At 39.0% G+C, this 72089-nt stretch overlaps 1 protein-coding gene and 1 long non-coding RNA gene across 2 annotated transcripts; both read right to left on the reverse strand.

The window, feature by feature from the left end:
- Window positions 1–4810: 4810 nt before the first annotated feature.
- On the reverse strand, window positions 4811–18747 carry LOC145653187 (uncharacterized). Its single transcript, XM_081706113.1, has 8 exons — window positions 18046–18747; window positions 17086–17140; window positions 16086–16145; window positions 12619–12826; window positions 12338–12537; window positions 6988–7144; window positions 6711–6818; window positions 4811–5237 (listed from the first exon to the last, which is right to left on the reverse strand). The coding sequence occupies exons 1-8, from the start codon at window positions 18411–18413 to the stop codon at window positions 5143–5145; spliced, it is 1251 nt and encodes a 416-aa protein (XP_081562239.1). The 5' UTR covers window positions 18414–18747; the 3' UTR covers window positions 4811–5142.
- Window positions 18748–20337: 1590 nt separating this feature from the next.
- Window positions 20338–30283, reverse strand: LOC145647758 (uncharacterized). The gene is made up of 3 exons (XR_014116381.1): window positions 30221–30283; window positions 21313–21411; window positions 20338–20440 (listed from the first exon to the last, which is right to left on the reverse strand). It is a non-coding gene; the product is annotated as an uncharacterized LOC145647758 (long non-coding RNA).
- Between the last annotated feature and the right edge of the window lie 41806 nt (window positions 30284–72089).

Consider the following 72089-nt stretch of genomic DNA (forward strand, 5'->3'; position numbering starts at 1 on the left):
GCTTAGAATCAGTTTTTCACTGCACACTCAATGATGTTGCTCCAATTAGGGACAAAAATGAGTACCTTGGTGATTTATAATTTAAAACAAAACACTCAAAAATTAGAATGTAAATGGCACCACACTAAACTTGTAGTCTTCCAGCTTGCATGGAAGGAGAGCTTTCTCAAGTATATAAAGGTACTTATTATCACCAGAACATGTTATCTTTTGACCTTGAAAATAACAAAAATTATCCTAGATTTCTATTTAGTACAATTGCACATCTAACTAGGAAAAAAGTAATTACATTACATAGTAGTAATGAATTTCTTCAATGAGAAAATTAAACACATTAGCGATAACATTCCGAGTATTAATGTGATATCAGGCACCTACGTAGAGATCAGAACAAGCCAAAAAAGACTCTAGAATCCTTTACTCCTATCCAAGAGCCAGAACTTACATCTCTGATCCCATGTTAAAAATCCTCCACTTGCTTACTAGATTCACTGACCACACACTTTCTTAAGGAAATCCTACCTGAAGTATTCAAGTCTTTACTAAATTGAATAAACTCCAACTTTTGAACATTTGCTAAGTACCTACATCATTCAAATTAGCAGTAATCAGACCACTTATCAAAAAAACTAACCTCAATCCATGTCAGATGTCAAACTACAGGTCAATCTCAAACCTTCCATGTATTTCCAAGATCCTAGAAAAAGCTGTAACTCAGCATTTATGCTCATACCTGAATCAGAACCAGATACATGAAGTCTTTCAGTCAGGCCTAATCATAGCACATTAAAGTAGTTAATGATCTATTGTTGGCTTCTGACAAGGGTTATGTCTATTTGCTTCTTTTACTTGATCTGAGTACAGCATTTGACATTATACATCAAAACATTTGACTAGATAGACTCAAAAATGTTGTTGGTATTAGGGGAATAGCCCTTTCCTTGTTTAATTCTTATCTAGCCAGTCGCTATGAGTGTGTTAACATAAATAGAGACTTTTCAGCATACAACATGACTAGCTGTGGTGTGCCTCAAGGATCTGTGCTTCTGCTTTTTTCTTTATATATGCTACCTCTACGTGACATTATACATAAACACTGTGCTAGTTTCCATTGCTACGCTGATGATACTCAGCTATATGTGTCAACCAAACCAGAGGACATATATCATCTTAGTATTATTGACGAATGCATAAAGGACACTGGATGTTGAGAAACTGTGTTTGAAGTCTGTGTTTGAAGACTGCAAGGTACTCTGCTGTATGGACAGCAAGCGGGAGTTCATTCCACCATCTTGGTGCCAGGACAGAAAATAGTCTCGATGCTTGTTGTCCATGAGACCTGAAGCAAGGTATTTCAAGCCGAGCCATACTTGAAGTTCGAAGTACTCGAGATATGGATCAGGCTTTGACCATTGACCTCATGTATGAAGGGGCTGGTCCATTTTTGGCTTTGTAGTAAAGCATCAAGGTTTTAAATCTGATGCGTGCAGCTACAGGGAGCCAATGAAGGGAGCGCAGCAGTAGAGTAACATGTGAACTTCAGAAGATTGAAGACCAGTCATACTGCTGCATTCTGGACAAATTGTAGAGGTTTGATGGCTCTTAGAGGAAGACCAGCAAGTAGCAAGTTGCAGTAGTCTAGCTTAGAGATCACAAGAGACTGCACAAGCACCTGGGTAGCTTCCTGTGAAAGAAAGGGTCAAATCCTTCGCATGTTACAAATGAGGAATCTGCAAGACCGGGTTAGATTAGAAACATGAGTTGAGAACGACAACTGGTTGTCCAAAGTTACGCCCAGGCTACAGGCAGCTTCGGATGGTGATACCAGGGAGTTGTCAAGGGAAACAGTAAGGTCATGGTAAGGTTTGGGAGTACCTGGGATGAACAGAAGGTCGGTTTTACTGGGGTTGAGCTTCAAGTGTTGGGCTGTCATCCATGACGCGATACATCTGAAAACCTGCATGTCAGAGGGTGGAAAAGAAAGAAATAATTGATTGTCATCAGCATAACAGAGGTAGGAGAAACCATGAGAAGATATTACATCACCAAGAGAATGAGTATACAAAGAGAAGAGAAGGGGGCCCAACATTGAGCCTTGTGGAACACCAGTGGTGAGTCTATACGGTCTGGATGTGGATCCTCTCCATGTCACCTGATAGGACCGTCCATCCAGATAGGACTGAAACCATCTCCAAGCAGAGCGAGTCACACCAAGCCTGGAAAGAACAGAGAGAAGAATGTTGTGGTTCACTGTGTCAAAGGCTGCTGAAAGGTCTAGAAAAATCAAAACAGATGACTGTTTGGCAGCTTTAGCAGCATGAAGTTTCTCAGTCACTGCTATGAGGGCCATTTCTGTAGAATGTGCCAGTTTGTAGCCAGACTGATTGGGATCATGCAGCTGGTTCTGAGTGAGAAAAAGAGACAATTGATTATTAACTGCTCATTCAAGGGCTTTTGAGAGGAAAGAAAGAAGTGATACCAGTCTGTAGTTGGTAACGCTGGAGCTGTCAAGTGTGGACTTCTTGAGGATTGGTACCAACCTGGCAGGTTTGAATACAGTAGGCACGTATCCAGAAGATAAGGAGTTGTTGATGATGACAGAGATGAAAGGAAGCAGATCTCTTACGATTGTCTAGAACAGAGCAGAAGGAATTGGATCCAGCAGACATGTGGCTGGATTGCTGGAAGTCAGGAGTTCAAGAATTTCATCTCTGGAGAGAGGAGAAAAAGAAGCCAGAGAGTTGGATGTTGGGGAATGCATATTGGTTGGAGGGGTGGGAACAGAGGAAAAGGACTGGTGGATTGCTGAAACCTCCTCAAAGAAGGTGATAAAATCCTCTGGAGTAAGAAATGAGGAAGGAGGGGGAGGGGAGGATTAAGGAGAGAAGAAAAAATAATGAAAAGCTTGCGTGGACCAGATAATGATGATTTGAATTTCTCTCTGAAGTAGGATGCCTTTGCAGATGTTACTTCCAGTGAGAACTTGGAAAGGAGAGACTTGTATGAGCTAAGTCTGAATCTACATGAGATTTACTCCACTGCCTCTCTGCAGTCCTTAGTTTTCTCCTGTGGCAGTGAAGGGTTTCTGTTAGCCAGAGGGCAGTTGGGGAGGACTTAGCAGGTCTAGAGGAGAGAGGGCACAGAAGATTCATTGATGAGGAGAGTGTAGAAATGAAAGTATTTGTACTTTAAGTTGGAGAGGACTGGATGGAAAGAGAAGGAAGGGAGAGAGAGAAGGATAGAAAGTGATGGTCCGAGAGGTGGAGGGGGGTGACTGCGATGTCCGATGTTGTGGTGGTATGGGTGAAGCTCAGGTCCAGAATATTGCCCGCTTTGTGAGTTGGAGGAGAGTGGTTGAGGGTGAGGTCAAATGCTGTCAACAGCGGAAGGATGCAGGAGGAATGCAACGTGCCTGATGGAAGGTTGAAGTCATCAAGGAGAATGAGTGGATTTCCTTCAATGGGGAATTGACTCAGAAGGATGTCAAGCTCATCAATGAAGTGATCTAGGGAACCTGGAGGGTGGTAGATGACAATAATAAGAAGTTTGGTGGGGAAAGACACTGTAATGGCATGAAATTCAAAAGAGGAGATGGAAAGTGTAGAGAAGGAAAGTGGAGTGAAACGCCACTCTCGAGACATTAGTAAACCTGTGCAAACACTAATATGTCAAAATGTCAATAGGCCTTTAGGCCTAGATGGCTTGTGTCAGGGAAATAAATGAATTCTTAGCTGTATGAGGAGATTCTACAGCAAAATGTCAAGGCATGTGTGATGTAAAACTCCCAAGCAGTGGGGTCATGCAGAATTAGAATAATCCAGAAAATACTAGTAATCCATCAACATGCCACGATTCCAGTTTATGTGTTTGTGGCTCAAACGGATGAAATTCTGTATTTTAGCCCTAGTCTCAAATATACTGTAAACTGCATATATACAGTACGTATATTACATATACTGCATACATACAGTATACTGCATTCTGCACTCAGTATATACTAGTCCCTGTGGTAGTATGCAGTTTCGTATCCAGTACGCAACAAATGCAAACCATACCACTGGGTCACATGCATGTATGAAAGTTCAGCCAACTTGTGAAAGTTTTTTTCACCATTGTTGTTGCTGGGATGCACTACACCACAAAGATAACTCTGGTCATATACTGGAATACTGGCCAGAGTAGTCATTCGGTTATCTGGAACATGGCCAAAGTAGTCATCTTTTGCATACTGGAAAAATTTATTTAGGTTGCATACTTCATATGTGAGAGGCCATAATGAATGAAGGGAATATTTAGAAAGAATTAATGTTCTAGAACAATGCCAGTATTTCCTGAACTGCAGTAAATGGAGTTGCAAGAAGGGGGAGCAAAATGCAGTAAGGAGAGCAACAAACTTTCTCCTTTCATTCATTAAATACACATGGGGAAGGGTACTTGTGTCAGTGAACCTCCTCCTCCTTTTTTAGCTGAGAATGCTGTTCCAAAGTTGTTCTAAGTTCACTTATTTGTTCAGTGTAGTTATATATTTGATGTTGGAGTATATGTTTGAGAATGTTGGTGTTTATAGACCCTTTTGTCCTTTGAACAGATGCTAGATAAGCTAATATTTGATAGTGTTAACCTATAGCTACATCGTAGCCATGTGATGCCTAACAAAGCTATTAGCAGTAATGTAAATGTTTTCACTTGTTTTAATGGATTTGTTTTAAAGTGTTTCCCTGCCATTTGAGCTGTTTGCTAATGTTCAATAAGTCCTAGCTACCACTTAAAGGAGGTAATAAAGAAACAACAAAGAATTCCACCACTGAGCATCTGTGAGAACAGTTTAATATTAGCACAGAACAAGACAAAACAAGGTTAGATCTGACAATCAGCTCAAACTAGCTGTCAATCACCTGTTTTAACTGTCATCAAATAATGCAAAATTTATGCAAAATATTTATCATTAACAAGAATAATGTCTCAGAGATATGATTATAAGTGAGAAAGACAGTTATCCCCATTACCACAGCCAGAGAAAAAATGACCATTATCTATATTAATTGTATAAACCTTTATTAACTATATGGTTTGTACCATAACATATACTGTAAAATAAAGCAGTAATGGAGAGCAGATTAATTTTAACCCCACACATTTCTTTCAGGAGAAAAAAAAATCAGATTGATGGCCTTCGCAATCACAGGGTTCATCTGGGACAATAAAATAAGTCACAGTTTGGTTGTCAGGTTCAGGATCTACAAAACAAGGAAAACAAATGTCTTCTTAGCAATTGTAAATAAATTATTTTTGAAACATACTTAACTGTATGTATTACATATATGGAATCTGGGCTGTAGGTGCCTTCATCCATGGATATCACACATTTCAAAAGTTCCTCTGTGCACTTATAACTAAACAATCAGGAAGATGAGAAGTTATCTATAATGAACCAGCCTCCTCCCCTGAAAATTTTTTTATTCATTGCTCACGGGCCTCATACGGCCTGCACTACTAAATTAACATTTTTATATGAATACAGCTTACATTCTTCACACAATTTTTCAATCAATGCTGAACACAATCTGTGCCTTGCATATTTCTTGATAACGTCTGGCCCCTCCCAGGCATCTCTGTTCCTTTGGTTACCTGTCTTGTGTCTTTGTTTTGGTTCCTGGTTTCTGCCCTTCATTTCTAGTCTCTGCTCCTTATTACTTCCAGCGGTTCCTTGTTTGTTGTCTGTTTAGTTATATATATATTAACCTTGTAGCCCAATGAATCCATACCGGTTCTTGGTCATTATTTCTTTTTTGCTTTCTGTTTTTTATGTATCTTGATAGTGTTCTTGTTGGCTCTGTGACCCTAGACCACTGTAATGACCCCGAATATGGATTTGGCCTTAATAAATCTCGCTCTTTTCAGCATTTGTGTCCGCCTTTTGTGTCTGCAACACTCCGTGTTGCAATGTTACAATGACAGTCTTACAGTGTTCTGTGGCAGACTGTAATTAAATATATGTGCTTTGTCTTGTAATTATGCAATAAAGTATTTGTATTTAAAATGTTTTCATTTTAAGATATTTTATTTTCACGTTACTACATTCCAAAGTCATTTCACTTCACTGTCTGCTGCATGTAATGATATCTGTTACTCTGAAGCAGGGTAAACCTGCATTATGTAAACTATCTGAAAAAAATATACACTTTCTTACTGAAGTAAATTAGTCAGAATGCACATTTTAATTGACTAATTTAGTTGATCTCTTGCACTTACACATAAGCCAAAAAGCTAGCTATAACTATACAGATATAACATTAAAAAGAATATCCTAGATGTGTGTAATGTTCCACTCTCAGAAGAGGTCACAGTACTGCTGCCCCCTTGGCTTTATTTTAAGCATATATTTGAAAGTGTTTATCAAAACAACAAAGCTATAATAACTCATAGTACTTTTACTTTTGACAATTGCCTACATAGATACTTTAAACTTTAATACTTTAGAATGATTCCATAAAACTCCCACCTTGGGGAAAATATAACAAATTACACAATAATGAAGCTTGCCACTTGGACTTTGTGTTGGTGGACCAACTTTTGGAAATCACTGCAACCGTACAAGAGGTCTCTGTAACAAAGGTGAGGCCTGACTGTTTTAGTGGTTCTTTATCCCTAAAACAGATCTAATGTGAAATATCCATGTTTGTAATTAGCTTTATAATACTCTCACTGACCTCTTGACTTTTTTCTGCTGCACACAACACGATCAGAAGCGGCCCTCAGCCAAAGTTTAATTTCTTTTTCTGAGTCAGTATCCTCTATCCCATGTTTTTGTGCAGCAGCTGAAATGAAAGAAAAGGAAATGGAAGCATATTTGAAACACTGAGTTCAACAGATCTGTAGTGTTCTTACAGAACCCAGTGTGGTAAGCCAATGATAATTTCTATATATGTTATGACAAACAAAGCCTAAAGACTCAGAAAGGTGTTAAAGAAATATAAATAAGTTGACCTTTGATTACTCTAGTTAAAGTAAGAGCAGACATGGGTTTTTTGTTTTTTCCCTTCCAGGTGAACTTCTCAGCAAGATCATCAGTCATGACAGATGTCATTATTGTTCTTATGATATTCTTTTGTCCAACACCTTCAAGACTTAACAAATAATCAATCTATAAAAAAGAAAATGATCAGATGCATCAACAAGCTTTTCGTTCACACATATACCCTGAATTTAATTAGATCTTTGAAGAAGTGAAGTAAATGTATTATTATTTCAGGGTATGTGGTTTTATTAGCTTCACTTAATTGCATAATTTTCATTTAATAATCTGTATAATTAATTTTATTATTATAAACCAATGATCTGCTGCTTTTCTCATCTACCATTTGAGAACATTATGTTTAGCATATAAGTAGAGAAGTTTAAAGGACCAATAAATAATATTGCTATCCAGCATTTAAAATGGGCAGTGCAGTCCAAATTCAAAATATTGGAGAGATCTCTGCCCCCTTCCATTCCCCAGAATCAAAGCCCTCTTGGGCTCCCAGGTTGAGGACACTGAACCTACATGAACAACCACAAGATGAGCACAACATTAAAATTTCGCAATGACAAGTGACAAATGAGTCCTACATTGTAAGTTGATCAGGTAATATATATATTTGCAATGTTTTTATTGTTTGCAAATTATAAACCAGCTCATGTGGCTTTTTAATAACTCTTGTGGTGTTAGCTAGATGCATGGCTGGTTATGTCCAATAGCCAAAGCTAAGCCTGTTATCCCAAAAACAAAAGCAAACTGCTCTGAAAATACAAGTTGTGGAGTTGGATTTATTATTTTGCAGGTCCTGATAATATACTGCTCAATTTAACAGATAACGAAGTAGTAGCCTACTGCTCTTTCTTCTTGCAGCCCAGCCCAGAATTATTCATCCTTCTAGCATTAGCCAGCACTATGTTATCATGTCACCACTTATCAGTGTGTCTCAAATACATGCTGCCTTTAGAACCCGGCTGCACATGGACCACAGAGTATGAATGAAAGTATTCAAGTGTTGAAATTACTTAAAATGCCGGAATAAATAAACAGACAGACATGATAAATTTGTTAAGGATAGTTATCATTAACTCTGTGCATACCTGCTCAGGAGAAAAATTCATCAACTCAGCATTCGTTTTAAAGTTCTCTTAGTCTCTAAGATATCTCCATCTTACAAAGTCATTACCCATATTTACTCAAGATTTAGTACATCTCTGGTCACGTCTCTTTTTTCTGCTTCTGGGTGAGGGAATGCTGAGTTTAATAACTGCTGTCATTGTTACTCCTGAGCAAAACTGCGGTTTCCCCTTTTGATGCCACCAGTGGATAGTGTTATCTATTTGATACTGGACATAATTGTTCTTTTTCCCACTGTCAGCACCTGTGGACACTTTGCTGCCTGCTATGTATCTGTGCACTAGACCTTCTAGGGTCTTCCACACCACTAGTTGCTTTTGCTGTGGCTGCATACCCTCTTCACACTTCCCTATCCATGAGCTGCAAGGTGAGTGAGATTCGCTTCTCTCTGACTCGGCTGCTAGCTGTCAGCTTCTTTGTCGGCTGCATTGCATGCTGTTGAACTGACTGATATGTGCTGGTTCGTGGTATTTGGCTAATGTAGCAATAGCACCGAGTTTGGTGCATGGGAGTTCCTCTGGCAACTATGCGCTTTTTAGGGTTTCTCTTTTTGACTGTTTGCCATTTAAAAAATCCTTGACCTAGGCTCTGCTACTCATGACTACTGCGATGGGCTTCTGTTTACATACTTGTCATCAGATCTTAGCTGTATATGGTCCCATCTATGTCTTGATGTGCCTGTTTACAACCTCTGCCACTCTACTGGTATTGCTTGATAACTTTGCTACATCCATTGGGAAGCAAAATGCAAACCTACTACTCCTACAACTTCCTACTTTCTGGACTGTTGGTTGTGGGAATAGGAATATGGATGCTAAAAGTACCTGGGGATTGGATGACAGTGTTCTTCGTGCTGTTCCTCAATCAGATGACTTGCTACAGATAGGGAAGAACCAGACTGCGTTGTCCTGTATGCAACCTGCTTGCAACCTAGCCTTACTTAACTGTCGATGACTTAAGGACAAAGCTGCTCTGTTTCATGAACTCATTAGTTACTACAACCTGGACCAATTCTTCTTAACTGAAACCTGACAAGTGTCAGTGAATACTTATGCCTGTATGTGGCTACTCCTCAGGGCTACAATTACCTTTGTACCCCCAGGCCATTGACTCAGCTTTTATAAACTGCAGAAGACACTTTCTTTTGAATATGTGGCCCTCAGTCTAGCACTACTACCTCTGTAATTTTACTGGTTTATCGACCCCCTAAATGGTCTACAACAGAATTCCTGTAGTATTCATGCATGCACTTTAGTGAGCTACTGACTAGCATCAGTTCCTTCTCTAAGACTGGTTGTACTTGGTGACTTTAATATTAATCTGGATTCTATGTCCTCCTTATCTATGGACTTTGTGTCTCTGCTGAGTTGTTTTGCTTTAACACAACTTCTTGACTTTCTTACCCATAAGCCTGGTCATATTTTGGGTATAATTTGTTCTACTGTAAACACTGTATCTGGTTTATATATAGGCTTTTCTGATCATAAAGTAATCAGTGCTATGCTCTCTAATCCCTATTCAAAACCCCTTAGGTCTATAAGATCTTTGTCTCTTATCATAACTTCTCTGCTACTAAACCTCTGTCATCCTCTGCTTATGTAAAATCTACTGATCTTTCAAAAATTAATTTGCTATCTTTCCTCAAGGATGCAATCTCTATCTACAACCAGTCTGTTTCTGCTGTCTTGGTAACTCTATCTATGCCTGCCACCCACTCTTCTCCCTGGTTCACCCCTGACCTCTGTCCCTTAAAAAGATCTGGCAGACACCTTGAGTGTTTAGTTAAGAAAAGTGCATTGCATGTGTATTCCCTTGCATACTCTGACCATTTAGTTAAATACACGGGCACTTTGAATACAGCCCACTCATCATACTTTTCTAAAATACTAAATAGTGTTGGCCATAATTCTAAGAAGCTTTTTTCTACTGTTAATAAACTTAAGGCTGTAAGCAGTTCTCCAGGAAAATGCAAAGCATTTCCCATATTTTTTCAAGATAAGGTTAGTGCCATCTATCATGATGCCCCTAAGATCTTATTGCTCTCCTTAAATTGTCCCCCTCCCTGCTCATACCTTTTATGATTTCTCTTCTGTCATTACAAACTGTCAATACAAACTCTATGACCAAGATAATCTCTAATTCCAAAATGATGTCATCGCAGTTTGATCTCACTCCCATCTCTATTTTAAAGTGCTGTCTCTATAACATTTCTTTTCCTATTTATTGCATAATCACTTACATAATCACTTATATTGCTAACTTACTCTGCCCATACATTCCATCTCTTTCATTAACGTCCTCTGAGGTAGGTCTCCTCACTGTCCCCAGGTTTAGGCTGTCCACAATAGATAGCTGGTTGTTTATTGTTGCAGCAACTTCCCTCTGGAACTCCCCCCCTACACCTATTTGCTTCTGTTTCTCTCTCACTATCTTTAAAACTCAGTGTAAAAAACTCTTTTCTTAGATTTCTATTCACTATGCTTTTATAGGGACCTTGGGTTTTTGTGAAAGGGGTTATATAAATAACTTATTATTATTATTATTATTATTATTATTATTATTATTATTATTATTATTATAAGGGAGTTTTTAAGAGGATGGCAGGGACTTTTACGTTAGCAGAATCTTTCACTATTTCTGTTCAGTAAATCCATTTCATTTCCTTGTTTCCATGACAGCAGCATGTGTGTTTGCTGCCAAATATGTTTCATATCTTGCAACCCACAATGTCAAAATGGTACTGGGAACTGGGCAGTTGGTGAGAGCAGAGGCCAAATTACAAACAAACTTTCTGTTCCAGTATGAAACTACAAGGGAACTACATACTGTTGTTAGAGAAGCCTGTTTTTCATCTTAGCATTTTCCCTTAATTTCTGATGACAGCATGGACATTATTCAATACAATTTATATATTACATATTGTTCCTTTAATTCTAGACAGAGAAAATAAGTAATTATACTGAATTTGATGATATTAGAAAAAAGTAAAACATTGTAAAATGTTATATAATATGCACAGAGTTTTTAAATGAGACAAACAAGAAATTAAGTGGTCCACAGAGTTGCTATGTCATTGCTAGGGTGTTACCAAGTGGTTGCTATGGGGTCCTAAGTGGTTGCTATTGCATTAACAAGTGGTTCCTATGGAGTTCCAAGTGGTTGCTAGGGTGTTACCAAGTAGTTGCTATGGTGGTGCTAGGTGATTGCTATGGTATCCCAGGTGGTTGCTAGCATGTTACCATGTATTTGCTATGGTGTCCCATGTGGTTGCTAAGGTGGTACCATGTGGTTGCTATGCGGATCCAAGTGCTTGCTAGGGTGTTACTAAGTGGCTGCTATGGTCTTGCTAAGTGGTTGCTATGGAGTGCTAAGTGGTTGCTATGGAGTGCTGCTATGGTTGTGGGGTAGTTGAGGATGAGAGGGTATTTAGCTGTTGGGATAGTTGTAGCTGATTTTTGGTCAAGGGTAATTGGCTGTGGCGTAGTTAAGGCTGATGGGTTATTAAGCTGTTGGGTAGTTGCTTATGTGTTATTTCACTGTGGAGGTAGTTGTGCTTGAGGGCTATATGATGGTAGAAGTAATTAGTGTTGGGATAATTGGTTGTGGGGTAGCTGAGGCTAAGGGATTATTTAGCTGTTGGGGTAGTTGTGGTCAGGGGCTAACTGGCTGTAGCATAGTTGATGTTGAGGGGTTATTTAGCTGTTGGGGTGGTGGTGGTTGAGGGGATATTTAGCTGTGGGGCAGTTGTGCCTGAGACCTGTTAACCTATGGAGTAATTAGGGTTGAGGGGTAAGAGCATGTGGGGTAGTTGAGGCTGATAGGGTAATTGGTTACTCAGCATTTATTAATAGAGATTTAATTTAAAGGCTCCTTCAGTCAAAAATCTGGCATAAATGTGAATGCTAAGGCACAATTCTGTCATTTTCTGCTACCATAAAGGAAGGCATGTCGTGCATGATGTCCTGCTCAAAATCAAAGGGAGTGTACCGAATGCAAAGCAAAAAAACTTTTCAAAGATCTGAACGATTTGCACAAATTCATACTGTTAGAATAGAGACCGCTGCTATTCTTACCCATTGTATATAATGCTTATGTATGGAAATGAGTCACCTTGATATTGTAATTGTAGAAATGTGCAGGGATCACAACAATAGATTCATAGACAGGAATGTCATGTTTACTTACAAAGTCTGTTTTGTTTTCCAAATCCTTTTCAAAATCAGTAACCTCTTCAAGGGTTTTAAGAGGTAATTTGATCTTATAATATTCTGTGTTGCAAGAAGTTCCAGCCTGATTGCATCTCATCAATAAGTCAGCTAACATATCAGAATTTTTTTGTACTTTGCCATTGATTTCTGTCAGCATTTTGAAGAGTTTGTCCCACTCTGTTGAACAAAGCATAATTATTTCATTTATTTGGTTTAATTTTGTATCTGAACACTGAAACACAGAAGATATTTACTTACCCTTTGAGCTGAAACCTGAGCTTGTTCTTGAACCAGCTAAATGTGTTATTCCAGTTTTTTGGGTTGACTGGGATGGTACAGGTAGCACTGAAGTTGGGTTTAAATTCTTTGCTGTGATTTTTTTTTTGAGAGGTGGGACTTGAAACACTGAGGTAGATCTTTTTAAAAAGTAAAAAAACAATGCAATATTTGATTGTGAAAGTAGGTGCTCATAATTATTCCCAGCAAATATTTAACTGACATGTTGATAAAGGCCTGTTTCACTGCAAGTACAGTGCCCTCCAAAAATACTTTGCTTTGCCTTTTTCACATTTTGTTGGGCTCATACCTGAAAACATTTTTGAATGATAATAGGCCATTCATGCTGTATTAGACCAGCTATCCTGCAGATTTGAGGAGGTTTTTTTGAAGGGGTTGGTGTTTGTCTGCTGCTAGCAAGATTAAATTCTGCTGCCCTCATTCATACACAATGCAGCAGCAGTTAATGGTCATTTTTCAGCCAATGTAGTCATTATTTTAATTTTATGAACCAATTAGAAGTAAAATCTCTTATCATGAGAACCAACTTACAGATACACTTGGACTCACCTGAATTCTAACTACTCCCTCCTGATCCTTCTTTATCTTTTTTTAGTTATCCACTCTTAGTACTTCCTTCTTATAAAGCTCTCTTCCCATTCCTCCTCACAAAGTATTGCCATTCTGTTGTTGCATACTAAACATTTCTTCTGTCTGCCTGCTCTTTTGGTTAACAAACTATGCTTCCTTTACATTCTTCACCTTCTGCCTGGCACTCAGATACTTCCCAGACTCTGCCTTCCTGTCATGAAACTGGACTAGCTACACCACAAGAAAGATCTCACGCTTACCATTCTTTACTGCAGACTACCAGTCATTACAGCTAGTGCTGAGAGGTTCAGGAGCCTGTTCAGAACAGAAATAAAAGCCTTTTTCTACTGTATCCCCCATTCTTGAGTGTTTTCTTTTGTTAGAGTTGCATCTACATTTTATAGAAAATATTTGACAGAGCAAAACATGTAGTGGCTAATCTGTAGTAGCACCAGCACTTAGTGAATCATCTTAAAATAGCTACACACTAGAACTCATAGCTACACAATAAAATGCATTTGGGTCATCAGAAAAGGTCTGCCATCTAAGAATGCAGATCACATTTCTTGTTTTAATCATTTAATCAAAGTAAACATGTCATTCTTAAAACTCAGTTTGGCTTTTTATTTGTCTTTTATATTTTCAAATGAGTTACAGATTGATATTATAGATCAATAAAACACAGGCATACTGGAGTGATAAACTCCCATGCCCCCTCAACCATTTTGGAGAGGGTAAAGAACTGGGCTATTGTTTTACAGCCAGGATGCAATCTGCATTGTTCTACCTGAACCTGAAATTCCACAATAGGATCAAGTCTCTTTTCCAGTACCTTGGCATAGATGTTTCCAGGGAAAATGAAAAGTGTAATACATCCATAGCTTGCACACAAACTCTGGTACTCTTTCTGAAATATTAAGACCATCATCCAAGTTTGCCAATCTAGAAGCACTGTTCCAAAAGTTCATTAAATATTATAAATACATGTCATATGAGGGAAAATGCTTAATGCTTGTTTGCCCTTGTCTTGACCAGTCTGCAAGAAAGGCGAATAGAGAAGTGATGGAATATGACAGTTGCTGGGCAGGGGTGTGGCAGCAGGGAGTAACAACTTGTTTTTAGCAGGAAAGAATGTTCAAGGATGGTTGAGATGCCTGGCACCTGGAATCACGAGATTAACGCATGAGGGAACAACAGGGAATGGTGGGGGCATATGAACTCATGTGAGAGAGAAGTTTGAGGTTTCTCTCCCTCTGTGCATAAGGGACAGAACCAATAAAGCTCACTCATCTGCACATCTGGCTCGAGTCCAATTGATTTTTCCTCCACAGTCAAGACAGCTCACCCAACATCAAATGCCTTCCTTCCAAGGATGGGTGAATCCTTGGAAGGAACTTTTCAACTACCTCAGTGACTTCAGCCAGGCAGAGGGAATCTGATACCCAAGTCTGGTCCTACCTACTGCACAGGTTTCTTGGGTTAAGCAGTTTTTCAAAGTGCTCTTTTGAATACCTGATAATATTTACTTAGTTGAGTTCAACTTAGTTAAGTTCAAAGCTTTAACCTTGCTGAGTACAGTTGTGGCAGCATTTCCCAAAACCTCCTTGAGCCTGCCCAAAAGTAATTCTTTATGGCTTTGCCAGTCTCATCCTATGCTCTGGATTTTGTTTCTGCAACTGCCAAAGCCACTTTTTGCTCACAAAGCAAACACTTTGCTCCCACCATTACTCTTCAGCTGAATCAGGAGTTCTCCAATCCAACCAAGCCTGGAAACCCTCCTTCTTCTGCTTGGTGGTATCTAGAACACTGGTGTCCAACATTGGGTTTTTGGGTTGTTGCTTTAACAGGCACCAAAAAGATTTGGGCCACAGGTATGCACAGCTGCTTCCACAATGGAAATCTTCATTCAGGTTCGATTCAAATTATATGTCTCCATCTTCTTTTAGAATATGTGAGAATCTCTCTTGTAAGAGGGAGTTAAAATAATTCTGGACAGAGTCCTGTACAAGTTTCTTTCCCAGCAGACCTGTACTACACAATTGGGTCTACCAAGTCTCACCACCAGATGCTAATCAGTTGACAGCTCAGCACCTCTCTTCACCTGTGTATCCAAAACATATGGCCTCAATTCAGATGACAGAGCCATTTATTTAATTATTGACCTTTTGCTCAAGGTACTCTTGTATCAAGTGCTCTTATAAGCAACGTTTTGTTCTAACATGGTATTTATTATGTACAAAACCATGTCTTGTATAGAGGTCCAATAGCATCCCAACATTTTGGTTCAGTTCAGGCAAACTATTCCTCCCAATCACTCCTCTCCAGGTCTCATAGTCATTGCACGTGTGACCACTGATGTCTCCCAGCAAAACAATTACAGAATTCCACCAACTTTCTCCAAGAAGTCCGAATACTCTGCACTGCTGTTTGGCGTACATGCACACAACATTTTTGCTCTCTACAGGTTACATTGAGGTTTCCCTTTCATCTCCTGGGACAAACTCCAACTATGTAATCACCAGCCAGGAATATGAGTTTCCCCACACCTGTCGAGTTTATCACACCATTGGCAACTCGTGAGCAGGAGACAGACCAGCCCAATTAAGGAGCTTGATTCCAGAGCCCACACTGTGCATAAAGGTGAGCCAAACTATATCTATAGCTCTCATCTGCACATTCCATATTACAAGAACAAATTTCCACTGCCAAGGTCTGTAATACTTCTGGCCATTCCACTGTACTAAATGCTTCCATTGGACCTTGGAAGTAGTGGGCCCACACAGTCTTCCCATGTTGCCTCTTGGACTGAGCCCATTAGATTACTTAGGCAACCCATCCACCAGGTACATGAACACTACCCTCAGGCCTGGCTCCATGGGTAGGTCCTGGTAGCCCTCCTCCAGGTAGCATACCCGATACTAAGGTATTATTCATCTCAAGGGTGTTTATGGATCATGTATATCTGAATCTTTGCCCCAAACCTGCTCATCATAAGAGACCCTACCAGGAGCTTAATGCTGCTGATGGCATAGTCCTATAGATCATTAAACCACCAAATCCCTTCTGCCATAGCAAGGCCCCACTTCAGGAAGGTCCTTTTGATATTTTTTTCTAAATATTAACAAAAGTCAACCTTTAAATGAAGAACATTGAAATTAAAGTAGAAATATACATTTCCAACTTGTTATCTATTTTCTTGTAGCCATTGTTTGATTAGTGCAGCTCTACAACCTTTTGTCACATCAATTTTGCGTTTCTGTGGTCTTTGTCATGATGGATGACTGATGACTAGAGGAATTTGGTCTGTGTGTCATCTCATATTTATATCTTGGTGAAACAGATGTCATGGTAGAGCAATTGTGTTCCTAATTGCTCAAGTGAACTTTAAAACCTAAAATACAACTAAAAATATGCTTAAATTAGATTTCAGTCATAAGAATTTCAATTTGTGGCACACATAGATGAGAAAAATCATTATTTAATTACATTTAGATTTATTTCAGCCATTGTACTTCCAAGAATGGTTTGTTTTTGTTAATATGTGAATAAAAGGCAAAAAAACATAAGTAATAATAAATGTTTTTTATAGCCTGTCTTGCTCATGCTTACAAGGGTTGTCAGTATTTTTGGAGGGCACTGTATGCTTAAATTATTGTGGCTTTCTTGGAAAACAATTTAAGTAATTACAGCAAAGTAACATTTGCAAGCTAATATAATGTACTTTTATTTAGCATATTTTCGTATTATTTCACTTTAAGATCTGAATAAAATATGTTAATTATTATATTATCAAAATTATCAAAATTATCTGTTATCAAAATTAATGGGTGTGCTATGTACACACAAATAAGGGCTTACAGTGAAGTCTATGAGCATTTTGAAAGAGGCCATGTTTGTTAGTTGGCTGTGTACACTGGATTTCAAATGAAACAAATTGAGATTAAAGTACAGAATGTCAGAATCAGTTCAAAGGTATTTAAAACTGTACTGGGTGAAGTACATAGAAATCATGACATTTTTCATACAGTGCTGTGAAAAAGTAATCCCAATTTGTTCTAATTTTGCATATTTGCTACATTTAAATATTTCTGTTCTTCTGCTAAATAATTTTCATATAGGTTTTGAAAAAAAAATCTATAAAAGATTAATTTTGCATTTACTCACGTTGTCTCATATTAAAATTACTTGGACGATCTGAAACATTCAAATGTGACAAACTGGCAAAAACAGAAGAAATTAGGTAAGGGGCAAATAATTTTTCAAAGCACTGTACATAGTTCCAGTATTTCATATGACCAAACATAATTTTAAAAAATTGATTCTTTAAATAATATTGCTTAGTATTTATTCTGCTTAGTACATGGTTTCAAGTTCTTTGCAGTCCATATCCTCCTAACATCTGAGACACACACACGCATCAAAGAGGAGTGTCTTTCCTAGTGATGTTCTGCCAAGCCTAATTTTGGCATTTGATTGAAATTAAGCAGTTAAGATGCCTCTGTACAATACAACTGATCCTGCTGATGTCATTGACAAGAACATCAGCAATATAGGCTGTACTTCATACAGTGATCATAATTAAAGTGCATTCCAGTGCACTGGAGCACAGAACCAAAACAACAAAAATGATGGACAGCTCTCACATAAAAGTAACATTAATTACCATGACTTACCTCTTGAAAGCTTCTTGTAGATTCTTTGCTTCACCATAGGTTGCTCAAGAACATTTAAAAAATATATATATATATATTCATGCTGTATTAATTGTGGTCATAATTATTTTTTTAAGAAGAACATTTTAAAATTCATAACTCATGCTACATGTACAGTTTATAATTCATACCACATTCTGCATGGAAATCAATATCTAATTTTTCCCACATTGTTCCTTCAGCTGAAGGTAGAGATCTGTTCACAACAGCACTTTTGTAATGATCAGGTGACTTAAAAGGTGGCCAGAAGGATTGTTTTTTATCTTCAGTCAACCAATTACTTGCTGTCACCACCGTCTCCCCAGAGGTTTTCAAGGTAACGACTGCAAACATGGTTGGTCTCAAGACACAAGACAACATAGCGTAATTAGTGCAGTTCACTGAAATAAGAAAAATATTTTGGTGCAAAATAATTTTCATGGCAAAAATGTTATCCACAACTAAACTAAAAATGAACAATAACCAAAAGAGCATGTGTGTTAAATTTATGATCAAATACAAGATGTAATATCAGGACATATTTTGTGAAAATGGAAGCCACAGGGTCAGATGTTGCCAAGTCCATATTTGTGCCTTGTGGTGAATAAAGAGTTGAGGTGAAGGACTGACTGGAAGTGTGCCAGGATTTCTTCTTGTATCCATAAATATCAACCAAAGACAATGGAGGTGTTTAAGACATAACTACCTAAAGGACAAGAACACCTTTTAAATAGGAATACAATTTGCAAGAAAAACCTAAAATGATCACTTGCATGTAGTATATATGAGGTCAGTACTGGGGTGTGCTCCCAAAAGGTTCATAATTCTAAGAACTTAACTTGATCTTAAGAATGTTAGTTAACTTGGAAATGTTTCCCCAAACCCTTCCTAACTAATGTACTGTGTAAACTAATTTATAAATAATGACTGACATGACTTCCTTATTTGGATTTTGCCCAAAGTTCTGCACCAGAAAGCCAGGGGCCACTAAAAAACTCTATCTTTGGATCTTTTTTGCAAGGACTCACAGAGACATTGTTCATCTCCAAAGTAAGGGGTTGATGGTCTGGCCTGTGTAAATTGTTTATTTCACATCCCCTAACATGCCACATACACTCTTCTGGTATGAAGAAATAATCCAGCCGTGACTTTGTGACCTTTGTTGAATGTGTAATTCTGTTTTCCTGGGTTCATTCTTCTCCAGATGTTAATCAAATGAAGAGATGTCATGAATTTTTCTATGCAACAGTATAACTTACTATGGGATACAATGTCACCTCATGGAATTCAGTTTTTCAACAAAGGGATTCAGTACAGTGTTGAAATCTCCTTCAAGATAATGTTCATCTCCTACACCAATATGAGTTTCTTGAAGGAAAACAACATCAGCATTATTTATTTCTCTACACTTCAAGTCCCTCTTTTTTTAGGTCCATTGACATTCTATGTGACAAAATTAACTATCTTTGCTGTGGATATTAACAGAACTGATGTCACTCACTAGTTTGTCATCACGAAAATGTTTTTCCTTTCCTGTCAAAACAAAGAATGGAAGTGTAGAGAAAATGAACTAAATTATATTGGTGTGTTTTTATTTAAAAAATTGCTATGCCATGGACAATATGCAAATCCTTAGGATTAGGTAACTTAGGTAACTTCTAATAACAGGCCAATGGTAAATGAAAACATAAACAGCTACCTTAAAGCATCAAACTACTGCTACTGAAAAAAGATTACAGATTACTTTCCACAACCTTTGTGGGGGCCTGTTTGGTTGTTTGTTTTTTTAGATATATTGCAATGGATATAGTTAAAATGTAAAATATAAATAAAAAAATATCCTAAATTGAAGAAATTAAGAAAAGGCTTTGATGTAGTCTAATGTGTGAGCTAATATTATTCTAAGAATCATAAATTGTTTCATATGTAATTTTGCCCTTACTAGCTATCAGTACTCTCAGAAAGTAAAGTTGTTCATATGAAGCTTGCTGTCTGTGAACTACATTGAGGTGGCATTATCAGTGATAATGCAGCTGGAAATTAATGAGCCCACGACTGACAATAAATGCATGTCTTTCATTTGGTGCTGTGTATGTAATGATATGGCAAAGACCTCTGGATGATTGGTTCACTTGTTTCTGTAAACCCAACCCTGACAATAACTATGGCATTGAAAAAAACAGGCATTGAGTCAATCAACTGGGAGATGACCGAATGAAAATGTTTTAGTCCAAGTTGTTACTTTTACTGAAGCAGTCATACATTATTGGTTCAATTGTTTCTCTGAACCCAACTCTAACCTTAACCCTAGAATTGAAGAAAACAAGCTTTGGTGGAGCTTATTGTGTGATGTCAGAATAAAAATGTTTAAGTATTCTTTGCTAGCTACTTTTAATGCATCAGTTATAAATTGTTTCAGCCAACCTTTTACCTTTACTGGCTATCACTCACCTGACAAACTTTTGAAGCTTCCTGTCTGTCAACTTCAGAGACTTGGGCCTATCTTTGAGTAAGACAGCTGGCTGTACACATAAACCATATATATAAATATTAACCTTTATAACACAATTTTTTTGATAATCAGTTTAAAAAAAAAAATCTAAACTCAACCCTAAAATTGAGGAATGTTATCCCTAAAATATCTAATATTAATCCTAGAATTGAAGAAAACAGTTTGGTGCACCGTAATGCATGATACCGAATGATTTTTTTAATTTGTATTTGTTGCCAGATATGTTTATTCTAGCAATCATAAGTGGTTTCAGCTGACATTTCTACCCTTACTATCTATCACTTTTCTAAAAAACCCAGAAACTAGAAAACTTGAAGACTACAATGAGATTAGACTGGAAATGAGTTTGAACCCATGCCTGACATTAAATCAATGTCTTTCAAATAGTTCTATGTATGTGAAAACACTTTGTTGGAGTCTAGAAGACTATGTTAGAATGAAAAAATTATGTGTTGCCCCCTGCTTTTATTCTAGCAATCCTATTTTTTTTTTCAGTATGCATTATAGAATTACTGGCTATCATTTCCTATGAAAGTAGAGGTTATTCATTTGAAGATTGTTGACTGCTAACAACATTTATGTGTACATATTTTAAATAAAGCAGCTGGGTGTGATTTTAGCCCATAACTAAACTCATTCCTTTCAAATGTTTCTGGATATGTGGTGCCATTGTAAACACATTTTTATGATTGATTCAGTTGTATCTTTAAACCTAAGCCTATCCCTCAACCTAGCATTGAAGAACCCGGCTTTGACTGAGCCTAGTGGGTGATGACAGAATGAAAATCTTTGAGTCTTAGCTGTCACTTTCTTTCATTTTTGTGTGATGAAGAAAGAGATACATTTCAATAACATAATGTATATAATAATGTGTTTACTTACAAAACTGTCTATAGGAATGAGAGCTGCCTGTGAATGTGTCTTCTTCTAGAGGCTGGATGGATCCACTGCTGTCCAAGAGAGGAGGGAGTGCAGGGAAATCTGTAAAAACCAAAGCATTGTTAGCACATTGTCTAATTACACCAGATTGCATACTTACTGGTCAAAACCTTGTAAAAGCCCATAGGATACTACATGATTGAATGCTTGAATTGTGTATTGCAGATGCCCTGTCTGATAATATGATGTTTGAATAATTTATAGCAGTAATGGGATATTCCAAACCATAGAGGGGTTGGATTTTTGTTATATAAAAGTGATGAGGGAATTCCTTCTCTGCAAAGAGAAAACAAGTGTGTGACATCTGTGTTGCTTCATAGATTTTGCATTGGCTTTTGGTGAAGAATTGTAATATACAACACCAAAGCTAAATTAAAACAATCCTTGTGATCATCTGTGGTGAACCCAACCCATTGTCCCTTTCAACACAACATATTTTGTAATCATAAATTGTTTCACATCACATTAGACTTACTGACTATCACTTGTCTGAAAAAAACATTAGGGTGTTCAGTTGAAGCTTTTTCTTTGTGACCAACACTGAGGAAGGCCTATCTTTGAATAACGCAGCTGTACAAGAATATGAGCCCACCATTGATTATAATGCATGTCTTTAAAATGGTTCTGGCTATATGGCATGGCAAAGGTCTTTTTATAATTGGTTCAGTTGTGTCACTAAATCCAACCCTAACTTTGAAATTGAAGAAAACAGGCTATGAGCCTAGTGGGTGATCATACAATAAAATATATATTGTTTCAGATCACATTTTAAAATTACTGGATATCAGTTGTCTTCTACCTATTGGCATAGTAACTGGGGGACATTACAGCTGCTTTTATCACATCCAAAATTTATACTGCAGAGAAGACAAAATCTGTAAATGTTAAACTTTATTTTTGAAAGTGGAGGTTAACACTTTTTGCCAGCAAATCAGACAATTTTGTCATTTCATTTCAATACTAGAACTTTCTCTGTGTTAACTTTTAGCATAAATTGTTTTGTTTTTGTTTCATCATAATGCGATCAAAAAATATAGCTGACAGTTACATCCAAAGTGACTTACAATTATGATCAAGCACAATGTGAGCAATTGAAAGTTAAGGGCCTTTGTCAAGGGCCCAACAGTGGCAACTAGGTGGCAGTGGGGCTTGAACTGGTAACTATCTGATTGCTAGTCAAGTAGCTTAACCACTGCCCATAACTATATACAATGTTACTCAATTTTTTAAAGAGCAGCATTAGTGTAAGTATGCAACAGCTTTTATCCACATGGTTAGGACATCATATTCATTATTTACGTGTCTAGTATTAATTTATTTTAAATATCATATATCATCTTATTACAAGAATCCTGGGAAAAAGGAGTCACAGATGGAGGGAGTGAGGTGAGGTCTCAACCACTACCAATCACTGCTTTTGGGCCCCTGAGCAAAGCCCCTTATCCCAGATGGTGACACTGGTTAGGAGTTCCTTTGTGTTTTGTTTTTTCATATTTGTGTTGTCACATGTGAACTGAACAAACTCAAATACAGTGCAGACATTTTGTTAAATCTCAGGCAGTCCATACCAAGGCATTGCTCCTGATTTTTCATTTTCAGTTTTTTTGTACATTTTAGTCAGCAGGGCAGTTGCCCTATTCAGCAGACACAGACAAAGGCAGACACACAGATGGGGAAAGCGCACCGGAGCGCTTGTAAAACTCCGGCAGGACGGATTACACACATCGTTGCCCAGCATCCACATGGTAAGCCTTCACTCTTTAAGGAACAAAATGGGCAAGCTTTCAATGCTTAACAGAACAAACAAGGACTTCTCACTCTGCTGTGCTGTGCTTCACTGAGACCCAGCTGAGTGAGTTTATCTTGGACAGTGCGCTCCAGCTCCATGGTTTTCATATATACAGAGCAGACTGCGCTACAAAGCTCTCAGGGAAAACAAGGAGCCTGAATCTGTTTTTACATCAACAAATGTTGGTGTATGGATGTCACTATTTTAATGAAGTCATGCAGTCTAACTTAGAATCATGGTTCATAATATGTAAACCATTCTACTGTCCATAGGAATTCTCCTCTGTTGTGATGGTAGGGGAATATGTTCCATCAAGCATGACACCAAGCTCATTATCAAGTCTACAGAGAAGACCATTGGTGTTAAACTGCTCAGGATGCTAGTCACAGCAGACCCATCTCACCCCGGTCACCACCTATTCCTGCGCTTTCCCTCAATGCTTTAGCCAAATGAGGATCATGACAACCAAGCTACAGAGAAGCTTTTTCCGATGTGAAAAAGGTGAACAGGTGAATACATCATTGCATATAAACTTCCCATAACACACATAATCACACACCTAAACATTTCAATTCGATCAAGTCCTCATATGTCACATTTATCTGCACTTTTCCGCCCTGCCTTTTACCTGCCAATCTATGTATTTATTTTATTTATTTTACTTCATCATTCTACAACAGCATCTCACAACTGCTGTACTCAACACTCTTAAGAATTCATTCACATGTAAGGTTTCAAGTATGACTGTGTATGTAGGTGTATGAATGTATACGTGTGATGGAAATGTCTTTTGTTGTATTGTGTACAAGCAACTGTTTGGGATGAGTTCAAATCCTTGTATGCATGAGTAGACTTGGTCAATAAAGCCTGATTGTGATTCTGATTAACCCTCAATTTCTCATATTCTACTTGGTCATAATTCTAAGTTACTTTGATAAAAGCATCTGCTTAATATAAATGGATTAGTGACAAACATATGAAAGTTTGTGCCCTGTGGCAGGAACCCATCTCTCTCACTCACTCATACCGAAGCAGGAATGCAGGAATGCAGAAGCAATATAGAGAAAGGAGGAGATGAGGATACAATACCTAAGGTGATGTAATATGGTTTGTTATGATGTAAACACAGACATGTCCATGTAGGAACATTTATGATTCTGTAAGTCAGTGGCTTGAAATCTTAAAAATTAAAGATTCAGTATATCAGTATATCAGCGTTTGTAATTTTTTAAGCATTTGTTGACAGCTACTTTTTATTCTAGCAAACATAAATTGTTTCTGTGCTGATACTGTACATTCTTTATATTATTTTTGCAAGGTTATTTTATTCTGGCAATCATAAAGTGAATCAGTGCTGATACTGTACATTTTTTATAATAATAGTTCATGGAGTTCTCTGAAAAGCTAGTGTTGTAAGCATATTAATTTCATGCAGGAACATCAAATACTTGAGACAGGTAGACAAAGTGGGAGAAAGAGAAGCAGACCAACAGGTAATAGAAGTATCAGCATGTATTTGCCTTTGTGAGCTTGACATACATCAGAGTAGAGACTTCACAAACATTTTAGTATTGCTTTCTTCTAAGTGTAATCCCATGTCTTTAGGAGGTTCAGAGCATGCCTGAAGAATCAGAACCGGGGACTGAGAATGGAGTCACCTTGAAGATGCAAGCCAGAGGACAGAGTCATATCAACTACTCCCAAAATTCATATACACTCATCCTGATGCATATAAAAGGGCAAAGTATGCACTGAACAGAGCCATAAAAACAGCCAAATACAAGGTACAAGGAAATATTGGAGCAACAGCTCTCCTAAAATAACTGTTCCTCCATCTGGAAATGACTGTAGACAATTACTAACTACAAGCCTAATGCAAACTCCCTGTTCCAAAACCAGCTCAAGATTTGAATTACAAATTTTGAATTTGAATTACAAAGGACATCTCTTTCCTTCCCTCAGTTTAACTTCATCCTGCCTGCTATGCACTATGCACTGCTGTCACTATACACTGCTCTGAGAAAATGGAAACTCATCATCAACTGCAAGCCAATCTATTCACCTAATGAATTAAATTCTATAATTCTGGTGTTCCTCACCAGCACTAGCCATCTAAGCTCAACAACATCTTACTAACTTGATTATAGAAATTGATCAGTGTCAGCAGGTTAAAAAAAATTGATCACTGCTACAGCACCATAAAGGACATGTCAGGCTAAGTCCTGTACCCCACCTGGGATCTGTGATTATTCCCTCATCCATCGCATCCCCTTATACAGGCACAAATACAAGGAAAATACTGGATCAGCAGTTCTCCCCAAATTACTATTCCTCCATCTAGAAATAACTTTGGACAATAAGCAAGTACAAGACTAAATTATCAATCTTAGCAACAAACACCCTTCTCCCAAACCCACTCAAGATTTGAATGACAAATCATACATTTAAATTACATAGGACATCTCTTTCCTTCCCCCAGCCTAACTTTAGCCTGCCTGCTACATTGCAGCCACTTAACACCTCACCTTTGCCAACCAACCATTTTAATTTGAACATTCATTCAGGCGATTGAGAGAGCACAGATCCATTTTTCATGAGGGTAGGTACAGCTGGGCACAACTTTTTAGAATACTTTACAGAGGAATAGTAGTTTTGTAGTATTGAGATTATGCTTTTTGAGTAAGAGTTGCATAGCAGCATGCTTGAAACAAGCCAGAAAATAGGCAGGCATTTTATTATGTGTAACACACTGGGACCTATTATGTCAAATGTTTCCTTCAAAAGATGAGTAGAGATAGATCATTGATACTATACTTCAAAACTAGTAAGCTATTTGGCTAAAAGGGCTTCGCATTTAAATCAGGTATTAAAACCATAGCCATTGCCCTTCCCTTTTCAGTAGCTCTTGGATGTCTTTAAAAGTTACAGTCTGGGTGGGACAGTTCTAGAAGAGGGATAAATTCATAAGTTATGTCTCCAAAAAGGAGATTTCCTATATAGGAAACCAAACTCAACGGTTAATCTTTCAAAAATTGTTTGCGAGCAAACTCACATTGGCCAGTGCCATTTTCATTGAGATGTAAGCTGTGATCAGCCTTGGTCAAGCTGTGTTGCAAGGTCCAGTCTAAATAGGTTCACAGGAATTGCTCCCCTCTTCTACAGCAATGTGGGCATACCCACTCTGGCCAACTGAATACTGACTGATCAGGCAGGATACACTCACGATGAGCATGTTTCGTTTCCAGTGACTACTGCCGGACAAAATGACTCCTCTGTGACCCATACTATATCATATTGTAATGGCCTTCCTGGATTTGCTAAAGATGTGCTGCTGAGATTAAATTGACAAATCCATAGTTTACAAGGCTGCTAATATGTCTGGAAACATTCTGGAGCACAGGTATTGTTTAAACAAAAACTGCCACTAGCTCTCTGTGTGCAATATGGTGCTCTCTCTACTAATTTAATCACTGTTTTGATCAGAGACTGCTTTGAATAAGTCCACCACTTAGGAGGTTGCACAGGCAGAGAATACATCTTATATCACATTAAAAGCACTCTATCCAACAAGATGAACAGTACAGAACAATGCTGTTTTGTCACGATATGGGTCAGTGCTAGACAGCTTGAAGATGTATTCTAATGCTTCAAACACAGCATCTACTGCTAATGACTTGCTAGGGCAGTTTCATAAATGCAAAACAGCATTGCGTCTGATGAATGTCTCACCAGTGGTTCATGATTTTGAATGCCTGAACATCAGTTTTCAAAAGAGAACTGAAACAGTTGCTGGCATGAAGGCTGTTGCTGAAGTTGTCAGGACACTTAAGGTAAAAAAAAATGAAGCAAGGTAGGAGACTGCCATGGTTCAGTTAAGCCCATTACAATTCCACAGAGCAGACCAGCATAAAACTTTTTCGCTGGAAGAGCTGAAGCACATCAGCCTAAATCTGTAAAGGATCATTATAGAGTGTAACAGTGAAGATACTAATAATTTGTGGATTGCCTACAGACATATGTGGATTGGACAAGAGGAAGCACTGGTCAGGTTACTTTTGGTAGTCCCTGTATTGCCCTCTGAGACAGGGTATTAGTAAAAGCAGTTTAATCACAATCACATGCCTTTCTGCAGACAAATCTCGTCCATTGACTATTTCATTCTGGATTTAGACCCCATCACAACACCAAAACATTGTTAACTAAGGTAATTCATTTTCTTTTAGCTCTTAGTGCTGCTTTCAACACAATCAACCACAACATCTTACTTCATTGGCTGGAAACACTCATTTACATTAGAGGTCAAGCACTCTTGGTTCAAATCTTATTTTACAGATCATTGTCAAATTGTCCTTGTACATTATGAATGCTCTGAGCTCACAAAATTAAAATATGGTGTCCCACAAGTGTCAGTATTGGGTCCCATATTATTCTCATTATATGTGCTACAGTTAGGTACAGTTACTTGTAAGCAATGATATTAGCTTCCATTACTAAGTGGATGGTACTCAATTGTATACATATTCTAATCCTGAGGATGCCTATATTGACAAAATTTGAGGACTGCAAAAAGGAAATTAAAAAACTGGATGGTGACTAACTTTATCCTGCTAAATTCCGATAAGGTGCTACTGCTTGAACCCAATGCTGCAATAAGCAATTTATGTACTATTCTACTAAATATTATTGGATTTTCCATAACACCCAAATCGGTTGTAAAAAGCTTAGGTTTTACTATTGACTCTGACCTTTCATTTGACACACATATGTTACTAAAACTACCATTTACAATTTACTTAATGTTACTAAACTGAGACACTCATTTTGCTTAGCAGATGCAGAGAAATTAATCAATAATTGAGAAATTGGCTCATCAAGATTGGACTACTGTAGTGGTCTTCTAATTGGATGCTCTAAAAAGTCACTAAATAAAGTTCAAGTTTTACAGAATGCAGCAGCTAGTGTCCTAACAAGAGCTAGAAATGTTTACTAGATTATTCCTGTTCTTTCAGCTCTGCACTGGTTCCCAGTTCAGATCGATTTAAAAATGTTTCTGTTAACATATAAAGGGCTAAATGGTCTGGCCCCACAGCATCTGATCTCACTCCCAATTTTTAAATCTAGGCTTAAGACTTCTTTATTTACTCAAGCTTTAAGTTAGCCTTCTGCATGTAAAGTTGCAGAGACTGGAGCCCCCGATCATGGAGTTTTTTGGTAATCTGAGATGTTAATGATGTCATCCAGCCACTTTCCTTCACTCAAGTTTGTGACAATGATTTTGGTGGAATGCAATCTCTCAGACAGCCCTCAGGACTGTATCACCCTTAGGCCATCTATAGGTAAACCTGCTATAGATATACCTGCCAGAGCTACATGCTAATCACTGCACATATACTGTACAGTACTGCCCACCCAAACTGGATTCACTGGAGTAGCTGAGACTCCACATCTACATTGAAATAGCTACTTGGACCCCTATGATGGAAAACTGAATTTCCCTCACTGAAATCACAATTTCTCTGACATCATGAAACCTAATTTACATATCTTCAGCTATTCAGCCAGTAACAGTTTAGCTCTTACCATTTACATTGCAGTTCTCAGGCATGTTTCAGATTCGACTGCTTTTTGAATGAGACAGAATCCACAACACAGCATCCTTTATCTTATATCCATTTTAACAGAACAACATTACTGTTGATATAGGACTGTTTGGAACATAAAGCCACACAAATGTAATTGGACACTGTCAGCCCTACAGCCTCAGAAAAGTTTCCTGAACTACATTCCTCATAAGTCCCCTGTTCGTTCCTCCTGATAATTAATTGCACCTGTGTCTTATCTCTTTTTTCACTATATCTTTTGTTCCCTTCTTGTATGTCATTGCAAGGTCTCATTTGTTTGAGCTGTTCTAGTTCATAAATTTGCCTATTTAGTTCTGTGTTTTGATGTATACCTGTTTACCTGGTTTGTGCCTCCCCATTTCTCCCCATTGCCTCCCCATTTTTGTTTGTCTGCCTGGATTGACCACTGTTTTGATATAGACATTTATATGTTTTTGGACTCTGAGTTTGGACTGTTCTTTACATAGTAAGATTTTTGGATTGTACCTATGAGCAACTTTTTCCTGAGCCTGACAGACATTGAGGAAAAAATAAATAAAATAAAAATGTAGGATATGAACCCTTTAAAAAATTTAGTTACATCCTGCACATGCCCCATTTCCATCTGCTTTAACTTTATATCTGTACTGTAAGCAGACACTCCAGAACATTGTACAATTTGTAAAGAAAATCATTGACTGGAATTTGCCTTGAGCACCAGTGCATGCAATATATAGAATTAAGGATATATTGTAGAATTGGTAAATTATATTATTATGCTCAGTATTTATGCCCTTGCTATGGAAAACCATATATCAGATACCATATATCATTTTCCCTTTTTGTATAATCAGTTGTTTTAGTTTTTGATTTTAAACCTTTCCATTAAAATTACATTAAAGTGCTAAATATGCTTTATTTAGACTTAATTACAAAGTATGACTTTGTAATTAAGTCTAAATAATTATAATTATTATTATTATTAATAATAATAATAATAACAATAATAATAATAATAATAATAATAATAATAATAATTATTATTATTATTATTCAGATTTGTACATGTAAACTTTGTAGATACAAGGCTATTATTACCCTAATTAGAAAGTAATCAAAGACTTCGATTCTCCATGGCTTAATTTTTTTTGTCTCAGTCCCTCAAAATTGCCTTTTGTTGCTTAACCTGGTCTTATGCAGCACTGAAACTCTGGGAAATTTCTGTAGAACACACATGGGCAACATACATGACAATAAACAATTAGCACAAATTAGTGAAACAGAAAATATTTACTATTTTTTAATGGACATAAAAGCCCTAATAAATACATCAATTCCAGATGCACCAAATTCATTCAACCATCACTTTAGCAAACTTATCACATGTTGGTACAAGACACTTGACATCTTACAATGAAACATTTTCCTAAGTGAAAAGCTGACCTTCAGATAATTTGCTCACCTTGTCTGCTGATCCTTTGTGTATGCTTTGTTGTGGAAAATATGTTTAATTAGTTGAGATTATCTTCTTTTCTGTAAGGTATTTCATAAAATGTCTGCATCAGGAAATGAATGGCTACACTTAAACCTAAGCAGGTCACAGAGATTAAGGTTTTTTTTACATTTCCATTTCCATTCCCATTTGCATTTATGTTATTTGGCAAATGCTCCTTTCCTACTTACAAAAGTGGTTTGTTATTTGCTCATAGAATGTATCCTAACCAGTACAGTAGGATGGCATCCAAGGCACCATTGAACTAGAATACTGTTGACATACAGGGATCAATGCTGATGCTTAGAAGTGCAAAGCATAATGACATCCCTGCATGATTGCAGACTGGTGCAAGCAAGCAAACAAGATATGAATGAGATACAATAGATATTTTGTGAATATGAAGTGATTTTTTGAATGAAAAACAAATTTATCTGAGTAGAGCAGATAAATCCAAAAGTGGGGAAGAAAGCAGAAAATGTGTCATTCCAGAAATTGGCTAGAATTTTTAATTCAGAATAGAATACTGCCACACATACTCTCAGACTGAACATAAAGCTAATGGTAATGCTCATCAAGATTAGTGATGGGCATTCCAACTCTTTTTAGTGAGTCCTTAGAATTGGCTTAACTAACCTCACAGTTCAACTGTTTAGGCTTCCAAATGATTTAATTTACTTGCAGTTTTTTTTCATACTTGCCAATTTTAATTTAATTAATTCAAATGCGAGAGTTAAAGAAACAATTCAGTATTATTAAATCTAAATCTAAAGACAGATATGGATATAAAATTTAACTTGAGTCTCTGGCTGTACTACAAGAAGTTACCTCAATATTTTACTTGTCCTAAAAAAACAAGCATACAAACAAAAAACTGTCATGGTATAGTCCCTCCCCAAGACATCTCCCTGTGTGTGTTTGTGTGTGTGTGTGTGTGTGTGTGTGTGTGTGTGTGTGTGTGTGTGTGTGTGTGTGTGTGTATGCCCCACACGTGTCACACCTGTTTGTAATTATGTTTCTCAATTACGTGTGCATATAAACCCCTATTGTTCTGTTGTTGGTGTTTGATGTTATGTTAGCTTAAGTGCTATGTAGTCTTTGTGCTCTGTGTGAATAAACTTGTTTCTGCTCTATGTGACTCATCCCCACTTCCTGCTTAGCCTCCTCCCGTTACAAAAACACTCTGCTCACCAGTACTCTCATCATTCACTTAAAAGAGCTGACTCAAAGAACAACATCACCAGTATAGACAGTGATGACAGTCAGACATCTCCCAATGTACAACAGCAGAAGGGACAAGTGAGCATGGAAGCTGAAGGATAACCAAGGAAAATACTTGTGATTGGTGGGTGGGAGTGGGGAAAGAATTTTGAGTCTGACATGTGATTTAGAGGTTATGGGCCCAAATATTTAATGCTTTGCTGTTGTGCCACCTTCAGTCTGATGAGTGTGCCTGTATTTGAGTGCAGAGGTTCACACATACTGCACCTTTCCAGCAGCAATGACTCTTTGTGTGACTGGATAACATGGCTCCACTGATTCCCCCTGTCCTGTTATGAATCCCTCAGTCGGCCTGTGATGAAGCTACTCTCCACCAAAGTGTGTTCTTATGAACTCTGTATTTGAAATGCATATATGTATCTTAAATACATGTAAATGTACACACAGGAATTGTGCATGAAAATTAACATACACGAATTGTTTGGTCAAACTTTGTTGATGTGATTTAGTGAGTGATGGTTAACATGCATGGAAAAAGTGTTATGCATTGAGGACCTGCAGGGGAAGAGAAATATATTGTAAGTATTTGAGATTAAATATTGTTCTTATACCATCTTTCTAGAGTTTAAGTTTAAGGTTTTTCTGGCCGGGAAAGTTTGTATGTTTCAAGTAGGTAAAACAAAAGTAGGTTAAAAGAAAATGAACTTATCTGGGATTATTTTTGTGGCAAGGCTTCCATTTTGTTTTGGGGAGAAAAGAAATGGTTAACTGGACTTTTCTGAGGAATTTTCCCACCCAACGATAGTAAGTGACGTCACCTAATTTCCTGTTGTTTTCTATATAAGCTTCTGAGGGAATGTTCAAGAGAACATGATGTTTTTGAAGTTAATTGATATTTTGAGAATTTATGATTGTTGGATTTTTTGTAAATACCAAATTTTCCTTTTTTGAATATTTTTGTTTGTTTTAGAGGGTCTTTGCTATTGCTGGAATCATCTGGGGCAGTAACAGAAGTCACAGTTTGGTTACCAGGTTCAGGATCGTCAAAGCAAGGAAAACAAAATATCACCTTTGCACTTCTCAATTTTTTATTTGCACTTATCAATAAATTACAACTTGACCTTGAACAAATAACTGGCATTTGGAAGTGGTTGGTTTCTAACCACACATTTGCTGTGTCTGCATGTTACTGCAGCATATTATTAAATATATGGAATCATTGCTGTAGGTGCCTTCATCCATGGATATCACATACCTTCACTTAAAACTAAATTAGCAGGAAGATGACACAGGAAGATGACACATGAAAACACAATTAAATCATAAAAACACTGCTCATGGGCCTCATACAGCCTGCCTTACTGAACTGACATGTTTATATCAATAAAACTAACATCTCACTATTCAGTTATTCAATCAATGCTGAACACAGTCTTTCATTCATAGATAAATATGTCTTATGTTTGTCCCTGTGCCGTATGTATTTCTTACTAATGTTTGTCATGGTCTCCCCTCCTTGGCATCTCTGTACTTTTGGTCTTGTGTCTTTGTTTTGGTTCCTCGTATTTGGCCCTCATTTCTGAGAGGAACCAAGACTCAAAGGGGGAGGGGGCATCCTCCTCTGTCTAACAATCATCTCCACATATCTCCTCCCAGACTCGCACACTCCACTGACACCACATCTGGACACTGGTGTTATCCCAGATTGGGGGTTCCATGGGTATAGTGGTGGCTGATATCCCTAGATGCACTTGAAAGATGTGAACCCTGTCTCTGCATGGCAGAGAGAGTTTTGGGCATACTCTGCCCAGGATAGGTAGCTGCTCCAGGTTTCAGGGTGTTCTTGACAGTAAAGCTGTAAAAACTCAACAAACTCCTGAATGACTCTCTCCACCTGCCCATTCACCTGGGGATGGTAATTGGATGTGAGGCTAACTGTCATGTTCAGATTCCCCAGGAGCTCCCGCCATACCCAAGATGTAAACTGAAGCCCTCTACTGGACATGATGTCATCTGGCAGCCCAAACTGTCTGAAGCCATAGTGGAAGAGCAAGGCAACCATCTCCAGTGCAGTGTTGGGAGAGGGATGAACCACATCATCTTTGAAAACTAGTCTACGATGACAAGGATGATGGTGTTTCCCTCGGAGACAGACACAAATTTCACAGCCAGGTGAGACCAATGGTGCCATGGTGTAGGCAGGGGAAGCAGTTGACCTGCTGGCGATGATACGCCACACAGGAGGTGACATGTCGAGCAATGTCCCTGTGCATCGCTAGCCACTAGTAGTATGCATTCAATACCTGGGCAGTGCGTGTGAAGTTGGGGTGCCCTGTGCCCAGTGAGGTGTGTGGTCACATGAAGGGCACCATGTGACATCTCAGTGGGACATAGATGGGGATCAGCAGCCTTGATGACACAATTAAGGTCCCCGCTCACAGCTCCTACAGAACAGGAAGGAGGGAGGACTGACTCCTGGCTGGTGGGTTATAACTTGGCATTGTACTGTCTGGAGAGTGTGTTCACCTTCATGTTTTTCTCGCCTGCCCGGTCTATACATGATAAGAAAACAAAGGGGGTGAAAAAGAAAGATCACAGAGCCTGCCTGGAGTTGAGCTGTTTTGCCATCTGGAAGTTTCGGCATAGTCCAGGTTATTGTAGTTTTGTGTTTTTGACTTCATAGCTGCATTCTACGGAGTTCAGCTTACAAGAGATGTATGCAATTGGCTGAATCTTACCTGTGTTGCCTGATCACTGAGACAGCACAGCACCAACTCCACTGTTCAAGGTGTCATCCTCCATGACAAAGGGCTTGGTGGGATTGAGCTGCAGGAGTACCGGGGCACTGGTGAACACAGTGTACATTGTTTTTCAGATGTCCTGGTACCCAAGGATATCGTTAAACAGTTACACAAGATTCATTTAATGTCCCAGATGGAATTTAGGCATTCAGTAGAGCCAAGGATAGGTGCATTATATAACCCACCAGCCAGGTGTGTGTGAAGCATTTGCTGCATTTGTTGGTGTATCTGTGAAAATGGACTGACTGGGCATGTTAGGCTATATGATTAGAAAAATAAATCCTTAGTTAGTATTTATTTTCTGCTTGCATGTTCACCCAATTCAGCAATTGCAGCTAGTATTAAATATTTTAAAGGTTTTTATACAAGATTGAATCCAGCATCTAAAAGTAAATTATTTAATCTTTACTATTACTTTAATATTATTTGTTAGTTGTGATGTGAGGAGGCTAAGCAGGATGCAGGGATGAGTCATGAGAGAGAGAAAGATATGTTTATTGAGCACAAAACAAAGACCACATAGCACACTGGCTAGTGGAAGATCAAACACTGACAAGGCAGCAACTTTACCACAAGATCTCATATACACATACATTAATGATAGAACTGGGAGGCATCTAGGAAGAGGGGGGCATACCATGACATTTGTGGTAGACAGATAACCTATGATACATGGGTGGGTGGTAGCTCAGTGCTTAAAGTGTTTGTAATTGCAAGGTTGCTGGTTCAAACCCTACCACTGTTGGGCCTCTGAGCAAGACCCTTAACCCTCAATTGCTCACATTGTACTCAATCATAATTGTAAGTTGCTTTGGATAAGAGAGTGTCAGCTAAATGTAAATATGCTTGCATCATTGCTAGTGTGGAATTGTGCTGCAGTAAGTATCCTACCATCCTCTGTAATTCAGATTAACTAATCACTTGGCTGCTGATGGGCTTACTTGTCTTTATGTCTTCTTCATCTGTTCAATCCATGTTCTGCCAGAGTCTCACATCTTGCTGTTTCATTGCCCTCTCCCTGCACCCAAAAAAGAGGATAAGAGAGAAATGGTTAAAAGAGGATAAGAGGATAAGAAATGGTAGACACCTTTTAATACATATAGTTTGAAATGAAACATAAGAAACTTTTTCTATGCTGCAATTCCTGACTGGTATTTCCATAATTTTGTGTATTTGTTTATTGTAAGTACCTTAGGCAGTATTTTCGACTTGATCTCTACTTCGGTCCTTTTAATAGGAGTATAATAGCATGAGCATTTCCATTGTCAAGACCATTTTAAAAGGTTCTTGCCACATCTTTTCAAGTCATTTACTTCCTAAGTGTGACATTTGTGGCACCGAAGAAGCAAGAGGCGTGGTTGCAACAAAGTGCTCTTTATTATCCATCGGTATTTAGTGATGGAAATACTAAACAAAACTCAAACAGTTGTTCTATATGAGTGAGCACAGTTATCAGACAAGGCTGGCATCTCAGGTCCGCTAATGTGCAGCCCCATCTCTTGGATCTGTGGGTTTAAATAAGCATATCATGATTAACAAACAGGTGAATTTAATTAGTACTTTGGCGATTGTGAGCAGGGCAGGTAAGGCGTGTGATCCCTAGCAGGAGTGGGTGTGTCCCTCCTGCTAGTTGGCCAACTAGCTGTGACAGAACCCACCCCCCCCAGAAGACACCGCTAGCGTCCTGGTCCACAGCCGACCTGGCCGCAGAGGGGCCTCTGAGGATGTTCCCTATGAAAGGAGGTGGTGAGGTTGGGGTCCAACACTTGGGAGGCCAGTATCCAGCAATGCTCCTCATGGCCATACCCTTCCCAGTCCATGAGGTACTGGACCTGCAAGTCCCTCCGTCTGGAATCGAGGTGGGCCCTTACTGTGTATGTAGGACCTCCTTCTATCTCCAAGGGAGGAGGTAGAGCACTCGAGGACCTTTCCTCTCGAATTGCCGAAATTGCCACGGAGGTGTGTGCCCATGTGATAAGACCTTGACGGAGGCGGAGTGGGACAAAGAGGCAGTTTGGCGGGCAGTGCAGATGTGGATTTGCTGCCTCTATCTGTCGGTCCAGGTCTTAGCTCAGAGTTGCCAGGAAACAGGTGGGTGACAGTACTGGCTGACAGTATTGTGCTTCTGTGTGGTGTTGCTGAGAGAGAGCATCTGCCCTCACATTCCTCTCTCCTGGCCTATAAGTAATGTGGAAGTTAAACCTACTCAAAAAAAGCGACCCCGGGCTTGCCTGGAATTTAGCCTCCTCGTGGTTTAGAGGTATTCCAAGTTTTTGTGGTCAGTGATGACCAAAAAAGGGTGTCGTGCTCCCTCTAACCAGTGCCTCCATTCCTCAAATGCTAGTTTCATGGCGAGGAGTTCACGATCTTCAATGCCATAGTTCCTCTCCGCAGGGCTTAGATTTTTTGAGAAATAGGCAATTGGTTTTAGCTGAACTGCTTTTACCTTGTGTTGGGATAGTATCGTGCCTACCCCTATGTCCGATGCATCTACCTCCACCATGAAAGGCTTTTCCGGGTCCGGCTGCTGCAGTACCGGGGCAGTAGAGAAGGCTTCCTTCAGCTCAGAGAAGGACCTCTCCACCTCGGGTCTCTGTCTTAGTCTCTGCTGTTCTGCGGAATAAGTCTGTAAGAGGTATAGCCACCGTACTGAAGGATTTAATAAAACGACAATAAAAGCGCTGTAGCTCCCTGCGAGTTTGCAGTCTAGGCCAGCCCCTTACTGCTTCTACCTTGCATGGTTGCATGCGTATGCTGCCCTTGTAGATGATATATCCAAGGAAACTCATCTCCTTTTGCTGGAACACGTATTTCTCCAGTTTGCAATAGATGTGGTTCTGCAGGAGTGTGCGGAGGACAGCCCGTACACCATGCAAATGTTGGTCCCAGGAGGAGGAATAGACCAGGATGTCGTCTATATATGCAATGATAGATATACCCAAGTATTCAGGTAGGACCTCATTGGTATAGGCCTGGAAGACAGAAGGGGCAGTGGCTAGACCATACAGAAGCACCAAGTATTCATAATGTCCCGAGGCTGTGCTGAAGGTGGTTTTTCACTCATCGCCCTCCTTGATCCAGATGAGGTTGTACATGCTGCGGCGGTCCAACTTTATGAATATCCGGGCTCCCCTTAATTGCTCGAATGCTGCGGGGACAAGGGCGAGGGGGTATGGATATTGCACCAACAGTTCATTGAGTTCTCCATAGTCCACACAAGGCCTCAACCCTCTGTCCTTCTTCTTAAGAAAGGGGAGGTGGAGGGTTGGATGAAACCTTGCTGGAGGGCCTCCTTGATGTATTGCCCCATCTCTCATTCCTTCTCTTGGGAGAAAGTGTGATGGCGTAGTCCCAGTCCCGATGGGAAGGCAGCTGTGTGGCTCTCATGGGGCTAAATACCTGTGCCAGGTCGCTGTATTCCTGGGGCACAGTGAGGTTGTTTTCAGCTTCGGGTCTCTCGATGGATGTGGACTGCAGAGACACTGTCTGGTGGGATAGGCATTTGCCCTCACAGGTGACATGATTCGCCGTCCACTGCATATGGGGATAGTGTACCCTTAGCCATGGAAGCCCTAGTATAATCAGATGAGAGAGGGAAGGAAGGAGATAAAAAGCAACAAGCTCCACATGCTCCCCTTCAGTCTCGAGGAGAACATGAGGAGTAATATGTCTTATGAACCCTGACCCCACAGGTCCCCTGTCAAGCACCTGCATGCTTAACGGAGTGGGGAGGGCAATGGCTCTTATTCCCAACCTCTTGCCGAAGCCCAGTTTATGACATTGCTCGATGCACCAGAGTCAATAATTGCTGACATGAAGAGTCAACGACCCAGATGTAGCACTTCAACTGATAATTTGCAAAAAGGGTTGGAGAATGACTCACCAAATTTGGGCGCTTCCCTCAGTTCCCTGGCTTGCCTTTTACCCTGGCCACACCTAGACACATGGGCTCCACCGGAGCTTCCGATTGCGCCACCGCTGGTGCAGTCTCTCGCTCTTGTCCCTGCCAAGGGAATTGCTGGCATCGCTGCTGTAGGAGATGGTCATAAGTGATAGCCAGATGGACCACCTCATTCAGCGAGGTGGCCTCCAGCTTATATGCCAGTTCCACCTGTAGATCTGCCCTTAGTCCATTGATGAACGCGTCTACCAAGCTGGACTCATTCCAACGAACTTGCCTTTGGTGTAGCAAGGAGTGCCCACAAAGACTCCCCTGGCATGGGATAAAAAAAACACAGCTTTGAGCTCTTGAATAAAACTGGCATAATTGTTCATAAGCAGGGAAGCATTGGTAACGAGAGCGGCTCCCCAGGTACGGGCTTTCCACGTGAGCTAAGAGATTACAAAAGTGACCTTGGTGTGGTTGGGCAGTTGGGGTTGACATCCAAAAAATGCTCACACTGTACGACGAAGTCCTCACATCTTTCTGAGGCATTTTATCCCCTGCTGTACAGGTGGGGTAACAGGAGGAGTTGCTCGCTGCTCCGGACTCGTAGCCAGGCGATTAACAACCTGCCTGAGATTCAGGACAAGTGAGCATATCTCTCCAATCTCCTGCTTCTGCTGCTCCATTGCTGCCATTCAATCATGCATATCATGATTAATGAACAGGTGAATTCAATTAGTACTCCAGCGATTTTGAGCGGGGTAGGTAAGGGGTGTGATCCCTAGCAGGAGTGAGCATTTTCCTCCTGCTTGCCGGCCGACCAACTGTTACACTAAGTATTTATCATATTGTTATGAAACACTGTAGACATACACACTGTTTTTACTAGTATTTTTACCATTTGATTTTTTAAAAAGTTTTTTTACTATTGTGAATTTTACCCACCATAAGCTCAACATTTATGACTTTTTATACCTGGGAAATAATGCTTACGCATATCATTGTATTGTGAAATTAATTTCAATGGAATTTTCAACATATGAATGTATTGAAATTCTGTTACTTTGATAACAGTACTTTTGAAATGTCTCTTGATTGATTGTGTGTGTGTATTTTTTTTAGGATACTTGCCTGACCATATGAAAACCTGAGAAATGTACCTTGTCTCAACCAACAAAGTGACAAAGTGAAGTGCCATTAAAAGCTGCATGTTTTCCCCTTTCATGCTTAAAAAATGAGAGAAAACATTGTTTGATTATGGAGGTTGAGGTTAGGATTAGTCTTAAATCTGTATTATATATAGATAATTACATATGTACAATAAATATACAGTATAAAGTAATAACCTCTTGTCCTAAAAATTCACACATATGTAGATTAAATGTAAAGTATGTGTGTGTAAAGAACATTAAACTTAGTGAGCCTCAGCTTCATCAAAGTAGTCAAGATGCTGGCATATTCCTTTAAACTGACTGACCATGTTCATATTGAATCTAATTCTCTCAAAGCGTAAACTATTTACTAATTCACAACCATATTTGTTTCATCCAAATGCATGTATTAGAATTTTTTTCTGTTAGTAGGACACAAGACAGCAGTTGCTATTAGGTGTAAGTGTATCAATTTCTAATACTCCCACAATACTTAAAAGATTTTTAAAAGGTCAGGGTTTACTTACCCAAAATGACTTACCCAAAATGACCCCACAAATAAATAAGTAAAACATTGATTAAAAATGCTGTGACCAAAGCATTTAGCTTTTATTAAATTACATTTAACACAAAGTGGCAAATATGTTTAGCAATTTTACTATTAGAGGGCATCTTTCTTCAATAAGGTAATGATTTAACATTCTTGCATGTTGAGTTGTGCCTTTGTCATTTAGAATGCTTTGTGTCAATGATCTGTGTCAATGCTATGCTATTTAGAAATGCGGCTGCAATCTAAAAAAAAAAGAAAGAAAAGCGAACAAACTACACATCTGCTCAGGTTTGTGTGAGGAGTCATTTCCCGATGCAGACATTTTCTGAAATACCCTATGGAAGTTTTATGTCCTTGTGACATTATGAGTTTGTTCTTTTTGCTGTTGTGTTTCAAGATTTTGTTTTAGAGGTTACAACACAAGGGGGCTCTAAAGGAAACCAGTGAGATGCGGAGATGTGATTCATCATTACAACGTGGACAACATGATTGGCCAATGGGACAATCAACCTCTCTTTAAATGGTTGTCGCTTATGTGTTGGTGCCCTGTGGTGTCTTGGTCAGTAGTCACCACATGGCCACCGTAGACACAGATCTATAGGCTCTCTTTGAGATCTAAGTTTGAATGAACCATTTTTCTGTCTTGGGTTTTTTGAATATGGCCTTAGGAGATACTTTGAGATACTTGAAGATACTTTTGAGATACTTTGAGTGCTTGTGCTGTCTTGGGAGAATGGGCAGTGTTGAGGAAGGGCATTCACCTGTGCAGAGGTGGAGGCTGCAATGGGGTCACCCGGCGATGTGTCTACTAGTCCTTTGGCACCTGTTTCTAACCCTGCCTTACCTTAAGGAGTTTGAGCTGGAGCTGGATTCCTATTTTGATGTTTTTGAGCATGTTTTTAACTACCACTTTGAAGTGGTTTAGAATAGTGTGGACTCTTCTGCGCTAGTGCACACTGGTTGGTAAGGCTCAGGGGTATTTCTCTGTGTTACCTATAGATAAAAGCCTAGATTATGATGTGGTCAAGGCATCTATTTTTCATGCTTATGAGTTAGTTCCAGAAGCTTATCACTAAAATTTTAGATCCCATTCGAAAACAGCCAACCACAATAATTTTGAATTTGTGCAGGACATTAGTGGCTTGTTCGATAAACGGTGCAAAGTGAGTAAAGTAACTTCTTTCTCTAACAGCTTAGAGAATTGATACTTTTAAAGAATTTTAAGAGTGGTCTGGCAGAAAAACTTGTCTTACATTTAAATGAGCAAAAATTAGTATGTCTTTTGGAGGCTACTGTTTCCACAGATGAGTATGTGTTAAATTAGAGTTGCTGGGACAAGTGTTAAATGTATTTTGCTAAAACAGATTTTAAAAAAATTACTTTGATGACAGAAAACAATGGTTAGGTAACTTTGCTATAAGTACAGACTTGACACAAACAGAACTTCATTAGATTTAGTGTCATGAATGGCCACCCTCCTGGCGTCCCTGTTGTCATGGTTTCCCTGTTGTCTGTTTTTCTGCACTCCCTTGTTCCGCTCCTTAGTTTCGTTTTCACCACCCCTCGTCTATCCCATTATTCCAGTCCATGTTTTGGTTCTCCCTGTTCCTATGTTCACCTGTCTGTTTAGTGCATGACTGTTTTAGTTATTTTAGCCCTGAGTTTTGTCCTCTAGGTTGTCGGTTATTTTGATAAGTTACATTAGTTCTGTTGTGTTTAAATTATGCTTGTTGGTTCACCATTGTTTTTCCGTTTGCTTAGTTTGTGTAACATTTTGCCTCAATGTTTTCTCCTTGACCCTGTTATTTTGCCCTGAGTGATTGTGTTTTTCCTCTATTATTAAACTGCCCCCTGCACATGCATTCTGCCTCTTGTCTGTTCCTATGGGAATTTTTACAGAATAACCGACCTTAACTAAGAGAATGCAGCGGGAGGGTTTCTGTCCGTCACTTTGTGTTCCGTCCTCTTCGTTTCAGCACTTACACCTCACAACGACAGATGCTGGATTACTCCCGGAGACGGAGTTGGATTATATCAAGACTCTGCTCTCCACGCTCAAGGATGGGAGGCCCCTGGTATTGCCCTCACTTATGGCAACTCTGAGTGAGTATGACGGGGAGGACAAGTCGGTGGAGAGATTCGTTATGCAGTGCTGCAGCTATCTCCAGTACCTGACCTGCGCTAAACCCCCTGAACTAGTGAAGGTGCTATTCATAAAGACCCTTCTTCGGGGTAAAGCACTGGACTGGTCGGAGATAATATTCCAGCACAGAGCTCAGGAGACTAGAACTGTGGAAGGTTTCTTAACAGCATGGTTTGCTACAACCCCACCAAACCTGCCTTCTGTAGCTACTCCTCTCTCACCCACCCAGCCAGTCCCTGCCTCCTGCGTGGAGAACACCAGTCACTATCTCTGGTGTGGTGGTCACCTGTTTCAGTCCCCGGCTTGAGAGATGACACTGCTGCCCAGCCAGCTCTGGTCCCCAGTGCGAAAGATGACACCGCCGCCCAGCCAGCTCCGGTCACCGGTGCGAGAGATGACGGTGCCACCCAGCCAGATCCGGTCCCTGGCGTGAGAGAGGATGCTGCCCAGCCAGATCTGTTCCCCGGCGCGAGAGATGACTCCGTCAGTTCAGTTCCTGTTCCAGTCCCCGGCGCTGGAGACGCCGCTCATCCTGATCCTGTTCCTGTGCCCGGCATAGTGGATGCCGCCGCCAGGAATGTTCCAGGCATGAGAGAAGCTGCCGGTTCAGTTCCTGTTCCAGTCCTCGGCGCGAGAGACGCCGCCAGTTCAGTTCCCGGCGCGAGAGATGCCGTTCTTTCTGAGCCTGTTCCAGTTCCGAGCGTGAAAGACACCGCTCATCCTGATCCAGGTCCTGTTCCCAATGCTAGAAACGCTTCCCATCATGAGCCTGCTCCTGATGCGAGAGATGCTGCCCATCATGAGCCTGTTCCTGGCGCGAGAGACGGCGCCCGGCCCGTTCCAGTTCCCGGTGCAGATGATGCTGCCTGGCCGGATCTGGCTCCTGGCGCGAAAGACTCCACCCATCCTGACCAAGTCCCGATCCCTGGCGCGAGAGATGCCGTTCGTCCTGAGCCTGTTGCTGGCCTAGTGGTGGCCTCCTGGCCTATCCTCGCCACCCAAGAGGTCTCTCAATCTGTTCTTATTCCCTATGTCAGGTCTGTGCCTGTAGGTGCACCCATAGATCTCCCTGAAGTGCTGCTGACTGCTATAGCCACACCTCCAGACCCTGCAGCACCACTGAGCAGCGCAGCCCCATCTTCGGGCCTCCCAGACACATCGCTGACTGGCGCAGCCACACCTCCAGACCCACCGCTGCCGAATGCCTTACCCATGCCTCCGGACCTCCCTGCAATGTTGCTGACAGCCACAGACGTGCCTCCAGACCTCCCGGACTCGCAGCTGAATGCCGCATCCATGCCCCCCGGCCCGCCGCCACTGAACGTTGCGTCACCGGACCTGGCTATTCTTGGAGTGGAGGAGGATACTCCATGAGTCCCAGTGCCACATGTCAGGCCTACATAATAAATAATACATAATACACAAATCAATTATAAAGAAAATGAAGAAATAAAGGAATAAAAATAATAAAATAAAGAAAATCATATATTCCTATACATTTCTGCCTCTTGGTCTTAGAATGAGGGTACAGCAATTGGATAATCAGTTTAATTACTTTCTTAATTTCTAGAAGTTACAAACTACTAGCTTTAATATATTGTCTTATTGGTTCATATTGTAATTAACTCCCAGACACAGGTAAGTGAGGATCCAAGTACAAGAGTTTATTTATACTATCAGGAAGGAGTCCGAGGTGGTTAGGTAGGGTAGTCATCAGTGCTAGGGAGTTTGGACGAGGAGAGACGAGGATACTATCCACAGTATAAATCAGCAGGCAGAAACCATAGTAATCCAAAGGGGCTAGGAAGGAGGTGTAGTCTGGGGAGGAAGCAGAGGTCAAAAGCCAGGAGAAACAATAAGAATAAGGTACGCTTGGTATGCATAGAGGAATACAATACTTCGCAAATCCGATGGGGGAAACCTGGGATGTTTTAAAGGGAACTGGAACGAGGGACAGGTGTAGCCAATGAGTACTCAGGCAAGGGTGATCTAAGTCTGGGCATTGAAAGGATAGTGGGTTGGACCGATACTGTCACACATATAGTATTTCTGGTAAACACAACTAGGAGTGAGTAACAATTTGTTTACAGTATGCATTAGGTAAGTAACAAAAAGATGAGGCAATCTGGGTGAATAATACATATTAATGAGGAACAAGTAATGAACAGAATAATGTGACAACAGATACTTATAAAATAACAGGTGCAAACAATACAATTTGGATACTATATTAAAATAACCATACATTACTGATTGATTATCATTTGAAATCAATGAAGATTAAATGGTAAGTTGTTACTGGTAGGGATTTGAGTATAATGTAATTAAGTTTCTTGCAATATAACCAGACTGGTAAGCTTTGCACATTCCCCATCCATCCGTTTATGACACTTAAGGACAGGGAGTTGAGGGTCAGAAGCCAGGCCATTTAAGGCTTTGTTTCTCAGCTGCAGGGCCCTAGCATGTCCTATGTCTGGTCTGTGGCTCGGGCATGGAAGAGAGCTCCCTTTTTTGACCAGGTTAGTGTTTCCTCAGGGGAATACTTGGTAATTTATTTTCACTACAAGTAGTGTATGCTGTACAAGGCCTATGAGCAATTATCAAATCTCAAATGTTTTTATGAGTGTTTTCAGTGTGTCATGGTTGGTCAGCCAGCTAGCAGGAGGGACACATCCACTCCTGCTAAGGATTACACCTCTTACCTGCCCCGTTTACAGTCCCCCTTGCCTTCACATGTTCCTTATTCACTCACTGCCATATTTAAACCCACAGATCCCAAGAGACGGGGCTGCACATTAGTGATTCTTCTGTGTCAAGGCAAACTGAGACGTCACGATTCTCTGAAAAGGAGTAGGGCTTCTACAAATTGTGTTTTGTCTTCTATTATCACAAACCCGATGGATAATAAAAAGCACCTCTTTGCAACCCTGCCTCTCACTTCCATTCAACCACCAACGTCACACAGGGGAGGAGGCTGGTTCATTATACATAACTTTTCATCTTCCTGTTAGTGTAGTTTTAAGTGCGGGGGGGGGGGGGGGGGTACTTTTGAGATGTGTGATATCCATGGATGAAGGCACCAACAGCAATTACTCCATATATGTAATAAAATACTGCAGTATTGTACTAATAAACATAATAGTAGAACTGTGGCTGGTGAGTATATAACAGAAAACTGGAGTCATAGACACATGAGTGGTAAAGGCATTATGATAAATTAAACTGAGGTTGAATGGACACACACACACACACACACACACACACACACACACACACACACACACACACACACACAAAACCCCTTAAAAAACCCCCAGGTCAACTAGGTGGGGAGTGGGGGTTACTATCACGATTGGCCCTCTCTAGTGTACTGTGTCTATGGTTCCCTGTGTCATATTGGTTCATTTTCTCCATTCCCGTTCCAGTCCTTGTTTTGGTTTTCACCTAATTTGTATCACCTGTTAGTCCTCATTACCCTGTGTATGTAAACCCTGCCTTGTTGCCTATGTGTTTGCTGGTCATTGTGTTAAGCCTAGCCTCTGTTAGACTTGTGTTTTCTCCTGTTTTGTTCTCTTTAGTGTTAGTTCTTATCATTATTTGTATTATTGTTATAGCCTGCTCCCATTTTTCATTGTGTGCTTTTGTTTGCTTAAGATGTATTCCCAGACTCTACATGTAGGCTTTATGACCCTGTTCCATGACTATGACTCTGATTATAGATTTTCCTTAAAATATGACTCTTGTCAGTGTATGCGTCCGCCTCAGTCACTCCATGTTGCACATCACAAGTTTTTTCCAGGCACAAGCGGCAAATAGAGGATGCATAGATGAAAACATAGATGCCTCACTTGCCTTATTTGTTTACCCACTACTTGCGCTAGAGATATACGCACAACAAAACATTGCTTGCATGTTGTAATCAGATAAAATGTAGTGCATACATGTGACACTGTTTGGTGAAAATTATGCAGTCATAATATTGTTTTTAGTGAAATATTTTATTGCCAATATTTTGGACATCATGGAAAGGAATAGGCTTATTTTAGCTGAAGTTTATGTGGAGTTGTTTGGGTGCAGTTATGAGCTGGAAGCTGAGAGATGGTTCAGTGGCTTCTAGCATGGACTACGATGTTTGTTTTGCAAATCACTGGATGTTTACATTCAATGCTGGAAAAAATTGTAATCCTGCTACAGGATGAGAAAGCATACTATTTATTAACAAGTATTACAAGATTTACAGTATTACAGTATTTTCCCCAGCATATCCTTTTAGTCTAATAGCAATGAAGCTAATAACAATGAAGCCAATATTGTTTAGCTTTTAACAATGAAGGTAATATAGTCTTTTAGTAAGTCGTGGAACGTTGTTGTGATGTTTTAGCAAAAAAACCTTGCAAACTTGATGTATAGTGACTGATGACTGATGGCTTCCTTGACTCACACTTGCATCCTGCCTTTATTCCACATGCCACACATCGTCACAATATATCTTCATTATAGTTACTACATATTCAGAATCAGCTGCAAATGGCAATCCAGTGTCCAAGCATCAATGTGCCCTTTTGTCCATGAGATAGAAAGGACCCACAAACCACAAAACTGATTTCTGGACATAGATGTATGAATACACAAGGCCTGGTATTATGTGCCAATGAATTAATTTTAACTGTTACAATTGTTATTATAAGTCAATAATAACTGTCGAGCCTCTTGATGGCCAGTCTGGCTCAAACTTGAAAGTCAACATCATACTGTCATTACATGCATGTCTGTAAAATGTGATGGGACCTGCTTTTCTTGACTTACTGTATGTCCATTTAGAAATGAAAACATAAGTCCTGTTATTATATGCAGTATATATAATTACGTGCCACAGAAGCTCCCTTTAGCACAACTAGCTCAAATTTGGAAGTGCTTCAGAATATTACTTTGTGTATATCTGTCCAAATCAGACAAACTGTGATAGAGTTTCATCCATATGACTCAGATACGTCATTTTGATACCTATTCCTTACTTAGACTTAGCATTTAAATTTCATCATGAATCCTGATGATGACTTTTTATCTCTGCTATTGTGCTCTGATGTACAATTGCATTACACATCTGCTAAACTGCATTGCATTGCTCTGTTCTAGTATTATGTACAATGACAAAGTTGTACTATCTATCAATCTATCTATCTAGTGGATGTTAAGCCAGAAATTTTATTGAACAAATGAATAGACAATAAAGTAGGAATGTAATGTGGGCTCAAACCCAGGTCAGATGGGTAATGATACCAACAGCTTACTGGGTGAGCAACCTAAACTAGCAAACTAAACACCACACCGAGCGTGGAAAAAGGGAGAACAAAGGTTGCCATGGGAATAATGGCAACCCCAATGCACTGGGGAAAACCAAACTAAAACTTCCCAAACAAAACCAGAAAATAGGGAAGAACTTTAATGGCTAAGGGAAGCCTCGGGAGAGAGACAGACTCGAGAGGGAAAACTGGAGAGGGGAGGGGACGTGTAAAAACATGAACACCCTCGCAGCGCATAAGTGAGGTGTAGCATGAGGGATCACAGACCTCAGTACCTGAAGTTACCAGCTAGGAGCTTGGCTCAGAACTTTGGCAAAGACCCAGCACTGAATGACTGGGTCACTGGGCTTTTATAGATCTAGCCCAGTTGTTAGGCATCAAGCCTGATTAGTAGTGTGGTTGACTCGAGGCCTCCCTCTGGTGGCCGGAGTGGGCCTCGGCCTGGTGCCAACCCTACAAGGAATCTGCATACATAAATCAAACAATTGAAAATTTTTTTTGTTACAGACCCATCCAGCTGTTTTTGACAGTCTTTTATTTTGTGGATCCAGCAGGGTAGTATCTTTCTCTCAGCATCTATCCTATGCTGAATAATAAACAAGAATCAGTGTAATGCGGAGCGATTATGAGGTAGACACAAACACTGAGAAGAGTGCAATTTATTAAGAGCAAATCCAGAATCAGAATCATAGAAGCAACATGGACAGTATGAGAACATAGTAAATAAAAAGGAACAAAACACACAATGAGAAAAAAAGGGAAGCAGGTTACAACAAATAACATGACTTACACAAGTATGAACAAACAACTGTGTATGAACAAAGTGAACACAACAGAGGCTAGAATAACAATGACCAGCAAAGAGACTGAACAAACACAGGGTTTAATACTAATATATTAATAAACAAGAGACAAGTGACAATGACAAAGACAATGAAAGGCAAGGAAACTCAAATGAGGGGCGGAACAACAAGGAAGCAAAGCAAAACAAAGATGTGAGACAGGGTTACCATAATGACAGGAAGCTAGGGAGGGGCCAATCATGACAATCAGTTTGTTACACCAGCTTGGGGGAAGGTGGCAAAGCTGCAGTCACAAGTGAATAATATGCAAAAACAGGTTTTTAATAGAACAAAATAAAATGCAAAACAAGTGCACCAAGAAAATGAAAGAAAACCAATGTAACATTACTAACTGACAAGTAATGTTAAAACTCAATGGGGGGTATAAAGGAAGAAAATAAGAACATAATGACACACAGGTAGCAAAATGAATAAGGTGGAAACATGCCACCTATGTGGGGCATGGCAAAAACAGCTGCAAAGTAGGTGTCTATATTCATACAATCAAAAATCAAACTTAACGAGAAAAAAATCTTAACCAAAATTGTTACAGCGTTCAGTCTTTTAGTTTGTGGATCCAACTAGTTAGCATCTTTCTCTTTCTGCAGCTATCCTTTGCTGGAGAGAACCATTCTTTAATAGTGTTTGCCCTGAAAATGTTCAAGCTGTCCATGAGCATAAGCTTAGGTGAGGAGAACACACCCCATATTGGTAGACACACCCCATATTGGTAGGACAGGTGTTGACTCTGCCTCTCTTCTGTATGAGACTTTAATATTATGTTATATCCTCTGGCATGGTTGAACAGAGTAGGCAGTGTGGACACCAAGAAGCACAAGGCCACAAGCCTTTAAGAAGCATTCATCAACAAGAGAAACAGTAGTGTTACCATCTGATACTGTGAGAACACTGATAAAATTAACTGAGCTGGTGATGTTGTTGAATGGTACATCCTGAGTGTGCGTGGGGTCTTGGCCATACCACAAAATGTGCAGGATGTTACTCATCCCAATTGAGGTCGCAGAACTAATGGGATGAGTGCTATTGGGTCTGAGCAACTTCTCTATGGTCTGTGATGTATGTGCCCAGTTGATGAGTCTGCTCCTGAAGTTCACCAGCACATCCAACTTCTCAATGGGTCTCACTAGTTCTAGGGTCTCTGGCTGCTGCATTCAAAATCTCCTTATTGATATCCCTGAAGATGAGAGTAACTAAGTGTAGTGGAGAATGGCAGTCAACTCCCCCTCTTGATTGCACTTTTCCTTTTAAATAAACCACATTTTCCATCCTGGATGACAAGTTATCAGGCCCAGAACACACAATCGGCTCTGCCAGGTATGAGCTCCACCACCTTATCAGGCCTCCAAATCTTTTTGCTATGAGAGGTTTATGACTTCTACAAGAACACATGGCCAAGTTTGTGGTGAACTCAAAAGCCATAAAACATCCCTCTTGGAAATTAAGAATAGACCCATATTTTATAGTATTCAGGTTTATGATGCTTTTTAAAATTCCATATTCTGGGAAATCTATTGGATTATAACTCTTCCTGAAGGAAAGAATACCCTTTGTGTACAGTACGAGGATACCAAACCTAAATTATTTTGATAATTAGATGGGCATGTTATTCTGAATTAAATATATGACTTTTGAGCCATGGATTCACAGTGCCCTCCAATATCTGCAACAAGGTTTTCAACATGGACCAGTGCAATAATTGTGCATTACCTCATCATGGTAGATTGTGATGCATAACATTTCAGAATTGTGCTCAATCATAGATAAAATCCAACTAGTTCATGACTGTTGAACTGTTGTTTGACTTTCTCTCTAAATATGAACTTACACTGCCTTCATCCTCCACACTTTTCTATGCCATTTATTTATGAACTTATTATTATACTCATGTCTTTCTTATATCATTGAATGTGCAAAATAATGTTAGAAATGTTATTAAGGAGTTGACCTCAGTTTAGGTATAGTAGGTTGAGGAAGCTTGTTTAAGTCATGAATGTCTTTGGCAAAATTTATGTAATTAAAATGCTTTGTTTCTTCTTTATTTCTAAATGATACGCCTTTGGGAAAATGTATAACTGTTACCTTATATATCGTTGTGTGTTATATTACATACATAGAAGCCTCACGTCATAGGCAAAATTAAGTTTGATGCAAATTCACTTATTATGCCTTTAAATCTACCTCATGTAACCATAGGTACCTGTTTATTAGAGAGATGCATACCTACCTTTTGTTGTTTTTGAGCTTCAGTTGTTTCATTCCTTTTTTAGTTTTTCATAAGCTAAGTTAAGGAAAATACCTTAAATTAATCAATGCCTAGGATTGAAACAAAAATAAATGAATATTCAATGAATATTCAATGAATATTCATCAATATTCCCCTCTAGTAATGCCCCCAAATTGATAGGTAAATATTGCAACAAAATAGAGAATGAAAGTTCAGGTTCTTCCAACAAAAGTCCTTTAACTTTACTGGACTTTCAAGGATTAGTGTAGCGGAAGTCCAGTAGTGGAAGTCCAGAACCTCTTGTGAGAAGAATTAAGTACTTAGAATTGCATTTTATTTTGTATGTCTGTCAACTCTACAGTTTACTTTTGTTTGTTTAAATTAGTTTAATTTGCTCTTCACTATGCCTTGACTTTAAAGTAATTTTTCTTTCTTTGGTCATTGAAAGAGTTAGGGTTATTTCCATTTGGCCGGCAGCAATTAATATTCATTCTACAACTTCAAAATCCTTATTGGCAGCTCTCAAAGACTGGCAAGCATAATACACCTGCTGACCTCTAAAGGCCTTGCTTGTTCAGCCTAACTTCACAGCAGATCTGGAATGGATCTGGTCGGGCATCATTGTATAGTAATCTATGGACCTTAAGATATTGCTGGGTCACTGTCAGTGCCTGGTAAGATTAAGAATTTATGTGTGGTTAATCTTGGAGCTAAAACCTAATTTTACTAATTTTCTAATTTTCCTCATTCTTATTTACTTTAGTTCAATTTGGTTTTGTCATACCTGCCATAATACCATCTAACAAAGACTACATTACCCATAACTCCCTGTTCAGTCCCAGTCTCCTATTAGTATCACCTGTGCCTTGTCACCCTTATGTGTCTTTGTATATATATATATATATATATATAGACGACTAAACAAAGTTACACCTGAAATTTAGCAGCAAGTTACAGCATTAACTGAGGGAAAATGTCAGTCAGCCCAGCCCATGACTGCAGATACGCTAACATACATCTGGAGCAATTTATGCCAACTGTACCCAAAAATACAATTTTATAATTAGATGAATAATATCTATATCTACTGCAAATCCCATGTTTATATGTCTCTTTCCTTAGTGGAAGATAGCCAAATTATTTCCTTGCAAGAAAAAAGAAAATGGCACCAGCCTTTGATTCACCAACACTGAATCAAAAGAATGACAGAAAGTGTGCTTTTGTGTTTGTATGAAGCTAAAACAACACCAACACTAGTGATTTAACTCCAACACCTATATTTTAACCTTCCTGATTTGGCTATTTTTGCTATCTTCTCTAGTTACATTTTCCTGGCTTCTGGCCACACATCCTTTGACTGTTATAGAGCTACACTGGAGCTGAAGCCAAGGGTCCTTGCACTCAGATGACCAAAATTCTAGTTATAAACTACTTACAGGCCTTGGAAAGATGAGGTTCTGGACCTATGGGAGGCCTAATAATAATACAGGTTGTAGATGATAGACAAAGTCAAAAGAAATAAAAAAAAACCCCAAAATGTTTTTAACAACTGACGAGGACAGGAGGGAATTAATGGGAGGATTCCCTAATCTAATTCTGATGAAAGGAATTACAGGTAATCAACAGCATCTGGATATGGATGGAGTTTGATGTTAAATGGGCTTTCAAGTTCAAACTTACTGTCTGTCTGGACTGGGCCAAAGCTTGATTGCGCTTATTTGGCTAGCTTAAGGCTTAGTTTAGGCCTTACTCCAACTTTTGATTATATTTCTGAATATAAAGGTACAGAGCCTGTGGCCCCTGGTTATAGAATTGGTAATCTGTGGTGTTGGCACTGTTGTCTGGCCATGCCATGTGGCCAGAATGTAATGTCTCAGAGCTATGGTCACCCTATGGCCCTTCATTTTAGTTATGATGCTACAGACAGACCTGCATTCTGATCACTGCCACATGTCTCCTATTTGTGGACTGTTCATCTGTTTTTTCTGCACTTTGCACTTTTCATCAGTGATGATGAAGCTAAGATAGCACCAGATGACATTGGTGCTGCCTGTAGAAAACCCTAGTTGACCATGTATTCCAAGTACCCCAGTGGATGCAGATACTACTCACTTACCCTAAACCCATGGAAAAACCAATACCTATACTGAACTCCATGGTCTATATATTATGTATTAAAACATGGACTGGTCACAAGCTGTAACATATGTGTAGGCGAGAGGCAGAATGCAGACGCAGAAGGTTTTTTACTAAACGCAGGAAACTGAACAATGGAGGCAAATAAAACAGAGACCTAAATCCACTAAGGCACATGACCAGACCAAATAATATACCAAATAACAGACTACATGGGAAACCAAACACAGGGCTTAAATAACCAAGACAATTAGGCACTAACTGGACACAAGTGAACAAGGGGAACAGGGAGAACCAAAATAAGGACTGCAATTAAGGAACAGATGAGGGGCGGAGAAAATGAAACTACGGGACTAAAATGCACAAGACAGGGAAAACATGGAAGCTGGGAGGGACTAACCGTGACACAAGCTGGTCCGTCCAAGGAGGATGGCTTCTCCCTGGAGTCTTGGTCCTCCAAATGTAAAGATGCTTTGTGACAATGCATGTTGTAAAAACTCTAAATAAATAAATACATTTGATTTCTCATTAAAAACCATTTTGAGTGGGACAAAAGATAAAGCAGAAGATCATGAGGATTCTACAGGTCAAGCTTCAGTGTTGTTTAAGTGTTGACCACAATCACTGCAAAAACTCTATTCCTAAGTTGCAGGTCAAAGTTAAAATGTGAAGCATAATATGGATCTCTGGAGCAACTCTACTAACAGACAAAATAAGCTGTCACTAAAACACAACAGCTTATAAAAGAGTCTCTTGATTGCTAAGCCTCTCTATATAGGAGTAACTCCCCCACCACTTTTCACAGTGCACTTATCTCAGATGCCCACCCATGTAAAACTATTAAAGGGTTAAAAGATTGTATAGCCATTTAAAGAATCTTATTTTAGACTTGTCTCACTGCAATGCAATATTGAATTATTCAATACAGCGATATCCCTTGGGTCTTACAAAGCTTATACCCATAGGTATACATATTAATATAATTAGACAATGTGCTAATCATACTTTACTTTATCTGTCCAGGTCCCAGAAGAAGGCTCATTTACCATTGACCTTCAGTGCTTGTAGGCAACCTGGTATGTGAAAGCATTATCATATACATTATGTCCTTCAGTCTTTTAGGTATGATTTAATGTCATGGTGATGTCTTCAACAAACAAACAAACAAATTATCAAAAATACCTAAAAAACCCAAAATGATCTACCTAAACAGTTCTAGCCAATATGAAGAAACAGAAAGGTTCTGTATCTCCAAAATAAGTTATTTTTAAAATGGAATCTCAAGGATGTAATACAAACATTCTGTCTGTTAACACATGCTTCTTTCCCTATACATCTAGCAGACAAAACACAAGCTAGTCAGATATTTTTACTTTACTTTCAATTGTTGACCACCTTGGAGAGAGGGAGAAATAGAAGTTAATGACACTTTCCAAATGAACAGGATAAAATACTGGATTAGTTCCCAGAGAAAGAGCTGCAGAAAATGGACTGCAGAAAAGAAGTTTGCTTGATAACAGAGTGAAAAAGAACAAAACTATTATCATTAGGCAGGTGGAAGAAAAGGGCATAAACCCATGTCAATTCTCTTTAGGATATGAAAACGCTTTGGAGACAGGTCACATGTATGATGGTTCATTTAACTCATAAATTCAAAAAAGATAATGTAAACTTTGATTATTTAGCTAAAACTCTGACAAACAACAGTGACAAACTATGAAAAAATAATAATTCAGAAGTACATTTTTTTACATTTACATTTACAGTATTTATCAAACATGTATCCAGAGCTACTTACAAAAGTGCTTTGTTATCCTCTGATAGATGATGTCCTAGAGATATCCTAGCTAGTACAGTAAGTTAGAGTCAAAGGTACCATTGATCTAGGATACTGCTAGATACAAGAGTCAATACTGATACCTAGAAGGAAATGAAAAATGAGCACAAATACAATATCAAACAATAATAAGTGCAGTACCAAACAAAAAGTGCAAGAAACCTTCAAATATTCAAGTTATACTGCAATATTTCCAATTGCAGTATAATTCCAAGTGTAGGATTAGTGGTTGTTTAAATACTCCAAAACAGATATAATAGAGTCTTTTGTCTGTATTTGAAGACAGCAAGAGGAAGTAATTGAAGGAAACACAAAAAATAGAAGTACCAAAATACATATATTTAGTAATCCTTTTTTGACTTAACTTACAAGTTAATATTTTTTCCTCATTTCTCTTTTTTTTGTTTTATTTTTTCATTCATCCTTCCTCCCATAGAAATGCATTGTTTTTTTATACTCATCGAAAGCTATAGTTTAAAAACACTCAAATGCTCACCAAAAATCATTTCATACTTGTCATGCTTCTCAGTTCTGCCCATGACGATCTTTTATTACTTGGACTAGCTTTTGTTATTGTTTTCATGCTGTGTGCGCCATGTGCTTTGTCCCCACCTCGTTATGCCACCCTCGTTGTTTTCCAGGTGTCTAGTGAACCTTGTCATTAAGTAATGTACAAAGTCTCTGTCATGGTTGGTCCCTCCTCGCTTCCATGGTTTTCTTGTCTTGTGTATTTTAGTTCCATTCCGTAGTTTCGTTTTCTCCGACCCTCGTTTGGTTTTCTACTCCTGTTCTTCATTTCTAGTCTTTCATTTCTAGTTAATGTATTTAAGTCCTGACTTGAGTCCTGTGTTTTGTTCATTGAATGTGTGTACGTGAAAACCCCTCAGGTTTTTGAATCCTTTGTTTGTTAGCACGTGTGTTATTTACTAGTCTCTGTTATCGCCAGCTTGTATGCCTTCCTGTGCTTTGGTTTGTTTATCATGTATCCTAGTGCTCTACGTATTGGCTCAGTGACCCTGGACCGTTATAAGGACTCTGAATTTGGATTTGCCCATAATGAATCTCGCTCTTCTCCGCACATGCGCCCGCCTCCTTACCGCTCACCGTTACCGTTACACCGTTTCCCTTTCCCATTGTTACTTATGAGTTATTGAGCACTACCCTTTGCACATCTTCGGCTTGTTTTTCTGTTTTTGCTTTAAGTGTTTTGCTTTCGTTTTGCTTTGTCTTTTTTGGTCAGACTTTGAGTCGCGCTTGCATTCTGCTTGTCACGATTAATTCCTCTCAGCTCCCGTGTTTTCCCTGTCTTGTGTATTTTGGTTCCATTCTGTAGTTTCGTTTTCTCCACATCTGTCCCTCGTTTCTAGCCTTCTTAAGTTCATGTATTTAAACCCTGTCTGATTCTCTGTTTTGGCTGTTCAGTGTTTGAATGGATGTTTGACTGTTTTGAGGAATGTTTGTTTGGATGCATGTTTTGATGGGTAGTTTTTTTTGCAAGCCCGTAAATTTGTATTCCGTGTATCCCAGTCTGACTGTTTATCCTAGTCTTCGTGTTTCCTAGCCTGTGGTATAGCCTGCTTCCCTTGTTTGCCTTTGTGTGTTTTTGGTTTATAATGTATCCCCGTAATCTCCATATTGGCTCTATTACCCTGGACTACTCCAATAGCTATGACTCTGGATTTGCTCCTAATAAATCTTCTCCGCACGTGTCCGTCTCCTTACCGCTCAAGGTTACAGCTTGCCTCATCGCAAAACTGATGCAGCCTGCCTTTCTAACCCATCTGTCGATTTTTTTTCAATTAATTAGTTTTTTAAATTGATGCTCACTGACATTTCATAAATATATAAAGGCTCAATTGCTGACTTCATGCACCTATCTGCACTTTATTTGCACTTTCCTCCCTCTAATATAATTGAGTTTGAACATTTATTGAATTTTAAATCTGGAACCATCAAAGTTGGTATACTGCTGTCCCCAACAACAACAAAAAACCCATTCAACTCATCATCCTAAAGAAACTTACTGATTTTGATAAAGCTAGATCCATCAAATGTGGTATCAGGATGCAGCCATTGTGCCAAAAAAACAAAACCGCACTTCTTACTGATGACAAATCTAGTTTTCCTATGTCTTTAAACCTCCATTTCCATTTTCTCATTTAAGCCCTTTTTTAAAATTTTGATACTTGGATTTGAAAGTAGTCAGCAAACTTTGCATAAATAACTGTAATATTCTCAATACTTTTTTCTTGATAAATTACTAAAACAAAATAAAACAGGGCTGCTCCTTCTAATCATACCTCTACCTGGTACACCCCTGTCTTTGGATCTGTGATGGCTCACAGTAACTGGACTTACCCTATGGTTAGTTAATAAACAATTATCCTTTCTGCCAAGGTATCAGTGTTCTCATAATAAAATACTTTACAGTTTTGGAACAAGTGCACACACTAGAGACTCATTCATGAATTCATGACATTCCAAACAGAACTTGACCATGCTGTCACCAGAGGGCAGTACAGGCTTATAAAATGTTTAAACAAAAATGAATCAAAACTGTAAGAACCTTAATCTGTGAGGCTATATAGCTTCAAAATATTTTTCCATGACACAAAAGGTAAAATCCTAAGTGCTGAACAGCTATTCTGTGCATGTAAATCCAAATGGACTTAAGTGAACTAAATATTTACTTTAATTCATAAAATTGACATTTGTTTTCAATTTCTGCTATTATTTATTATATCCTGTTCTGTTTCCTTGTCAAGTCAAAATGATTGATATTTTTATTAATAATTTTGCTTTGCACAACAAAGCATATATTGCATTTTCACAAATCAGATTTATAAGTGTTTAGGTCCAGATCGTTAATGGGCAAATCAATGGCAAAAGTGGGTGGAATTAAGGAAGAAAGCTTGGGAAGACCAAGAATCAAGAGGGAACCCATATATATAGTCTAGCTTTATTACATTATATATAGTCCATGCAGGTTCAATATAGATGTCGGACTCTCAGCTGTTCTGGAGGGTCTAGGATGAAAGACTGTACTGTGTCTCTACAGGTACAGTAAAGCACCTTGAGCTAACAAAAGGAAAGGGTTTTTAAAACAAACTTATTATTATTCAAGCTCATGAATACTTTTCTCTTTTTTAACAAAATACTGTACAGTTAATCTTTTACATATTCTTGGTGAGAACAACATTATGAAGGTTCCATATTATCTTATATGAAAATTCATGTTTTAAAACTCGTATTAACATATTGTGTATGTATGTTGTGTGTAGTATTGAGCAAATGTCGTAGGTCACCCAAGAAATTCTAAGCCATTAATCTAAGCAGTATGTTTTTATTTGCATATAAAACTTTGTTATACTAAAATCTAAACAGCACTATGCACATGACCACATTTAACAGGATAATATTTAACCAAGATATTATGTATATTCAGAAAAGTTATCTGTGGAAACACTGAAGAACATTAGTTATATTTCCAAACCTATATTTCCAAACCTCTTCAAAGTTTAAATTGCCAAACACAGTCTCTCAGCATAATAATAATAATTGAATACACTGAAACACCGTTAGGAGCTACAGACAGAAAATCTACAGACTGGGCAGGACATAGCCCCATCCCTACAAAAAAATAAGATGTACAGGATTACTTGGACATAGAAAATATTTTACCATTGGAACATTTCTTGAAGCAAAAAACCTTACTGCTCTGACAAATAGCTTTAAAAAATTTTCTTGGATGGCCAAAACAATAATGAGGTATATGAAACAGCTTTTTGAGTATTTCCAGTGCAGGGTCCCACCTGAGAATAAATAATATTCCATACTTGGAAGTGTTGGTAGATGAGCATTCCAAATTTTCCACTTATTCTCATATTCAGGAACATTCCTGACACCCAAAATGTAGGTTTGTGATGGTCAGTCATCTGAGCCTCATGTTAGGTGTAACCAGAAAACCTGAAAGCAGCCAGAAAACCTGAAACACCACCAAGAACTACCTTCCATCTGCTGAAGTTTGGGGATCGATTTGGAAGGATGAATCTCTTCTGACTGAAAGCACATTTGACATGATGCAGAATATGATCTCAGCAACCAGTTTTAAACTGTAGAACCATATGTGTTTGAAAAACCTTTGTGTTTAACATACAAATCCACTCACACAAACCCACAAGTATATGAACACACACACACACACACACACACACACACACACACACACACACACACACACACACACACACACACACACACACACACATATAATATACAGACATTGAGTGCTTCAAATAATTTTTGACCCAGATATAAGTTTTTTTTTTGAGCACTGTAAAAAGTAGGGTATACATTCGATTACGAATGTATGAAGAACAAAAGTGAAGTAAAAAAAAGTGTATGGTTCTCTGATGGATAGATGCACTGCAACAACTGCAACAACCACAAATAGACTAATTTGCTTTTTTCTTCAATGGTTCATACAACACCTAATAACTTATTACCTTTTCATGTTGTAAATTATTTTTTGTAAAATGCATAATTAACCTTCTCATGGTAGTGTATGATACCAGCTAATTCTACTGTTTAATGAAATTGACATTAAACTAATAAATTGCATATTTGCTCATCATTAGGTCCTTGCAAACATGGAAAAAAAAGAAAGTGGTGGATTTGAGGCTGTTTGTGTCTGGGTGTCACTACCACAGCAGGAGACTGACTAAACAGAAGTTATTATAGTTTCGGAGAGGGTGAAGGAGAAAAAAGAATAGAAAACTAGGGGTGTCTGTGGGGTTTGGGAGGAGGCATTAGGTGGAAATTGCTAAAGTTCAAAGCCTCAAAAGCAAGAGTGTCTCCATTAGTATGTCAAAGGAGTTTCACCATGAAGGAAAGTCATTGCATTATCCCCACTCAATGATTAATGAGGATAATCTGTGTGAGCAAATACAAATCTCATTTATGAATTAATATTCATAATGTTCACAAACTGCCCTTAATAAATGACTATATGAAATATTCAGGGTGTGCTAACAGTAAAGGATATATATATATATATATATATATATATATATATATATATATATATATATATATATATATATATATATATATATATATATATATATATATATATATATATATATATATGGCACAATACAGTTTGGGTCAACAATATGACATTTCTTATTATAAGGTTTGCAATATTAAAGAAATTTAATCTTTCATGATAAAACCTGAAATGTCTGAGAAGCAGGCCAAATATTTTGGTAATATCTCATTTTAATTGTAAAACAGTAGCATTCAATAATGGGCTGGCAACAGAAGCCATTGGATGATGGAAACACAGGAAAACAACAGGCCTCTGGATGAAGCACTAAACAGGAGACTGGACAGGGGATTGAACAAAGGACTGCATGAACACAGACAGTGGGCCAGGTATAGTTACATTAATGGTGACAGAAACAGAGACCTTGACTGGTATTGGGACAAACACAGAGGCCAAGACAGGCATGTGGTGATTGACAATAGAAAGTATAGGTCTGTATATAGTGACCTGGACTGAAAGTAGACTCAGGATAGGAGACATAATAGACCTAGGACATTAAAATGAGATCAGGGAGGCTTGCTAAGGAGCTGCCAGTCTAATAGAACAGGGAATTGAAAAGGCAACTGGGCAGCAAACTGGAGAGCAGACAGGGATGTGAATTTCTAGGCTGGTCTGTTAGAGAATGGGGAAATTGGAGCAGATTAATAAATGTATCATGTAAATAGGTGCTTAATTTTCACTATTGTTCATTATCAGGTATGAAAATTTTAAAGGAGTGAAACAGGTGAAAAGTTTAGAAAACATGATAATGAAAATGAAGATGAGTCTGAAGGCAAGTAGAATTTTGTCATAACATGAAATGAAGTATTCTGGTGCTCTTCAGATTAACTACAGGGAAGAAAAAACATGAAATTTCATTAAATTAATAGAAAAGTAAAAATAATCTAACATACATTTTTAGACAAGTATCTGCACTAAACTATAGAACTGCAAATAGCACCAAATGAAAAACAATCAGGTACAAATCAAAACAGTAAATGACAAACAGGAAGATGTTGATGTAGATGTTACTTCTGATTGGTTCATAAATTAAAATAACTATGCTTGTCAGAAAAATTATTGTGAACTGTTGTTGTGTTTAGTTTGATTGAGGGGAGTAAATATTCTTCTTTCTGGCAGCAAGAAACATACACAATCCAAGTGACTGGTCTATTTTACATTCAAAATGGTTGAATTTTAATAAATGGTGAGTTTTCATATATGTTGGTTTTAAGGACCTCATGACTTTGACCCTGAATCCCCATGACTATGACCCTCTCATTTTTTGGTTTAATCCCAATATAATAATATGAAATCATTTTTATGGCAATAAACATATAATTAAATATGTATGTGATAGTACAGAAATATAGGCTTGCACTGATTAGATATCATAGACACATGACAATACATATTTTAATATATTGTGCATACTTTTGTCCATACCGGTATTTATGACATGCAAAATTGCTCTATGGTATGGAAACTGTATAGAACACACTGAAGTGAACACTGCCAAATGCATTAATGTGTCATACTTTTCTGCCCTGAAGGACATTTAATGCAGTGCATAAAGAAGGCCTATAGCAGGAAGGTCCTCTCCCTCATATCTGGTCATAGACTATGAAGAATTCAAGCCAGGTTCTTTAGACTTAACAGTTTCTTCTCATAGGCAATCATCCTGCTAGACAGATCTGCCAAATGGACACTTAAACATTCAAAGAAAGACGCTACTTAAACCCTATTCTCACATGTATTACACTATTTTAGTGTCACTTTACATTTGAGATTACACTACAAACTCAGTAACCCTTAGAAAACTCCACACTGTGTTTTTGATGAAACAACTGTATTGCAAAACCATTGAGTATTTCTCTTTGTTCTCTACTCTACTACTCTCTCTAATTCTCTCTACTCTTCTGAACTGTCAAGAACTTTGTGACATAATGCATCTTTGTGATATAATGTCATCAAAGAAAACAAAAATCTGGAAAACATGCAGGTGGGGTTCAGCAGTACCTTAGGTTATGTGATCCAAATGGAAGAGTCCTGGCAGCTCTATGGAAATGGCCCTTTCAGCTATGGGGATCTGATGATACCCATGCCGGAGTACATTTTACTTACAGTAAAGGGTTATCAATCCATGGAGTAGTATAATAATATGGAATGATCTCCATGGTTCCTATTCTCTTGTGATGACCGTAGGTGATGCTTTTTGACATTTATGTGATGTATGTGATGTTCATACTCAGGTTAAGAAATTATTTATGTTAATAAACTTAGTTAATAAACTGGTTAACACAATTTGAAATGAGTTAGGTTTTACAGTGTAATGACTGGCTTTTCATTGTGAAATAGAAGATTGTGTGCAACTTTGCAGTGTGAAACTTATATATGTATACAGATTTACTAGCCTGGAATATTTTTCAGAACCTATTTTGTTTCAGGTTTGTTTACTTTTGTTTATATTTAGGGAGTAAGGAAAATTGTCATGTTTTCAATAAGATATATGCTTTGGGTATGATGTTTTATGATGCTTATGCTACTGACAAGATAAAGAATGTAATTGTTGACTACTTTTCTAATTCTGCTGTATTTTACTTGGTCAATGCAGAGCCGAAATGGGGATGAGGACACTCTTCACTTTCACTTTTACAGTGCAGCCTATATAGATGGATAATAACTTCATTTATATAAATGATTTCAGCAAAATGCGAATAAAAAGGTGCATGAATGTGTGCTTGCTAAAAACATCTTATTTCACCCCAGGGTTACCAGCAGATTACACCATCAAAATCATAGTTTCAATTTATGTACATCTAAAAGGCAGTACATTAAATGCTAGTAATCTGGAGGCTAGATTGACAGATTTAAGTGTAACTCAGAGTAAAAGTAACTTAAAAACAGTATAGAGAAAAGTTACTGTCATTTAAAAATTTGTCACTATAACATTTATAGTACCATTAATACTCTAAGTGAATAGAGTGACAAGCAATAGAGAAACAAGAGTAGGTATTGACTCAGTGCTAAGAGAATTATGATTAGTTTAATAAATAATACAGAAAGCAAGGATAAATAAAGCATAGCAATGACCAATGTCATGCCACCTCCCATCTCGGCAACCCTGGACTCCCTTTCTCAACATCTGCCTTGCCATGGACACTGAACCTGCATCCACCTATTGGCATCATCCCCAGCTTTCTAACTGTGTGCACCTGTTTCCTATCTCTTTCTGTGTATTTATGTTCCTCTCACCCTCAGAGTATTGACCTTGTTGGTCCTAGCATACTGAATGTTTTTTCTCTGTTCATTTGGTCATGTTTTAGACATTTCTGGTCCTTTTTTTCCCTGGATATGCCCTATTGTACTTCAGTCTGTGTTCCTGCTTTTCTGTTTCTGTTCACTGCATGTTTTTGTGACTAAGCATCTAGATTGCCCTGATTCAAGTAAAACATTATGGATTTGATATTTTGTAGACAGTCCCAATTACAGCACCATAGTCTATTGCTGCCTTCAAGTCTCCTGAACTAAAACTACAAAGAATAACCATTAACATCTAATTTATTACCATCTAATGTAGACTCAACATCTATGTTATACTTTATGATTTCATTGACATACTTAACAAGTCAGAGCCCATTAAAAAATATGTGCTCATCTTGTAATTTCGATGGTCCCAACATGACTTAAAGGCAGGCAGGATGCAACATACCATCAGTGTGGAACATGGAGCGTATGACACCTCTTTAACTGCGGAGGCTTAATGTGGGAAGCCACCAACAGACATCAGCAGTAAAGGCTACAGTATTTATAGCCATTGGAACAATGTTGCTGGGCAACTAGCCATGGTGAAAGACTGATTGATGTTTTTTAATAAATCAATTAGCTATCTAATCTAGCTAATGACATAGCTAGGTATCACATAGTTATTAAGTCTTATAGGGACAATGTAAACATACAGGATCAGTGAAAAAATACTGAGAAATGAACATTTCTTTTACATGTGCAGGTAAAAAGAGAAAACACTACAACTTAAATAATGTAAATAGGTAAGCAGCTCTGCAAGGATTAAAGATAAACTTGTAAGATATAGCTGTAAAACCTGCTGACTTGCCTCTAGCTAGATTAGTTTTTACTAACAAGGTCTATGCAAAATTCAATGCAAAATTGTTTGTTAGCTAGTGTAGGCAAATTAGAAACAGCTCCCCCCCCCCACCCCCAGATCAACTAGATGATTTCAATAACTTGGGCATTCTAAATAAAAAGTAGTTAACATATTCACCATCCATGAGCACTGTATAAAGGAAACTGACTGCTTTTAACACTGAAGAACAGCATAAATAAAGTAAAGGCCTATTGATACACACAACATAGATGTTTCAAATTACTTTTCAAAATGTTTGATGAATAAATTACTATTTCTAAGCAGTTTTCCAAATGCTATCTGGAACCACTTGATGTTTTTGATAGTTTGGGCATTCTGTATAATAATGTAGAGGTTACAAGATCAGTGTGTGTGTGTGAACATTGTTGATTCCCTTGTGGAAAACACACAGTGTGTGTATGTGTGTGTGTGAACATTGTTGATTCCCTTGTGGAAAATGGAAGAACTACAGAGCACAGCATACAGGCAGGAATTCCTCCACTGTGTCCATCAACCTCTACTAAATTGTCCTGAGCAATACAGTTGTGCAATTGCAGAAGAACATTGTGGATGGCATGTTTCCTAACTGGTGGATACGCACCAGGCACTTCTTGATACCAATAGTCAATGATGATATTGATGAATGTTAGACAACAAAGAAATAAACCTTGTTTTGTATTGCCTATGAAATGACATGCTTCCTAAATATGTTCACATGCATCATTGAAATTATTTATTTTATGCCTCCATTAGATGGCAGCTAGACTCTGCTAGTCAGTTAAAATAAAGACATCTTTAGTCATTTCATTTGGTTTTATTTGTTCAAGTTCAAGACTGTGCTTCAAGGCCACATTCTGAAGCATGCTGGCTAGCATGTTTTGGTATACCTCTAGACACTGATAAAGCTAGTTACCACCTATTACAGAGTCTAAGCATAACTACTGATGTTTTAACAATCCTACTGTGTGCTCCATAATGGACTATGCTTGAGCATTGCTCAATGCATTTCTTGTAGTGTCTTGTACCAATGGGATAAGTGGTCACTTTTTAAGTTTATATAGATCAGAGCAGTCAAATCATTTTCTTAGTTACACATACCCCAGTTACACAATCACCAAGAAAACATTGATTCCTTGCAATAACACTGACCCCTTGTTTAGAATGTAGGCACTATATATAATAATATTATATGTATATATGTTCAATAATAATATTATATGTATATATGTTCAATAATAAGTAATAAGTGATTTTCTGTACTTCCTCCTTCCATGCAAGCTAGAAGAATACAGGCTTAGTGTGGTTCCATTTAAATTCTATTTTTGGGGTGTTTTATTTTAAACTGGGAATGTGAACCAAAGTACTAATTTTGTGTCCAGAATTTTTTTTTATTCTTAAGTGAGTGTGCAGCAGAATACTGATTCAGTTATTTGACCAAGTTCCATGGGATTTGAGGGTATCGCAGTCGCAAGTGATAAGTCTGGGAGATTCACAATAAATCTAGATAAAATGGCTGACGTGTTCGCACGTCTGGTGTGATAGCCAGGTGAGGTTACTATATTGTGGCTCATACATAATTCAAATGAAATGAAGGAATAGTCTGAGATGGCATTCGACTGCGTTAGTATAAGTATGTTCTCTATGTCTACCCCGTATGTCAGTAGAGCGTATGTACACTAGAGTGTGTGGGATCTCTTATACATTGGGTGAAACCAGTTGATTCTAATATAGAACTAAAGGCTGATCTCAGAGGGTCATGGGCACTATCAAAGTTAATACTGAAATCACCAACAGCAATGACTAGATTAGAGAGGAAATCTGCAAATTTGTTAATTAACTCTGAATAGGGTCCTGGTGGCCTGTAGTTGCCAATTAGTGGAAGAGTCTGGGTGGGCTTCTTAGCATTGGCTACATCATTTATGCTGGTAAAAATCATTTCAAATTTCAAATACTATTTAAGGTTAGGGCATGTTTTTCTTTGTTTTCTGTATTTCTGCTTAACTTTTGGAACAGACAGGGTCAATATGATGAACCTCAGGTGACATCACATAGCAACCAGCAGACGGTTGGTTTAATGTTCAAAGTTTGTCACATACATAGTCATACATGGTATAACTGGCATTGAAATGCTTTTTGTAACTGCTCTGCCCCTGGCTGAGGAGAGATACAGGGAAATGGAATGTGGTTTAATGAATAAATAAATATGCTATGATGAATGAAGAGGGGGATGTATACTATGCATATATACAATGTACAATTTCTAGTTTACAATTAGTTTTTTTTACAGTTTAATAAAAAAAATTTTTTTAAATGATGTTATTGTGTACATCATTCGCAGAGTAGTCCTATCAGTTGCCCTGATTCAGGGCCCAAATGGCCTGCCGGAAGAAGCTCATCTTCAGGAAGCAAAGGAACTTCCCTGACCTCAACAGAGAGAATAGCCTATTGTTGGGATGGGTGGGGTCCTTAACATCCTCCTGGCCTTGGTCTGGCACCGCTTGCAGTAGATGGTCTGCAGGTCAGGAAGTTCTGTATGAGTGATGCACTCTGCTGAACGCACCACCCTCTGGAGAGCTTGTCTGTCCTGCTTGGTGTAGGTCCCATAACCAGACTGTGATGCTCCCCATGAGGATGCTCTCGATAATGCAGGTGTAGAGGTTCTGCAGCATCTTGGAGGGCAGTCTGAAGTCTCTTAGGCATCTGAAGTGGTACAGATGCTGATGAGTCTTCTTTGCCAAGGAGTTGGTGTGGTGGGACAAGGACAGGTCCTGAAAGATGTGAACACTAAGGTACCTGAAACTGTTTACTCTCTTCACCATGGTTCCGTTGATCCCAACAGGTTGGTAGTACTGCTCCTGCTTCTTGCTGCAGCCCACAATCAGATCCTTTGGCCTGCTGACGTTTAGGGGATTATTTTCCTGGTACCAGTTCCCTAGGTGTTTAATCTCCTACAGGTAGGCCCTCTCACTGTTGTCCGAGATCAGGCCCATGACAATGATATCATCAGCAAACTTGATGGTAGTAGAGCTGGAAGTGGCCACGCAGTCGTAGGTGTACAGTGAGTAGAGCAGGGGGCTTAGGACACAACCCTGAGGAGCTCCAGTGCTGAGGGTAAGGGTAGATGAGACACAGTTGCCCAGCCATACTGATTATGATCTGTCTGTAAGAAAGTTGAAGATCCAGTCACACAGGGATGGATGCAGATCCTCCAACTTGGTAGTAAATCTGGAGGGGATGATAGTGTTAAATGCTGAACTGTAGTCGACAAATATCATTTTAACATAATTACCCCACTCTTTGTCCAGGTGGGTCAGTGTGTTGTGGAGCAGATGTACAATTGCATCATCAGTGGAGCCATTGTGGCAGTATGCAAACTGCAGTGGGTCGCTGGAGGCTGGCAATGAAGAGGTGATTAAGTCTCTGACCATCTTTTCAAAGCACATCACAACCGATGTGAGGGCAACAGGGCAGTAGTCATTGAGACAGGAAAGTCAAGGTGTCCTCGGTACAGGGTTGATGGTGGACCGTTTGAAGCAGGATGGGATGATACTGTGTGTCAGGGAGAGGTTAAAGATGTCAGTGAATACTGGGGCTAGCTGGTGTGTGCAGGCTTTGAGTACTCTCCCGCAGATGCTGTCTGGTCCCACCACCTTCCTGGTATTCACACTTTTAAACACTCTCCTCTTGTCACTCTCCATGATGAGAGGGCGCCGTCCTCTGATGGGCTCTGCACTTGCACTGTTGGCTGCACTGATAGCACCTTTTGCATTGTTAGCACTAGCGCTGTTAGCATTAGTGCTGCTAGATGCAGCCTTGAAGCGAGCAAAGAATGTATTTAGCTCCTTCGCCAGAGACACATCTGCACTCATCAGTCCCTGGATGGGCTCCTGTAGTCCGTGATCATCCATATTCCCTGCCACAGGCATCTAGATCCACTCTGCCGGAACTGTGACTAGTTTCTTCCTGTAGCACCACTTCGCCTCTCTCACTGCCCTGTGCACTCCGAGCTCAGTGTGCTCGAGCCCTCAGCCTGTTCCTGATGCCGGCTTGCTTCCCTCGAGGCCTTTTCCTTGCATCACATCCTTTGTTCTCTTTTAGGATCTCATTTGGCCAGCTTGGATCCAGGGTTAGAAACGGTTTGAGGTGAGTGTTGTGTAGACTAATAGAAATAAGAGCATCTCTGCTGTATGTGATATGCATCGTGGTGCAAAGTGAAGGGTTTTAAAAGTGAAAGCGAAAAGAGTGCAAAGAGTACAAAAATTGTAAAGTGTGGTCAGAGCAGTTGCAATGGCAGATGACCTCACCGGCACCATCTTGCCAGCATCATCTTAGCCTCTTTGTTTGCTGCCTGGCCTCCAATCTAGATTATCATAGATTAACTAGGTCTGTCATGAGGCTATGGATTATGTTACAGGAAAGGAGAGCAGTGCCCTCCCTAGCAGGATGGATACCATCCCACACTAAAAGGTCAGGCTTATCCTCAAATGTGTTACAATTATCTATATAGCCCACATTGTTTTGTGAGCACCACTTGGACATCTAGCACTTCAGCGAAGATAACAGGCTGTATGTTATATTGCCTCTCTGCATTGGGATGGGACCAGAGCATGCTACAGCACAGGACATCACCTTCACTAATTGACACATTTTCAATATTAATTTTTAATAATCTCTAAACTGACAGAGGCAAAGATCTGTGTACCGTGTACTTGACCAACCTTACACAACATGAATAGTGAAAGTCATTCCTGCACTCCTAGTGTAGGCAACCCAATTGGGGACCTTGAGACCACGCTATTCAATCTAGTCAAGGAACTGACCCCAGAAATAGTCCAAAAAGCTACACCCGTTGACCTTCCCTCTCTCATATCTGACTGTGGGTTGCCATGTGTCCTTAAACGCTGGGAACTATCTGAGGTATTAGCTAAAATTGTCATCATAACCATGACAACTCCGAACCTCCCACAAAGAACAGGACCAACTCCAAAATAAGATCTTAATTGCTAATCAGTTAAATCACTGGCAGGAGGTGCAAAAAGCACATCTAGAACATCAAATAGTGGAGTTAGAACAGGAGATCCATGATGCTAGGGGGCTCCTGAGTTGGGCTCAGTCTAAAATTGAACAGAAGGAAAATACAGAGGAAGAATTAGCCAGGGCAAAATGAGATAAGTGTGTCTTGGCAACAGCAATGTAAGATAGAAAGTAATAACAGAATCTCCATGACCATGTTTACCCTCTGAGAGAAATCTGACTGACATCAACAGAGAACTTCACCTCCACCTAGAGATAGGTCTTCACCCCAGGTAATGGAAAAACCCTCACCGGTTAGGCCAGGTAAAGGTGCCGGTCCCTAGGAGCATCAAAATAGAACCCATCTTGCCACCTTTGTTGAGAGCCAATACCCTAGAACCTCTACTTTTGTCCCAGGCCATCAAAGCTCACAATGACCCTCTAGACCCTGGGCCCCCTCCATCTATTTCCTCTATAGACACCATTCACTCCTTAAGGGTCCCTCTGATAGGGACTTGGATAAGATAGCATGAAACATCACTCACTTCAAACCAAAGCCAGATGTTCTAATGATGTAAGCATTTATCATAGAGACATTAACTACTATCTTAGGAAATTTCCCACTGCGACAGTGGATGATTAAATTTACCTGATCAAGAGTTTTGACCAGGAAGCCAGTAGTTTCATTGAGTGACAACCTGCTTATGTCAGGGCCAGCTATGAAGTGGTTTGTCAGGCACTGGAGGAGGAATTCTCCAACCATCTGTCTCAGTTAGGCCTAACAGCAGCACTGGTAGTAAAACAGCAAAGGCAGACGAATCCACAGTATTGTTCTCATCTCTGCCAGGCCTATTTTGGTACTAGAAATAAGCCAGGGATGGAGGAGGATACTTCTCAAATTACCTGTGCAGTCAGAAAGTGATAACTGAAACTCAGCACCAACCAGTGGTATTCCTCTACAGCCAGCAGCTGCCTGGCTACAGAGCTTTGACTTAGAAGTGTGTTGCACACAAAATAACTGGCACAGGGCTGGCACCCTGCCAAAGCAGTGAGACTGATGTTCTGACTGGAACTATGCCCGTCCAAAAACAGATGCCACTGGCACTGGCATCACCACTAGTACCCAAGCATCTGCAAAGGCTGGGTCACTGCCTATGTAGATGTCTGCTCCTTATACCACCAAAAAACTCAGCTCCAAGCAGGAGTATGCAGAGTTTGGATTAATGACATACCCCTGGATCCTAGGCACACAGTCATCCCAATATGCCGATATAGCTGGCATCCTCATCATACTACAACTAGCAGTGCAAAATGGCATAAACACAATGGATTTTAGCATCATCTTGGAGGCTTTGTCACTGATGAGCAGGTCTAATCCCATGTTGGCATCATCAAATGGTGACAGCGTCCAGTTCTAGGACCAGGTTCTGCATGCACTGTGGCAGCTAGAATTACAGCTAGATGGCTTTTCTATAACTGAGGGGCTCTATAGGAGACAACTCATCTCCTGGCTGTAATCTTAATAATTCTAGGAACTAAGACAAACTCTACATTTTGACACCACAATAGACAAGGCAGATTATAGCATACAGTGGGTTCACTGAAATGCTGTGGGGCCAGACCATTTTGAGCTTTATACATCAACAAGAGTATTTCAGAATCTATTCCAAATTTAACTGGGAACCAGTACAACACCTTGCTGTACTGCATGCACATGCCAATGGCTGCTGCATATGCACACCAATCAACCAGAACACTAAAAACACTGACAGATGAAATCAATAACACTGATTATCTCATTAGAATGACACTGAGTTGGAGCATCTCCAAGACACTGAGTTGGAGCATGGCAGGTCTTAGTATGCAGTTTAGTACATACCAAAAATGGTACAAGGAAGGACAAACAGTGAACCGACGACAGGGTCATGCGCTCTCACTGATGCATGTGAAAATAAGTGGCGGCTTGTCCATTTAAGCAATTTGAGCACTGCTTTCTAAAAATATAATTAAAAAAAAGAAATTTTTCATAATCTTCATAGTAATCTTCTATTTATGAAATACCGTAAATACCAAAACAGCACACCCTATTGCTAGAAAAAATAACTGCATTAAGCAAAATAGAGATTTGCTTAAATGGGGAAAATGGATAAAGTATATTGTCCCATTTACTTCAATAAAGTACATTTAATACTTTTTTTAAAGCCAGTGGAAACCTTAGACCCCCCAATTTGTAAGCACTGTTAACCATGTTTTCATGTGCATTCAAGTTCTAAGATGATAAACAGTCGAACAAGAGGGAGTTATATATAATCCAAGCAAAAGTTATATACACAGTTAATAGGAAAAGTTACTCAGTCACATCAACATAGAGGGAGCAGTTTGAATGGATTTTGAGAGTTTTCATTTGTTTCTTTTTTGGCTTTAATGGAGTGTGGCATTTTGTAAATATTGTAAATACTTTTTATATTATAAAGTCAGAGAATTTGTTCATTTTTGCTACAAAAAGTTATTGGTTTATTATTTGGTTGCTAACATGTATGCTACTAGCTACTTAGTCCAGCTAACATTAGCAACTAGCTATATAGCTATCTTGAAACACGGAGACAGCTTCTAGCTGCGGTGGACAGGATTCTATTCCATTCATTCCATTCGTCCCTTGGTTATGTGGGATAGTTGATGATAAAAGCAGAGCAGACACCAAAGCACAAAATTACGCTGCAACAAGAACATGGCCTTGTAACTGAGGCTTTCACCAGTCATGGTATGACAAGTATCTGTGGCTAATTGTAACCCTCATTGAAAACCAACTATTCTGCTGGCCATGCCTCCACTTCAACCCAGAAGCAACCAACTGCAATCCAAAGTGGATAAAAGCTAGGTTTGATGACATGCAATTTTCATTCTAGTTAATTTAGTAATATTCTTTTAATATAGGGATGTGTGGCAATGTGTGGAAGTGTTTGTTTGCTTTTTTCATTTGCTTTTCATGAACATTATTTATTTAAGTATTTGTTTAAATAATTATGTGTTAAAATGTCAAATATTGTGTTTATTCAGATAGTTTTAAAAAAGTATAAAATTCTATTTAGAAAACTTGAGCGCAAAGATGGAATCCTCTACATACCACCTGACCATCTGGTGTTAACAATTAGGTAAAAACCTTTATCCACCTCCATTTAAAAAATGGTAATTTTCTCTAGATTATGTTCTTAAGTCAGCTTTTTTCCTTTTAAAAGAATCTTATCTTGACTTTTCCCCCTGTAGGGGACATGCCATGCCACTCACTTTGCATATTTTGTCCCTGTCCTAGTGCTTAATATATAAACTTGACCACCAACCACCAGGAGTTAAGGAATTAAGTGAGGAGTTAAGGCTAGCCCATCTAGTCTAATCCTACTGAAGCACTACTGTAGTACAAATTCCTGAAAAAGTTATTGATAGAAAGGTGTCAAAGCACACAGTACATTGTAGCTTGCTGCGT

The sequence above is a fragment of the Electrophorus electricus genome, chromosome 2 (genome assembly GCF_041902795.1).
Source record: "Electrophorus electricus isolate QZ-2024a chromosome 2, ASM4190279v1, whole genome shotgun sequence".
Taxonomy (NCBI): domain Eukaryota; kingdom Metazoa; phylum Chordata; class Actinopteri; order Gymnotiformes; family Gymnotidae; genus Electrophorus; species Electrophorus electricus.

Coding starts and splice junctions, on each gene's coding strand:
- LOC145653187 (XM_081706113.1), bottom strand. CDS start 18,413: ATGCTCTTTTGGTTATTGTTCATTTTTAGTTTAGTTGTGGATAACATT. Junction 17,141..18,045: donor AATTATAAACTGTACATGTA/GCATGAGTTATG, acceptor TTTGAAATCCAG/TGTACACAGCCAACTAACAA. Junction 5,238..6,710: donor CAGCAGAAAAAAGTCAAGAG/GTCAGTGAGAGT, acceptor CTTGTTTTGTAG/ATCCTGAACCTGACAACCAA.